Below are 60,836 nucleotides of genomic sequence, written 5' to 3'. Positions count from 1 at the left end.
TGCATCTTCAGTCTCTATTTTCTTTCTTTTTTTTTTATTTAAAATTTTTTTTTCAGTTCCAAATTCTCTGTCTTCCTCTACTTCCTCTTCCATTCATTGGGAAGACATGAATTATGGTACCCATTCTGCATATGAAGTCATGCAAAACATATTTCCACATTAGCTGTGTTGTGGAGGAAAAAAAAAAGCAAGAAAAAAAATTTTTAAAAAAAAGCTTTGATCTGTACTGAGTTTATTAGTTTTCTCACTGGAGGTGGACAGCATTTTCCATCATGTGTCCTTTGGAATTGTCTTGGATCAGAATAGCTGATTCTTTCACATACGATTATCATTACAGTATTGCCATTACTGTGTACAGTATTCTCCTGGTTCTGCTCATTTCTCTTTGTATCAGTTCATATAAGTCTCCCCAGGTTTTTCTGAAACCATCCTGCTTGTCATATTTTATAGCACAGTTGTATTCCATCTATCACAATCACACACAGCTTGTTCAGCCATTCCCCAAATGCTGGGTGTCCCTCAGTTGCCATTTCTTTTCTGCCACAAAAAGAGCTACTATAAATATTTTCGTACATGTAGCTCATTTTCCTTTTTCTTTGATTTCTTTGGGATACAGACCTAATAGTGGTACAGCTGGGTCAAAGGGTATACACAGTTTTATAGCCATTTGGGTGTAGTTCCAAACTCTTCTCCAGAATGGTTGCATCAATTCACAATTCCACCATTAGTGTCCCTCTTTTTCCCTCATCCCGCACTTGTCACACTCTCTTCTCCCTTGAATTCCATGAAAATATCCTTATGGTTTTCCTTCTACCTCCCTGACCACTCCTCTGCCTTCTGCTGTTTCCTCATTCACCAGTTCTTTAAAGAGGTGTCTACCAAGGTTCTGGCCTTGTCTTTCCTCCTTCTATTTGCTTCCCCTTTGTAAGTCCATGTATGACTTCAATTATTTTCTCTAGGAGGATAAGTCTTTCCTCAAAGGGTCAGTTCTGTATTTCCAACTGCCTCATGGAATATCTCCACCTGGATGGCCTTATGGCACCTCAAACTTAATATGTACAAATCTGAATTTGTTTTCATTAAACCTGAACTACCCCCTAACTTCACTGCTTCTTGGATAGAACCATCGCCTCAGTCGTCCAAATCCAAGTGCACAGAATCCTCTTTGACTCTTCCCCCATTACCCAGGCCATGTAAGATCTTGTTGAGCCTACTGATAATGATCTCCCATGCATACCATCAACTTCTGCTGCAGTAACCTTTGTTCAAGCTCTCATCCCTTATTTAGTAGTCTTGTAACTTGTCTTCTTGCCTCCAGTCCCTCCCCACTCCAATCCATCCTTTACGCAATGTTCCTAATGCACCTCTCAGATGATGTCACTCTACTCAAAATCCTTCAGTGACTTTCAATTACATGATGAATAAAATTTTCTCATTCTTGAACCAGCCTTCCTAGCCTCCTTATATGCCCTTTCTTCATGGACCCTACATTCAAGTCAAACTGGAATAAAATTCTCAGGCCCCACTTGTTCTCATAGGAGTAGGGCTTAAAGAACTAAAAGAGACTAGGAAAGAGATTCTAATCCAGCCCATCATGTTATAGGAGAAAAAAACAGGCTCAGAGAGGTTGTAGCATGTCCCTGCTCTCAGTGGTAGTAACAATTGGGATTACTGCATTAGCCTACTGGTGAGTCTGCCAGCCTGAAGCCTCTCCCTACTTCAGTCTAGCATACAGTGATTTTCCTAAAATATAGGTCTGGTCATGTCACCCCCTCCTATTCAGTGAACTCTAGTAGCTCTTTATAGCCTCCAGATTCACATACAAAATGCTGTTTGGCATTCAAAGCCCTTCACAACCTAGCCCCTCCTATTGTTCTAGTCTTCTTACGTATTACTCTCCATCATGTACTCTTTAACTCAATGACACTGACATCCTGGCTGTTCAAACAAGACCCTTGATCTTTTGGCTCTGAAGGGCTCTGGACATTTTCTCTGGCTGTTCTCAACAGCAGGAATACTCTGTTTCTTGTGCACAAACTACTGACCTTCCTGGCTTCCTTTAAAGGACTTAAGTCCCAGCTAAAATTCCATCTTTTACAAGCATTCCCTAACTCCTCTTAATTTCAGTGCCTTCCTTCTATTAACTATCTCCTTTTTATTCTGTATATAACTTGTTTTGTATTTATTTGTTTGCATTTTGTTTCCCTCCATTAGCTTGTAAGCTTCTTGAGGGCAGGGACTATCTTTTGCCTCCTTTTGTATCCCCAGAGCTTAGCACAGTGCCTGCCACTTAGTAGGCACTTAACAAATGTTTACTGACTGATCTGAAGCCAAGTCTTGTGACATTTAAGCTAGTATTCTTTCCTACTGTCAAATCAACTTCACTAGTGTCTCCTCCAGAGACCATGAAACAGTCACTCTCTTTCTAAAGAGGATTTAGAATCTTAAGGCTGGCTATTTAATCACCATTCTAAAGAGACCATTAATAGTGGATAGTTTGACCATTCCTCAAGATAGAAGCAGTCAAAGCACGTGAACAAACATTTTTTTAAAAATTGGAAAATTATTTACAGTGAAATGAAAGAATGCTCCAAATTAATAATAATCAACAATAATTTACTCTCTGGTTCCAGGCACTGTGCTAAACTCTCAGGACACAAAGAAAGACAAAAACACCGTCCCTACCATGGGGGAGAGAACACATAGATAAGGAGGGACATAAAAGATACAGTAGATGGAAAGCAATCTCAGAGGAGAGGGGATTGGGGGAGAGGAAGAAGGCTTCTTCCATTGTGTAAATAGGATTTGCGCTGAATTTTGAAGGAAATTAGAGGACTACTTAACAGGAGGGGAGGGGAGACAAGACAGGAGAGCGTTCTAATCATGAGGACAGTGACTGCAAAGGCATAGATACAGGAGGTGCGTTGGAGAGTGCATGGAGGAGAATGACGTGTAAAAGGACAGGAAAGGTTAGAAGGAACCAGGCAGTGAAGGATTTTATATTTGATCCTGGGGGCAACAGGAAGCCACCAAAGTTTTGTTTTACCTCACAATTGGGAAATTGTCAAAGATGACAAAAGATGGGATTGTCAGTGCTGGAGGGGATAGGGAAAGAGAAGCACACTAATAAATTGTTGGAGCTATGGATTTTGGTAACCATAATGGAAAGCAATTTGGAATTACGCAAGGAAAGTGACTAAAATTTCTGTAACTTTTGATCCAGAGATTCCACTGCTAGGCATATACCCCAAGGATATGTACATCCCGTACACACCAAAACATATATAGCAGCACTTTTTCATAGTTATAAAGAACTGGAAACAAAATGGATGCCCATCAGCTGGAGAATGGCTAAACAAATTAAGGTACATGAGTGTAACAGAATATTACTATGTTGTAAGAAATGAACATGAATATAGAGAAAAATGAAAAGATTTATATGATACAAGGTGAAGAAAGCAGAACCATGAAAAAATATACACAATGAATACAACAATGTAAATAGAACAACCAATAATCAAAATAATGCCACAAAATTATAATGGTCAACTTTGACCCCAAGAGGAGGTAAGAGAAAACACACCTTCTATTACTTCTTTGCAGAGGTAGAATACTGTATATGACATCAGGCTTGTTTAATACATTGGTTTGTTTCGTGGAACTTTTTTTTTCATTCTTTTTAAAATATAAGAGATATCTCTCTGGGAAGGGAGGATATATTAAGAAATGTAAGTAATGTAAAAAGGAAAGATATCAATAGAAATTTAATCTTTTGCAAACCTTAAAGCACAAATAAGTGCCAGCTATTTTTATTTAAACCTAGGTGGTTAGGAGTTTTGAGATATATAAGGAGATAACTATGAAGAAAAAATATCTTCCAGTTTGTTAAAGAAGTAATATTTAATAAAATGAGTTGGGAATTCAGAGCTAACTGACTAATGAGAAAGGTTAAAAATTTCAGTAATTAACAGTATCCAAACATACTCTTGGATTACCTTACAACTTGGAATGAGAGTAACTTGAAGTGGTATATTCCCCACATAGCCTACAAGTTAGTGTGGTTGACTCTAAAATCCTGTAACACTGCTATACTAAGGTTGGCTTTATAGCTTTCTTGCACCTCTGAGAACAGTGTACACAGTAGGTCCTTAATACATTTGTACTGTGACAGTCAAGTGGTATTTCTTAAGTGTCTAGTGTACGCCAGGCACTAAGTGCTAAGTTCAGGCAAAGAAAGGCAAAAAGTCTCTGCTCTCAAGCAGCTTTACAGTCTAATGGAGGGAGAGGAGAACGGGGTAACATACAAAAAAATATGTACAAATAAGCTATGTACAGGGTAAGTAGGAAATAATTAACAGACAGAAGAAACTAAGATTAAGGAAGACTGATAAAGGCTTCATGCAGAAAGAGGGACTTTAGCTGTGGCTTGAAGGAAGCCTGGGAGCTAGGAGACAGATACATTGGGAGAGTGTTCCAGGCATGGGAGATATTGAAAATGCTTGAGTTGGGAGATAGATTATCATGTTTCGAGGTACACCAAGGAGGCCAGTGTCACTGGATCAAAGAGTATGTGAAAGAGAGCAAGGTGTAAGAAACCTGAAAATGTAGGAAGGGGTCAGATTATGAAGGCCTATAAATGCCAAACAGAGGATTTTATATTTGATCTTGAAGGTAAAAGGAAGTCACTGGAGTTTATTGAATAGGGGGGTTGTGATATGATCAGGTCTTCATTTTAGCAAGATCAATTTGACAGCTGAGTAGGGGATAGACTGAAATGGAGAGAGACTTGAGACAGGGACAACCAGCAGGTTATTACAATAATCCAGGTATGAGGTGATGAGAATTTGAACCAGGAATGTGACAATGTCAGAGGAGAAAAAGATTTCAAAGGCAGATATGAAAAAAATTACTGATTAGATTTGGGGGTGGGGTAAGAGTGAGTAGTTGAGGGTGACACTAGGTTTCAAGCCCGGGTGGTACTCTTGATAGTAATAAGGACATTAGGGAGAAGGAAGGGATTGAGGGAAGGATAATGAGTTCAGTTTTACATGTGATAAGTTTAAGTTAGCTATGAGACACTCAGTTTGAGATGTCTCATAGGCAGTTGGAGATTTGAGAATGAGCATTAGGAGAGAAATTAGGGATGGACAAGTAGATCTGACAGCCATCTGTCTAGCTGAAACCAAGGTAGCTGATGAGATGCCAAGTGAAACCTTACAGAAGAAGAGAAGAGGTGCCAGCAGAGAGCCTTGAAGGATGTAGACTGTTAACGGACATGCTGTGGAAAGAGTCCTGGATTTCAGCGGAGGAGCCAACTTACCTACTTAATACTTATGTTTGTTTGTACAGGTCACTCCCCTTCACCAGCCTTCACTTTCCTCATATGAAAAATGAACAGGCTGGACTACAAAATGATCCCTCCCAGCTCTATGGTCCTCAGCTGTTCAAAAGCATCCTGTAACGCCCCACTCTCTGGGGCATAAGGCGAAAGATCCTTACTTAGCTAGGCACTGATGGCCCCCTGGCTCCCAACTTCCTTTTCTCTTTATTCCATCCCAATCCATCCAAACTGGTCTGCTAGTCTTTCCATCTCCTTGGATACACAAATGGTCCCTTATTCTCTTAACACATTTCCTCATTGCTACCTCTCAGAAACCATCGCCTTCTTTCTCCAAGGGTCACCCCAGGTGCCGCCTCCTTCAGCAAAGCTTTCCCCGGTTCCCACCCTCACACCCCAGCCCCAGGATGGTCGTGTTCTTTCTTTCCTCAGTTTACCCTGTTTTATACCCATTTGGATATAGGCTGTAAGCTATGTATTGCAGGGTGTATTGTTACATCCTGCTATATGTTGCATCTTATAACATAACAAATCATGTTACAGGATGTACTGTCACCTGCTGTAACAAGATGAGACGGCGGGACGGGACATGAAATAACCTCTATGTGGCAAGATGTCATCTTGCGGGGAGGGGCCGTTGCACCGAGATGCTTAATACACAGTTACCGAATTGAATCCCTGCTCAGAGTTAACTGGGTCTGACCTGCTCCAAGCGCTTAGGAGCCCATACTTAAGTCTTCTTTTGGCTGCAGGCACACCAGGAGGTGGAAGGAGGCAGGGGCGGGCAGGTGAGGAAGGAATTCCATTCACGTGTGCCCAGAGGCTTCCGGGCTGCGCCGGAAGTCCCGCCTCCAGGCGGAAGTTGCGTTTCCCATTCCGGCGGGAAATGGCGGATTGGACTCAACGGAGGTACTCCGAGTTTCCCCAGAGGAGTGAGAGGCCGAGGGTCGGCCTACGACCTGCGGGAGGGCCCGAGGAGTGTCCCGTCCCCGTCCCTCCCACCCCACCCCACCCCAGGGAGTGTGTGTGCGCGCGCGCGCGCCTTTCCTCTTCTCGGAGCACCAAGAGCTCGAGGCCAGGCCTGGGCAGTGCGTGTAGACTGACCTCCCCCACCCCCACCCAGGGCTACAGAGGCTGTGGAACGGAGGAGAAAACCGAGATCCAGGGCGGGGGGAGGGGGGAGGGTCTGGCTTAAACAAAGCCACGGATGGCATGAGGTAAAGCGCTCTGCACAGGGCCTGGTATACCACAGGTGCTTAGTAAATGTCTTTTCCCTCCCCCATCTTTTCATAGGATGGGGCAGGTACGGTAGCCACCCTCTGCTCTTCCTCATGCAGAGGAAGAAAGAGAAGCCCAACTTGTAAGAGAGGAAGCCCTTTGCCACCCTGGAAAGCCCTGGGGTGGGGGTTGATCGTCATGGCTTCCACCGGGTCCTCCCTTCACCAAAGCCCTCCCAGATGACCCTGGCTTCCCCATCACCCGACCGAGGCATTGACCAAACTCCAGCATCGGCTGGGAACCCAAAATGACCCGGGAGGTGGCCTCTGCCGACCTAGGCTGGGAGAGGCTCATCACCAAGGCGTCGTCCATTGGAGGGTGAACTTTTTTAGCCACTGCCTCCTGAGGGTTAGAGTGGTTGGGGGCTCTCTGCGTTGATACAGGGAGGACAAGATGGGCCAGAGATGAGACCATGGATCCGGGAAGTATATGAAACAAGGCTTTTTTTTTTTTTTTTTTTTGGAAAGCTAGGTGGCCCGATGGACCTGGACTGAGGAAGACCCAACTTCAGATGCTAGCTGTGGGGCCCTGGGTGAATCTGATAACCTCTCTCTCATCTTCAGTTTCCTCATTTGTGACATAGAAGTGATGATGAGAGTAACCCATAAAGGACTATACAAATGCTAGCTATTATTATTATTATTATTATTATTAATTTCAAGTGAGGTGATGGTGTGAGGCACTTGTGGGATCAGGCCTTCTTTAAAAGATAAGAGCCTTCTGTTGATGGCTTAACCAAGGGCACATCCATTGGTGATGAGAACTTTGTTTTCCATGAAATAGAAGAGGGTAATGGCCTACAACTGCAGCATAGGAATTAAGAGGAAGATACCCTGACAATTGTAGAATGTTAGAACTTGGAGACACCTTTCATGTTATCTTGTCCAAGATCGGGAAACTAAGACTCAGAGAGGTGAATAATTACATAGTTTTAAAATGGAGTTTTCTTCACAACAGTCCTTGGAGCTAGGCAGTGCAAGTTTTTACTACCATAGTTTCCTAGAGGAGGAAACTGAAGTCTGAAGAAGTGAAGTGTTTTACACAGTCATACAGCCAGGAAGTGTCAAGGCCAGGGTTTAAGTGCAGGTCTTCCTCCTCTGGGCCCAGGAATGTTTCCACAACCTAAGAGAAGAGTCTTTGTGAAGGTCACTAAGACAGGCCTGTTAGTGACAAGCCTGGACTAGAATTCTAAACTTCTGACTTCCAGCTTTGTGATTTTTCTACCATGTTCTAGTTTCTGGAAGCTGTTTATTAATATCGTTGTTTTGTCAAGGAATCGTTTTTAGATCCTTTAGAGAAGTTATTAGACTTTTCTTTAGGGCTGCTTTTGGCAGACTGGAGAAGCCTATAGCACCTTTCTCAGAATAATTTTTTAAAAATTCATAATGGAAGAAAATGCTAAATTTTAGCTAAAAGTTAATGAAAACAAAGATGTAATTCTTTTCCCATCCAAGTTTAAAACCCACTCAATCAATCTGAGGACCTCAGAGTAAGAACATTTCCTTCGTAGAACTCTTGGCCAAGGAATCTTTATTCTCATCAGTGTGGATACTCCCTGCATTGAGGCAGACCTCAACCCGTCTGTGCCTTTTCAAACTGATTCTTGTCCATGACCTTCCATCAGTTCCCCCTAGAGAATCCACACAACTCAGTACAGCCTTCTGAGCTTTTTAAAAAAATATTTCATGAGTATCATTCCAACATTGAAGTTTTTTATCTGTTATCTTTTATTCCTTCTGCATGACCCCATCTACCATCTTCTCTGCCTCTAATATATTTCCTTGCTGATAACGTTTTGGTACTAGTCTTCATTTTACTTATACAGACTACATGTCTTTCCATTGCCCTTTGGGTCATCCATAATTTTTATTTCTTATTTTTGGATGTTGTGTTGTTCTTTGATAAGTAGCTACATTGTAGGGGAAATGTTGGTGTTTTTAAAAATGAAATTTTGTGTCATTTTTGAAAGCACCTTGAAATTTCCAAAATAAAATCCAACCTATCAACCTCCTCCTGTTCAATTTTGGCTCCAGCTCATCTGTTTTCAGTACCTGTCAATAATCCATGTACTGATGGTCCAACTCAGTGGGCTGACTATCCAACAGCTTGTTGGGCTGTGAGCAATAGGCGTTTTTCATTAATTTATTGTTACTTGGGTAGCTTGCTAAGCTGGTATCTTTTTAATGGTTTTGAATCTTATTTAGCCCCTGTGGTATTTTAGGATTGTTGCAGTTATCACAATATTATCCACAAGCAGGAGCATCTGGAGGACTTCACCATCTCTAGTGAACCCCTCTTCTATTTGGACTCTGCAAAGGAAAGGGGAGTACTGAAGGAATATTGAAAAAAGACCAAGTGAAAGGATGGGATTAAATTACAAGGGCCACTGTGTGAATACTGTGGAATAAGTACTATACAGATGGTCTGATAAATAAGTCAGATAGTATATAATGTGGATTTCTATATAGCCCCTGCATTTGAAACCACTTTGATAACCTATCTCCACATATCAAAACAGAAATCTTATCTCCTTGCCTAAAGTCTCCCTTTTCTCCACTTCAGCCTTCACACAACTGATAAACTGATTTTTCTAATACCTGTAGGCTTAAATAAATACAAGCTTCTCTGTTTAGTATTTAAAGCCCTTCACAATGTGACTTCAGTCTACCTTTTCAGCCTTAACTGCTTAACCTCTCTTCACAAACTCTCCGCTCAGCCAAAGAGCCTTACATACAGCACACCATCTCCTGTCTCTGTGTCCAGGCCACCTCCCATGCCTGCAATTTTACTTTGTAAAATCCTTATTTTCCTTCAGAGTTCAGCTCAAATATCACCACCTACCTGAAACGTTTCCAACTGCTAGTGCCTTACTCCCCACAAATTACCTTCTGTTTATTTTATATGTAATTATATGTGTACATACTGTCTACTATATAATGTAATCTCTTTGAGGGCAGCAATTGTCTTTTTTGTCTTTGCATTCCTGGTATCTAGCACAGTGCTTAGCACGTATAATCTCTTAATGCTTATGTTGATTGGTTCAAACATTATGTTTTCTAGTGATTAGCTTGTTGTTAAGGCAGTTTTAACATAAGAACAATTTCATATCATCTTTACTTGAATATTTCTTCTTATCTTCTCATTATCTATGGTATATAAAGCAGTTTTGAAGAAGAAATTAAAGACTTTTTTCCTCCATAAAATTCTCCTCATTTGAGTTGTCAGTCCTAACCTTTGAAAGAGAATAGTAGAAATTACAAGCCATAATACGGGCCTCTTAGGACTTTAGTACTAAGTGTGCTAATTTTTATATATTCATATACTTGAACAGAGCTGTCCAACCTTAGGTTTTTATTGAAACTAGACAATATATTTTGATATGCCATTTTAGTGAGAGTTCTGAGGTAGCTCAGCTTCATTTATTAAAGCATTTGTGTAAATTTCTATGCTTGTAGGCAAGCTGCATAAATCACACTGTGGGCCGCATGCAGTCATGGGCCACATTTTGGACAGCCCTCTATTAGAAGATATTTACTTTCCTGAAGTTTTGGAGGAAAAGTAGCTGTTTCAGTGGGTTTTAAACATTTAAACATTGGAGATGCATTTTTCGAACAATATCAGGGAACATGGTTTTCCTGTTACATTTTGAAGTTCATGCCAATGCTACACTTGATTGTTATGAATTCAAACTATAAATTGGGAGACTGGGAGGTTATTTTTGAAGTCACATTGGGAGAAAAGAACAGGTGGAGTCTGCTTACTCCCTATGTAACCTTGAGCAAGTCGCTTATCTTCCCTGGGCCTCAGTTTGCAAAATGAGGAGACTGGATTATATGTCTGAGGTCTCTTCCTGCTCTAAACCCTGTGATCCTCTGTGCTCCTGCTACTGAGGAGAAACTTGGTTCCCTAAGAACAAAAACAAAACTTGATTTCCAGCTGCTTCTCATAATGTTTAGAGAATTAAACTACTCTGATGTCACACTTATAGTAGTTTAAGTGAGAGTTTTCTTTTTGGGAGTAAACAGGTAATATAACATCATCTTTACAGTGATTATCAGTGCCCTTTAAAAGTGTGATTAGCTTAATAGTTTGGACCCTTTCAATACAAGTATAAGGCTGTTTTTGAATCGTTACTGCTAAATCCTGGATAATCGTCATTTACTTTACTTTTCTGTGTACATTTTCTCAAGTTAATGTGATAAAGATGGGGGAATGAGGATTATGATTTTAGTATGAATAAGACACAGGGACAGAGTGTAAGAAAAACCTAGGCACAATCAAAAAAAGGGAACTGAGGCTGCTAATTTCCTGTTTGACTTAAAGGAGCAGGAGGTAGGGTGAAGGATCATAGAATTCAGAACTGGAAGAAACCTGAGAGATCATCTAGTCTAACTCCTAATTTTACAAATAATATAACTGAGGCCCAGTGAGGGGAAGTGACTTCCTTTAAGTCACTTAGGATGAGCAGGTCAGTGTTTGTGGCAGCTAAAGTTCATTCACACATCAAAACTGTCCCTCCCCCCCCAATTACTCCTCCAATTTTTCATCAGTAAAAAGATCAATGAAAACGTTTACTAGTAGCATTTTAATTAGGAAATTGTGAGAATTGAAAAACAGGAAGGTTAATTACAAAACTGACATTAATCACGTAAAATTAGAATTTTAGAACAACTGGCTTGTTGCTGTTTATTGAACTCCCATATTAAAAAATACTCTGTAAAATAAGGGGAATGGACACCATACATACCATATAGCTTTGTTAAATAGCGTGACAGGACTGGGTATAGAAAGCCAGAAATTCCATTTACACTTAATGACTCCCTCCCTATTTACAGAATGGTGGCACAAATGGGAAGTATGCTTAATCTCTGAGAAGCAGGTCCTAGAAAAGCTAATCTGAAGGTTTTTGTGAATTCCTGTCTGACCTCCCTAGAGGAGGATGGTAAGGTAGCTCAACTCTAGCAGTGGGATCAAGAACTTGGAGACGGACAGTCGGAGCAAAGGGGCTAGAGGAAGGCCAGTTAGCTTGACACACTAATGTATTTGCAGTACTGAGAAGCACTATGGATTTGAACTGATAAAATGTCTGTCTTATAGGTGAAGCTTAAGAAAACAAAAATGGAAAAAGATGAGACAAAGAACACGCAAGGTGGGAAACTCACAGTTCATGTTCTTGAATTAGATTTCATGTTTTTGTTAAGTGTGTTTCTGTTTAGCATTATTAGCTCTCTATAGTTAATTCAATCAGCAAACATTTATTAAGCACCTGCAATGGAAAGAATGCTGGATTTGGAATTAGAGGACCTGATTTTAAATCTCTCCTTGCCACTTTTTGCCTATGAAATGTAAGAGAACTTATAACCTACGTTTACTTATCTGTAAAGTGAAAAAGTTGGGCCCTCTGTCCAATGCTCTCTTCTATACGATTTAGCCCAGTGCTTCTCACCTATCATGGATTCAGTTATCTGTATACAGATGATTCTCAAATCTCTGTATCTAGGCCTAGCTTCACGCCTGGTCTCACATCTACAACTGCCTATCAGACATCTCAAACTTGATGTCCAAGAGACATCTTCAGCTCAGTCTGTCCAATAATGAACTCATCTCACCACCTCACCCCTCTTCTTCTTAGCTCTCCTATGACTGTGGAAGATCATGTAATTTTCCTATTATTACCATCCTCTCAGTCACCCAACCATACAACTTTGGTGTCATCCTCAACTCTTTGCTTTTACTGAACCCAGATATCCAATCTTATCTAATCTTGATAGACACCCTTGGTATATGTGCCTTTCCTCCTCTCACATGGCCACCATCCTAATTCAGAGCCTCATCACCTCTTGCCTAGATTATTGCAATAGACAAATTAAGTCTCAGCCCATTTCAATCTGTTTTCCACTTAACTACCAAATTGATTTTTCGAAAGTGTAGGACTGATTATAACCACACCACTGGTTGGTCTCTCTCTCTCTCTCTCTCTCTCTCTCTCTCTCTCTCTCTCGCTCTCTCTCTCCCTCTCTCTCCCTCTCCCTCTCTCTCCCTTTCTCTCCCTCTCTCCCCATCCTCCCTTCCCCCTCCTCCTTTCTGTCTCATCTCTCTCTCTCATCTCTCTCACATTTCTCTCTCTCTCCTCTCTCTCATCTCTCTCTTTCCTATGGTCACATGGAACGTGTTCAAAGTGGGATCCAAGCTCATGTCTCTTTGACTGCAAATCCATTACTGTCCAGTACCACACAGTGCCTGTTCCACTTTGCAGTCTCAGAGATGGAAGGGGCCTCAGATCATATCAGCTCTACCTGACCAATAACTTCTGCACCAATTTAAACTTCTGGGTCTTTTGTAAACAGAGGGCATAGGAACATATTATCTCTAAAATCCATTCTAACTCTAAACTTGATTATTTTAGAAATGAAACTCCCAATTTATATTATAGAAATTTACCCTTTTGTGGTTTGTATCATTTTCTTCAAGAATCCAATAAATTAAAAAAATAATCTAATAAATTTTCTATTTTCATAGTGAGCTGATTTTAGAAATACTTATTAAATGTCATCATTTTTTGTTTTGAAACTAGCTCTGAAGAACAGATAGGTTTCTATAAAAACTGACAAGTACATTAAAATTACATGATTTGTACTCCAATAAAAGGTTCCAATCTCTGATGTAAGTTGACACCATTTCCTGAATGTATGCCTGAATTAGCTACTGAGGTGGAGGCAGTGATAATCTACCCATAGACCCTTTGTTAATATTCTGGGAGTAGGAGGTTTCATTTATCCAAGAGTTTACAGGATGCATTGTCGTGATTATTAAAATACAGGGAGGTTATTATTGAAGTACAAACTCAGTTACCACTGTTGGTGTTTTTAATTTTCAATGAGGTTGTTACTAAAGTAGAAGTTTAGTTTATTTATAACTTTTTTCTTATTTTACATATTCCTACTATTTGAAACCATTCTTATAGTTCCCCCAAATTATAAAAGTGACTGCTGCATCTCTTACCAAGGAGTGCATTGCCTAAATGTTTGCAGCCTTTTAGAAGCAGGAGGCCAAATTGTTGGTTTCTGCTTTTCTTGCTTGGTGGGGTCACTTTAGGAAGGGAAATGCCAACTGATAGACTAATTGCCTACAGTTGGTAAGGAACCTAGGAAGGTCCCCCCTTCAAAAATATCTCTGCAATATGTTCTACTAATAAGAGATACTATGGAGATTTTGATACATTCTTCCACCAGCAAATACTTTTTAGAAGATTAAGTCATATGTACTTTACCTTGACAGCTAATGATACAGTTTTTTCCTTTACTGATGAAAGAAAGTCCTACGTAGGACTGAGGGAAGAGGGATTAATAATTCTGGACTTGGCATATTTTTCATGAAAGGCAAATTGGGTAGAGTACCACAGAGTGGGACTTTGGATATCTAGAGAGCAGTAGGGGAACACTGGATACTTGAGGGCTGGATGGAACGGTGCAACAGAAAGAGAGGGATTAAAGAAGGGAGATTGAGGAAGAAAACTTCCTCTACTTTGCAGTGTTACTTAGGGTCTTATTAGCAGAAGTCATCTTTGGTATTTTAAGTTATTGATGCATAGAAAGCTGGGAAATACTTTTTACATGTCTCTGATAAAGCCTTCATTTCTCAAATATATAGATAACTGAGTCAAATTTATAAGAATAAAAGCAATTTTCCAATTAATAAATGGTCAAATGATATGGACAGGCAGTTTTCAGATGAAGAAATCAAAGCTATCTATAATCATATGAAAAAATCCTCAAAATCACTTTTAGAGAAATGCAAATTAAAACAACTCTGAGGTACCACCTCACACCTATCAAATTAGCTAATATGACAGAAAAGGAAAATGGAGATGTGGGAAAATTGGTGCACTAATGCATTGTTGGTGGAGTTGTGAACTGATCCAACCATTCTGGAGAACAATTTGGAGCTATGCCCAAAGGGCAGTCATACTGTGTATACCCTTTGATCCAATAATACCACTACTAGGTCTTTATCCAAAGAGATCATAAAAATGGGAAAAGGACCCACATGTACAAAAATGCTTATAGTAGCTCTTTTTGTGGTGGCAAAGAATTGGAAATTGAGGGGATGCCCATCAGTTGGAGAATGTCTATAAAAAGTTGTGGTATATGAATGTAATGGAATACTATTGTGCTATAAGAAATGATGAAGAGGTGGACATCAGAAAAGCCCTCTGTCCACTGCGCCACCTAGCTGCTCTTACATGTAAAATACTAAGGGAAAAATTATTTGAGTGTTAAAATAAAGACATATAAGAAACAACAGTAAGTTATGTACTTAAATTAAGTACTTATAATTAAGAACAATGTATTGTGGAATTCATAAGATCTCTTGAGCATCCAATTAAGTATCTACTGCTAGGTAGGTTCATAATAGCTTCTGTATTCCTTAAAAGGAATGTTTTAATGTCTTATTTTCTTTAAAGGATTGTCACAAAATAATTAGTTGGACATTTTTTGGCTAAAATAATTAGAAGTCATAAAACGTGTTTTCTTTCAGAAATGAAGACTGACCTGAATTTATTATTAGAGTGTCTTAAATATCAAATGGACAACCCATCTTCACAAAAGGAGGCTTTGGTTACTATTTACTCAGTCTGTCAGCAAAACAGTAAGAAAATGTGTTAACATTTAATCAGGATTTTCATTTAATATTGTGCTATTTAGTGCAAAAATGTGTATCTTTATATTCAAATAATATGTTGTCACATTATCATTGTAGACTTTTTTTTTTGTCCCAAGAGAATTGTTAGATAAATGTAATTTCTCTTTTATTTTGTTTACAATCCTCTAGGTGATGCAAGTATTTATTTTCGGGAGATTGGTGGTTTGATGTTTGTAAAAAACCTTGCAAAGTCAAGCATTCACAGCATGGTAAAAGAAGCAGCGTTATTTACATTAGGAGCTGTTGCAGAATGTAATGGTAAAATGTTACTTTACTTTTTTATTATTATTTAGCCATTCTGTTACATTTCTATAATGCCAGCAAATATTTTTAAATTACACTTTTTTCCTTAGTTTTCATGCTAAGTGGCTTTCTATGGGTGCTAAATTAGTAAAAAAAAAAAAAAAAAATTTTTTCAAAGACTTAAAACTGCCCAGTACAGGGGTGTTCATACCATAAGCATAAACTGCTTTTTGACAAGCAGTTTTTTTTTAATCTGCTGATAACTTAATTTGAAGTAAAACTAGCAGTTTGTCACCTCAGCTTTATTTTCCCCCACTTTATTTTCCCTCCTTTAAAAAGTATGTTTGTTCTAAAATTAGTTACCATTTACAGAAAATTTTAAGTGCATGTTTTTTAAAGATCACATATGAAACTTAAAGCTTCAATTGTTTACAATTTATTTTTTTAAATAGTGTATAGAGTAACTTGTACAAGGTAGTAACAAAAATGTCCCTCTTATTTCCATGCCTTCTTCTTAAATCTTTTTTTTCTGTTTTCTTAAGGATTTTGTTGCTTAGTATTATTATTTACATCATTATAATCAGAATATATTCTGAATCTGCTTTCTTAACTCTGCATCATTTTATACTTTGTTTCATTTTTCATGTTTGACCTTTCTCATGTTGCAGTAATATACCATTATATCCAACAAGCTCTAAATTCCTATAATGTTTTGGTGGCTGGTTATAGAGATTGTATTGAATTCATTCATTAAACAAACATGTATTAAGCACCTTCTGTTTTCCATTCACTGTGTTAAGCAGCTGAGGAGAAACTAGGTAGAAAAGTGTAATGATAATGTAAATTTGAAGATCTTTCCTACCCATTAATAGGCCCATGTGACCTGCTTATGTCACAGGAAGCCTAAGTCACATGGTAGGAGGAGCTTGCTGAATGGGAGGAACAGGAAAGGGTAGAGCAGGAAATGCTCAGAGTGGTTAGAGATGGGGGAGAGAGCAGATATGTGCTAGCTGTGCTGTGAGTGATTGTTGGTGGTCAGGCCCCAGCAGGGGGCGGGAAGGTTATGGGATGGCTTGGCTCCCTGCTGTGATGCTGTGTTTTAGGTTCTTTGCTGTTACCATAAAGTGGTCCTACTGGTTCTGGAATTTGCTTGCTGCCTGGATGGGCCAGACTTATTGGTTTTGGGATATGGTTCTCTGATGTCTGAATAAATGGTTTATTTCTTCTACCTTCTATATGGAGAGTCTCTTATATTTTGCAATACAGAACTACATAGGCATATTTACAATTATCGTCTATATTGTGATTATTGCCTTGCTAATACAAGAAGTAAGGCATATTCTCTTTCCTTCTGGAATTTATTGTCTATTAAGGGATGTAGTTGGGTGTATTTTAATCCCCAAATTATTTTTAAAAACATATTGCATATGTTTGGTGGACCTCTGATTTTGCCAGGGTAGGGAGCTCTAATTAGCAGATCAGCACTTATGTAGCAGTTTATAGTCTTAGTCCTCTGGGGCACGAAGAGATTAAATGTCTGGCCCAGGGCCACACAGACAGCAGTATCAAAGGTAGACCTTGAACCCAGGACTTTTTTGACTTCACGACCAGCTCTCTTTCTGCTCTACCAAGCTGCCTCTCTTACTGCATTATTACAGTGAGAAAGGAAGATGCTAGAAAATAATCAACTTTTTAAAAGGGTTATGGAAATAGTACCTGTGTAGTTTGTCTTATTATTTCCCAGTGTGAGGTTAAGAGTTTCTCTCTTAAACTTCTTTTGTGCATTTTGTTTCCTAAACACATTAAGAATTTTTTTTTCTGATTTTATTTTGAGTTTTCATTTGTCCAAATTTTTGACAAGATGTATACCTTTTTAGGACAATGGAGCCATTTTTGAGTATCACTCAAATACGTTTGCCTTGGATTAGTGATCACTCAGGTCTACCAATTAAATCATTGCTAATCAGTTATAGTAGAAATTATGTTGTATAGCTAATCTATATATTCGTGAAAGTAAATATATGCTTGGAGTTCACCTGTTGAATAATTAATTATATTCATTTTTAAAATGGTTACTTCCTTGAAGTAATTTAAATTTTGCATTTTTATTTCAGTTTATTGTCAGCAAACTTTGTGCACTTCAGAATTTTTTGAAGACATTATTTGGTTTCTATCTAAGTACGAATCTAACATAAATTTGAAAAGAATGTCTGTTTATGTGATGTTAGTCCTGGTTTCAAATAACAGTAAGTATCTTTTTTTTGCTACATTAGAAAACATTTTAAGCATTAATACCTCCTTTTAAAATTAAAATTTAATAGCTTTATTTTTTCTCAACCCTTTAATTCTGATTCTTCGGAGTTCTTTTTGTCTCACAAACTTCTGAAAGCTACTAGAAGGAAATTAAGAACACATCATCCCAGTATTAATATTAAGAAAAGTGAAATGATATGGGTTCTTTGTGTACACACACACACACACACACACACACACACATACATACATACATACATACATGTGAGGGTGCACATGCATCAATCAACAAGTTGTTTTGTTCACATACAACTAAATGACTGTTTTAGAAATAAATGATTGGCACTGATTTTTTTCCCCCTCAGTTGATAGGTCATTTAGGCATTTTTGTAGACATAGTCTTAGGGTGTACATTTTCCTAAGAGACTTTACCAAGGTCTAAGTTTGAGGATTGCTGTATTTGTTTTATGAAATTTCAACTTAATTGCTCATAGCAGATAGGCTTGTAGAATTTTCTTCCCTAAAATAGAACTTACCCAAAGAAGGGTAAATGTGTGGTATAGTGTATTTGGAACCAAGGGAACCTATGTTGAAATCTTAGCTCTGCTACCTGCCATTTGTGTGACCTACCTCTTGTGACCTGTTTTCTTCCTTTGGTAAATGAGAAGGTTGGACTAGATGATGTTTAAAATAATTCTGGCTTTGAATTTTATGATCCTGGCTTCTCCATTTTATAAATAGAAAAATACAAAATTAGTACTGGTCATTTTCTGGGAGATCAAGAGGGTGTTGATATGAACAATGCTGCTTGAGTTCTGGATTTGATTGTTGAAGACTGTTAGAGAACAACATGGGTCATCAGACCATTTTGTGCTTATTTTTAGGGGCTGGACAGACTCTTGTGAGAGAAACAGGTTGTGTTGGTATCCTGCTACAGTTTTTTAGGTGAGCAAATATAAGATATTTGTTAATAAGTAACTGACACTTCAATCTTCAATACATTTTAAGTCATTGTATTTGCTTGTTCCCTAATAGAACAGCTCTTTCCGTGTCTGAGATGGATTTGTCAAATGAAACCATTCACCAGAGTTATCAGCTGTGGTCTTCAGTGTGCAGCGCTTTGTGTGCATGTGTAAATAATCCACAAAATGGTAATCATGTCAAGTGTTTAATTAGATAATTCCAGACATTGTAGCTGGAATGTCTTTTCCCTCCATCTCCACCTGTTGCAACTTTCTTCCCTCTATTCAACCTTTCTAACCTTCTACTCAAGCTGTAAGCTCTTTGAAGGCATATACCACATCGTCTTTAATTTATTTTCTTTAGTGTCTAACATAGCATTGTATGCAATATACGCTTAAATATTTGTTGAACTTGGAATTTTAGTTGTGAAAATAAACCTAAAAACAAAAATGAAAACCTAATTACTATTAATTCACACTTCAAGTAGGAAATTTTTAGCCAAGCTAAAATAAATCATATTTTATTTTAATGTCTTTTAGATGTCAACCAGAAACTTTGCAGTTCAGTTTTTCAGCATGCAAATAAATGGCTACAGAGCTGTATAAAACCTGAGATAATTCGCCCTATTTGTTCATTTATTTGCCTGACTGTTGCAAATAACAGTAAGTATTTATTTTGTAATTCTTGCACTTAAAAGAACAGATTTCTTTTAAGAATAAACATTTGCTTTTGTTCACTAATTTGAATAATGTATATTTATCATATTATACTTGGAAAAATACTGAAGCTGCTAATGCTGTTAAAAAACTCCTATTTTTTTCCCACACTGTGGCTCATTTTTTTCTTTCTTCTTACCCAGTCTAATCCCTTTATTTTTATCCTTGCTATTGTCTTCCCAGAGCTTGCCCTATCAATCATGCTCTTCCTGCCACCCTAGTCTCCAGCCTCCCTGTACTGGCTTCTTCCAACTACTGCCTACAAATTTGCACAGGATTTCCCCATCCTTTAAAAGCCTTTGCTTAATCCTGCCATCCTCTCACATGATCATCCTATAGCTCTCCTCCCTTTCATTGCCAGACTCCTAAAAAGTGTCATCTGTACTCACTTCCCCTACTGCCACATCCCCTTTCACTTTTCAGCCCCTGACTTCTGAGCTCATTACCTTACTGAAATTATCTCAGAAGTTTTAAGCAATCTCTAATTTTCAGCTAGGTGGCACCATAGTGCACAGAACATTGGGCATGGAGTCAGGAAGACTCATCTTCTTGAGTTCAAATTTGTCCCCAGACACTAGCTGTGTGACCCTGGGCAAAGTCACTTTACCCTGTTTACCTCAGTTTCCTCATCAGTAAAATGAGCCAGAAAAGGAAATGGCAAACCACTTCAATATCTTTGCTAAAAAAAAAAAAAGCAAAACATAAATGGGGTCATAAAGAGTTGGACACAACTGAAAAGACTGAACAAAAAAAAAATCTGCTAAATCTAATGGCTTTTTCTCAGTCTTCCTTCTTTTGAACCGCTCTTTGGTTTACCACTCAAATAGCATTTATTAAGTGCTTGCTATATGTCAGGCACTAGGAGTACAAAGAAAGGTTAAAAAAAGACCCTTCAAAGAACTTACATTTTAGGGGAGGAGGATAACATTTAAATAATTGAGTTCATATAAGATATGTACAGAGTTATCTGGGAAGTAGTCTCAGAGAAGAAGCTACAAACATCTGTGAGACCAGGAAAGGCCTTCTGCAGAAGGTGGCATATTAGCTGAGGCTTGAAGGGAGCCAGGGAAACGAAGTGGCAGTTGTGAAGAGGCCTTGGGTCTCAGTGCATCCATGGGGGGTAGCCATGGATGGGGGCCAGACAGAGGTTGGTAATAGAATGCCTTGTGTGAGAACCACCACCAAGGACAGTATAGCTAAATGATAGAGTTTGTGGAAGGAAGTACATCAGGAGAAGACTACAAGGAGCCAGGCCATAAAGAGGGTTAAAAGCCAGATAGAGGATTTTATCTTTAATACTGAAAGTAATAGGGAGCCATTGGAACTTATTGGGGGGAGTGAGTCAACACAGTCAGACTTTCCCTTTAGGAAAATCCCTTTGGCAGTGAGAGATGGATGATTTGACCAGGGTAAGATTTGAATAAGGAGATGAGTTAGAAAGCTATAGTAATAATCCAGGTGAGAGGTGGTAAGTACCTGACCTAGGGTCATGGTGGTTTGAGTGGAGAGAAGGGGACTTTCACAAGAGATGTTATGAAGGTATAAACACCAAGACTGACAATGGTTTGGATATGTAGGTTGAGCGAGAGTGGGGAGCCAATGTTCCCTCCTCCCTTGGCTTTCATCATACTGATTTCTCCAGATTCATCTACCATCTCACTTTCCATTCTTTTTTAGTCAATTTTGCTAGATCATTACTTAACCATAGCTCCCCTGAGTATAAGTGTACCATTAGACTTTTCCTTTACACTCTTTACCTTCTTTTAGTTCCCAAGGGTTCAGCTATAATCTTTACATCAACAGTTTTCAGGTCTCTGCCACTAACCTGATCTCTTCTGATCTCAACTGCTATTTCTAAATCCAAACAATTGTGCCTCTGTCCATCTTTCTGCCTTCTCTCACTTCATGTGACAGCCACCGTAGTTCAGGTCCAGACCATCTTTCACATGGATAAATATAGTAACCTCTACTAATTGGTCTGGCTTCCTGGTCTCTTCTCCAATCCAGCCTTCACATAGCTGTGAAAAGTATCTTAAGGTACAATTTTGACCATGTTGCTCCCTGAAAGCCTTCAGTGGATCCCTGTTGCCTGTGGAATAAAATCCAAATAAAAGCCTGGATTTTAAGGCACTTTTCCAGTCTGACCCCAGCCCGACTTCCTAGTCTTATTTCATGTTATTCCCTTATTCCAGCCGTACTTGTCTCTTGCTTTTCCCTTGACTTAACATTTCACCTGTAGGCTCTGTGTATTCACATCAAGAACATACATAGTATTTGGAGTCAAAAGACCTTTTGCATCTTAATCTTGACTCTGGGACAGGTTCCTCCCATCTCTAAGGCCTACGATTCCGTGGACATTTAGTAAATACTTTTTACCTGCAAGGCTCTATTCCATACCCTGCATCTGTGTGACTTGGAGCCGGTCACTTACTGTCTCTGAAGCCTCAGCTTCCTCCTCTCTGAGATGAGGGGCATAATAGATGGCCTGCGAAGTCCCTTCCCACTCTGCATCTTTGATTCTGTGATCTGTTCCTGGAATACAGTTCTCATCTCTGCCTTCAAGGTAAATAGCCAGTGTGATAGGATGGAAAGACCACTGGATTTAGAGCCAAAAGTCTAAATCCAGGCTCTCGTATTCACTGCCTGCAAATAATGTTCTGGGACCCAGGGCAAATCTCTTAACTTCTCAGGGCTTCAGTTTTCTTCCTCGTCATCCCTCCTCCATTTATGTGGGGCTTTACGGTCTATGAGATGCTTTACGTAAATTAGATCATTTGATCCTTAAAATGACTGTAGAGTTGGTAGAACAGACATCACCGTTTTATCTATAAAGAAATTGGGACTCAACGATTGATCCAAGGTCATGTAGCTAATTAAGATCTCTGGGTCTAAGTTTCTTTATCTGTGGAAGGAGGGGAGGGGATTAGTTGACTTTTAGGATTCTTTCTGGTTTTGAACTAGAAGGGGGAAAAACTAGAAAATTCAGTTATATAAGAGTATTCCACCAAATTTATCTTGAGAAGACTTCTATGCTTAAGTATAGTATTAATACAGGACCATTAATGGCAGTTATCCACATGCCAGGGTATAAGTACTAGTCATGTTTCAAATGCAGAGAAAACATGATCCTCTAAATTGTAATAATAGGATACTACTCTCATGAGGTTTTTGCCTTTTCCTTGAACCTTAGAATTCAGCCTAAAGGACATGGGTATAGAATAGCATACTGTCAGCAGATTGGTAAGAAATGGAGAATAGCAGAAATGCTGAACTGGTCATTGTATAGTATAACACAGGGTGACCCAAGATGCTTATCATTTTGCAAGTCTAGGGGTTCTTTATTTGAGATATGCTTTAAAAATTGATGGAAACTCAATTTCTCTAGTCATGTAGACTAACTTTAGAATTTTTTTTCATAAAAATCGTTTCTAGTGATTTTATCAAAAACTTCTTGGTTTCTTGCCTTGTCCTGGAAATTTTTCTTATAGCTTCATTTCTAAATGTAGAAATTTTTGGAAAGACTCTTTTCCCCTACTGAGAATTAAATCTTTATATTCCTTAAGAGCACTAGGGTAAAAATAGCCTTGTTTCTTTAATTGTTCTTGCATTTAATTCATGGAACTAAAGTTGTGCTGGGGAAAAGGAAGTCATGGCAGACCATACATGTAACTGAGTCTATAATTAGATCCTTAGCTTTATGCCTAGGAAGTTTTCCATTAGAAAGATCTCTAGAGAAGGCCACCAGGGGAAGGAAGAACATTTGGGCAGGGACAGACAAGCCAGATATTGGACCAGCAAAAAAAAAAAAAAAGGCTTCATCCCCCGCTACCAAACCAATTACTTGTTGGGTGGTGGCTGTATTTGCAGTGAGTATTAGAAAAACAAATATTTGTTACAAGGTTACTAAGAATAAATGCTATTTACGTGCATTCCTTAGTGTAGTAATTCATATATTCTGAGAAGTAATAAGAGCATTAGGTAGAAGAGGTGGATTGAAAGAAATGCTCCTGGACAAAGTTTATATTACTTTGTCCTGTGTTTGGACTTGATGGAATCGTTGTTGCTGTTCAGTTATTTCAGTTGTATTCAACTCTTCATGACCCCATCTGGGATTTGCTTGGCAGAGATATTGGAGCAGTTTGCCATTTCTTTCTCCAGTTCATTTTGCACATGAGGAAAAATGGTTAAGTGACTTTCCCAGGGTTATACAGCTAGTAAATGTGTGAAGCCAGGTTTGAACTCACAAAGATGAGTCTTCCTGACTCCAGGCCCAGCGCTCTGTCCACTGTGCCATCTAGCTGCCCTAGCAGTGAATAAATTAGGAATCAACAAAATTGGTAGCTTAATGATTACAACAGCAAACTAAATAAATAAGTCTATTTGCCATGATTCCATCAGGACCTTTAAATTTGGGACTTCAAAGCTTACCAAATTATTCACCCTTGAAAAGTAAAGAGAAGATATTTCTGTACAATATAAGAAAGAATGATCTACCTAACATGCTTATAGAAAAGCATAGGTATAGGGATGTAAGTAAACTTTAAGAATTGGTTTGTAATTGATATGTGCATAAAGGCTGTGTAAGGATTTTCTTCTACATTCCAATTCAAGTTCAATTCAACAAACATTTATTGAGCACCTATCATGTGTGAGATACGATAGCCAAAGATAAAAATAAAACAGTCCTTTCCTCTAAATATATTACTTTCTACTGAGGGGCTAAATAGACACACATGAAGAATAGATAATTTGAGGAAGGAGAAAGCACTGATGCCTGGGAGGTCAGCAAGGATTTTATGTAGAAGGTGGCAGTCTTCAAGATGGACCTTGAAGAAAGTAAATAGTTCTAATAGAGTTGAAGAGGCCATACATTCCAGGCAGAGGAGATCACCTATACAAGGCTGGAGGTGGGGAGTGGGATACTAAGTCCACATACTGATGAGTACGCTAGTTTGACTGGAATGTAGAGTGAAAAGGAGAAATGGGAAAAATGAGTGGGCCCTGATTGTGGAGGGCTTTATCGATAGGTTCAGGATTAGTACATTATCCCCAAAGCAATAAAGGGACACTGAAGAGTAATGTAGTCAAATTTACCTTATGAAGATTTGGGGGGGACATCTGTGTTAAGGGTGGATCAGAGAGAACGGAGGTAAGGAGAGTAATGAGAGTTCTATTGCAGTTGTCCAAGGCTTAATGCAACCAGCACTTACAAAGCACTTACAAAGCATCTGGAAAATCTCACCATCTCTAGGCTACCACTCTTCAATCTGGACCCCACATTAGGCATCTTTCCCAACAGTGGTAAACACCTTTGGACAGTACATAGCTCCTTGCCTTATGCCTTGGTTGATATCAATAGTCAGAGGCTCACTGAACAAAATTATTTCTTGGTGTCTTTCAAAGACTCTTGTATGGTTTTAACATATGCATGGGAAACACTTGTTGGAGAGAGCTTTGAAAGTGACATTTTCCTCTTCCCATTCAGATCCTTTTTTGTAGTCAGAAAGCACAGTGAGATTTTGGATTTGTTGTCTCTTTCAGGCAATTGTGTGTCAGTAAGGATCTGATCAGCTATAGGATTTTGTTTGTAGAAAGCCTGCCTGTTTGTTTCGTACATGTATATAGAAGATGCCCTTGATATTCAGTAGTCAGTATTGACTAAGCTTGCTTAAATGGTCATATTTTTGCTTCATAATAGTAACAGAGCATTGTCAATGACCACATTACATTTGAACAAATAGGTGAGCCAAAGAAATTATTCTTATAAAAATTTCCAGTCATTAAAAAGCAGATATATGGATCTGAATTTCTGGCTCTTCTCTTTCTTTTTTTAAAAATTGTTTTATTATTTAATATTTTTTAGTTTTCAACATTGATTTCCACAAGAATTTGAGTTACAAATTTTTTTACAGGACAAATAATTTATTTAATATTTTTAGCTTTCAGCATTGATTCCACAAGAGTTTGAATTACAAATTTTCTCCCCATTTCTACCTCCCCCCCCACTCCAAGATGGCATATATTCTGATTGCCCCGTTCCCCAGTCAGCCCTCCCTTCTGTCCCCACTCCCACCTCCCATCCCCTTTCCCCTTACTTTCTTTGTGGGGCAGGAGAGATTTCTATGCCCCAATGCCTGTATATCTTATTTCCTAGTTGCATGCAAAAACTTTTTTTTGAACATCTGTTTTTAAAACTTTGAGTTCCAAATTCTCTCCCCCCTTCCCTCCCCACCCACCCTCCCTAAGAAGGCAAGCAGTTCAACATAGGCCACATGTGTATCATGTAAAACCCTTCCACAAGACTCATGTTGTGAAAGACTAACTATATTTTGCTCCTTCCTATCCTATCCCCCTTTGTTCAGTTTTCTCCTTTGACCCTGTCCCTTTTCAAAAGTGTTTGCTTTTGATTACCTCCTCCCCTATCTGCCCTCCCTTCTATCACCCCCCCCCTTTTTTATCTCCTTCCTCCTCTTTCCTGTGGGGTAAGATACCCAATTGAGTGTGTATGTTATTCCCTGCTCAGGTCAAATCTGATGAGAGCAAGATTCACTCATTCCCCCTCACCTGCCCCCTCTTCCCTTCCTACAGAACTGCTTTTTCTTGCTACATTCATGCAAGATAATTTACCTCATTCTATCTCTCCCTTTCTCCCTCTCTCAACATATTTCTCTCTCATCCCTTAATTTGATTTTATTTTTTTTAGATATCATCCCTTCATATTCAACTCACCCTGTGGCCTCTGCCTATATATATATATATGTATATATATATACATATATATATATATACATATATATATGTATATGCCCTTCAGCTACCCTAATACTGAAGTCTCATGAATTATACACATCATCTTTCCATGTAGAAATGTAAACAAAACAGTTCAACTTCAGTAAGTCCCTTATGATTTCTCTTTCTTGTTTACCTTTTCTTGTCTCTCTTGATTCTTGTGTTTGAAAGTCAGATTTTCTGTTTGGCTCTGATCTTTTCACTGAGAAAGCTTGAAAGTCCTCTATTTTATTGAAAGTCTATATTTTGCCTTGGAGCATGATGCTCAGTTTTGCTGGGTAGGAGATTCTTGGTTTTAATCCTAGCTCCGCTGACATCTGGAATATCATATTGCAAGGCCTTTGATCCCTTAATGTAGAAGCTTCTAGATCTTGTATTATCCTGATTGTGTTTCCACAATACTCAAATTGTTTCTTTCTGGCTGCTTGCAGTATTTTCTCCTTGATCTGGGTGCTCTGGAGTTTGGCAACCATATTCCTAGGAGTTTTCTTTTTGGAATCTTTTTTAGGAGGCAATCAGTGGATTCTTTCAATTTCTATTTTACTCTCTGGCTCTAGAATATCAGGGCAATTCTTCTTGATAATTTCTTGAAAGTTGATATCTAGGCTCTTTTTTTGATCATGGCTTTCAGGTAGTCCAATAATTTTTAAATTAAATCTCCTGGATCTGTCCTCCAGGTCAGTGGTTTTTCCAATGAATTATTTCACATTGTCTTCCATTTTTTTGTTCCTTTGGTTCTGTTTTATAATATTTGGATTTCTCATAAAGTCACTAGCTTCCACTTGCTCCAGTCCAGTTTTTAGGGTAGTATTTTCTTCAGTGGTCTTTTGGACCTCCTTTTCCATTTGGCTAATTCTGCCTTTCAAGGCATTCTTCTTCTCATTGGCTTTTTGGAGCTCTTTTGCCATTTGAGTTAGTCTATTTTTTAAGGTGTTATTTTCTTCAGTATTTTTTTGGGTCTCCTTTACCAAGCTGTTGACTTGTTTTTCCTGATTTTCTTGCATCACTCTCATTTCTCTTCCCAGTTTTTCCTCTACTTCTCTTACTTGCTTTTCTAAATCCTTTCTGAGCTCTTCCATGACCTGAGACCAGTTCATATTTTTTTTGGAGGCTTTTGATGTGGGCTCTTTGCCTTTGTTGACTCCTTCTGACTGTATATTTTGATCTTCTTTGTCACCAAAAAAAGATTCTATAGTCTGAACCCTTTTACATGGCTTGTTCATGTTCCCAGCCAACTACTTGATCCTTGAGCTTTTTGTCAGGATATGAGTGCTTTCAGAGTGGAGAGTGCTTTGTCCCAAGCTTCAGGCGTCTTGCGCTGCTGTTTTCAGAGCTACTTCTATACAGCAAGCTCTGCCACAGCAGCACTCCTCCTCCCCCAAGAACTGCCAACCAGCACTGCAACTCAGATTCAAGCAGGGCAAAGCAAGAGAATCCTGCCTCTGCAGCAGCAAAGTGCTCCCTGCACTCCCACTGTGATCCACTGCTTGATTACTCCCACCAGGTGGGCCTGGGGCCAGAAGAAGCCACAAGACCTTCCTGCTGCTGCCCCTGCACCACCTCTGCCTCCCTTGGGCTGGACCAAGCACTTCTCTCACCCAGATCCAGCAGTTTTCCCACTGACTTGCTAAGTTGTCTTTGGCATTTGTGGGTTGAGAAGTCTGGTAACTCCTGTGGCTCAGTGATCCATGACCCTAAGGCCTGCTCCACCTGATCTGTTCCCAGCCTTGTTGTTCCTGGTGCGTTCCACACTGGGCTGTGCTCTGCTCCTAGTATGGTGCGATAGACCCTTCCCAGCAACCATCTAGGCAGTCCTGGGCTGGATTTCTGCTTCCCTGTTATTTCGTGGGTTCTGTAGCTCTAGAATTTGTTCAGAGCCATTTTTTACAGGTATTTGGAGGAATTTGGGGGAGAGCTTAAGGGAGTTCCTGTTTTCCAGTTGCCATCTTGGCTCTGCCCCTCTGGCTGTTTTCTTGAACACATTTTTTTGATTGCAATAATAGCTGTAATTTTTTCCAAATTATTTGGTATCTTCCCTACTCTTAGATATCTTGAAAATCCTTCAGTGCCTTAAAACCATCTCATGTATATAGCATGAACTTCCTCTGTATATGCATGGGCTACTCTAGCTGTACTTCCCACTTTTGTCTTCTTTTAGTCCCATTTCTATTTTTTCATGTAGCACACAAATCTGGTGGCTCCATTTATGCTTTTAAAAATTTCTTATTTTTATTGCTGTCTTTTGGTTTTTTTTTTGTCATTTTCATTTCTAGATATATTCCTACCCAGTGAGTTATCCCTTGTAACAAAAATGAAAAAAATAAAGAGGCAAAAAAGCAATTCATCAAAACCAACACCTCAGTCATGTCTGAAAATGGTGTTGAGAAGGGGAGGGGAGCTGTCTCAGCCGACCTTGACTCTGAATCATGGGAATTGGTGGGCCTTTACTTCCCAGAGAATAGGCAAAATGCTAGTTGATTAAGCTCCTGCCCTCCAGAGTCTCTTGTTGATTGAGGATATCATACGCACATTGTCTTCAGCTGAGCAGTTGGGTCAGCCATCTGGGTTGTTAAATTCTTAGTGATTGGGACCTGATCTGGTCAGGTTTGAAGCCACACTCAGCACCCTGTGCATGAAATATATACACTTGGAGCCATGGGAGGCTTGGTGGTAAACAGGCTGAAATTTTATTTTCTGTGATTTAGTGAAGTAGGGCAGAACAGATAGCACCTCTGTGTGGCATAAGAAGTTCTGAGGAGAGGAGGCCTGTAAATCTGGTCCCTCGGTGGGATTGGATTTGAAGCTTGAGCATTCTAGAACTAGGGACAGCAAAGGGAGAAATGGGTGCAGAAACAGGGGTCTCTGTGTCAGCAGCCGCTATCACTTACCTGGGTGCTTGGTGACAATGGAAGTCTAAGGTGCTCTTGTCTCAGCAAGTAAAGGGCACAGGGCAGCGCCTAAGGACCTGCTGTCCCCTGCCTGGCCTCTGCCTTCCAGAGTACTGGCGGTAGCCAAGGACTCAGATTGCTAGTGACCCAGCACAAAGCAGCGCTGGCTCCACAGATGGAAAAGGAGCCTTTGGAGAAGAGGACCTACCAGGCCCTGGGAGAGGCTGGCAAAAGGAGGAGTGGTGCTGGCCCCCACCCACCTGGGTGCTTGGTAGTTGTGGAGCACTAAGGCATGCTGGTTTTCTCAAATATAGCCACATTTATATAGCACTCAGAGGCGTGCTAAACGCTTGAATATGGTATCTCATTTTATCCTCACAGCAATCCAATGACATGGCATTATTCTCATTTTATAGATGAAGAAACTGAGTCTGAGAGAGGTTAAATGAATTGGCCAGGATCCCATAGCTAAGGAAATGCCTGAGGCAGGATTCGAACTCAGGTCTTTCTTCAAATCTAACACTTTATCCCCTATGCCATTTGTAAAATGGTGCAAAGTAGTGAGTTTCAGGGCATGGAAGGCTCTAAAATCTAAGAGGCTAGAGCTTTTCTGTGCCTCCCCACCCCCCAGCTCCCAGTCCAGACAGGTAGCTGCATGTAACCGTCATCACACATATTCAAACATCTCCTTAACTTGGGGTCTTTTAAAGTAGACACGTGAAAAAGGTAAGTGTAGCTACTATCGCCTTTAGCATATGCATAAGACAAAATAATAATTAACACAAGGTGCTAAGATCTCATTACTCTGTTTACTGAGCACACGTACAGGAGTATTTTATATCTATCGGTGGATTGGCCGTACTTTCTGAAGTTCTGATAAAGCTGGAACGTGATTCACATGGGAACCTGCCCAGTGCTAAGCTGGCAGTGGTGGTGACCAAGACCCTGGATGCCTGCATTGCTGACAATCGTGAGTGACAGAATCCAAACATCTGCGTGTGTCACACTTACAGAATGACAGCTGAGAGCTCCATGAACCAGAGCATTGGTGATGGTAGACATGTTATTCACGCTGCTTGTGTTTAACCAGTAGTAGATGTGAAATAAAGGTTTCACACTAGTAACTAAATGAAGGAACAGAAGAAATGGGTCTAAATCCAGTTTATGTATTCCTTACTCATTTGGAGTGAATATAAGTGTGGTACTTTCCAATAATTGTGATTAGTCAGAGCATAATTTAGTTAAATTAATAAGTGCTTTTAAGCACCTGTTCTGAATAAGACACTGCTAGGCCCTGGGGGCCACGATGATAAAAATGAAACACTTCCTCCTCTGGAAAAGCCCACATTCTACTGGAGGACTCAACATCAATCAATCAAGTAGCAGATTTGTATTGATTATGTCCTGTGTGCCAGGCACCGTGCTGGCCATCAGGGTTAGAGGACAAAAATGAAATAATCTTAGCTTTCCAGGGAGTTTCCATTCTGTGAAGGGGAAATGGTTTGTACATAGCTAAGTAATTATGAAGCATATGCATTGTCAATTCAAAGGAATCAGGGGGTGAGAGAGAGCACTACTAACTTGGGATCAGAAGGGGTCAGGTTGCAGGTGGTACCAGAGCTAAACCCTAGAGGAGCTTGAGATTCCAAGAGGTGGAGAAGAGGAAGGACAAGATTCCAGGCATAGGCCTGGACACAGGTGGGGCAATGTCATGTGTGGAGAATGACAAGGAGGCCAGTTTGGCTGCAGCATATAGCATCGGAGGGGAATGATTGTGAAATGAGACTGGAGATATAGACTGGAGCCAGACTGCAAAGGGCTTTAGGTTTCAAGCAAAGAGGTTTATTCCTTATCCTAGAAGAAAGAAGGAAGGCCATGATTAGACCTGTGCTTTAGGATGGTCACTTCAGCTGCAGTGTGGAGGATGGACTGGCAAGGAGAGGCTGAATGCAGAAAGATTAATGAGAACACTATTGTAGTAGCCCAGGCAGGAAGTGATAAGGGTCTTAATTAGGCCGATGGCCATGCGATTAGAGAGAAAGGTACAACTAAGAGGAGAGAGCTGGACTAGACAAAGCTTTCCTAGAGTGACATATTTCTGTTCATTTTCTAATTTTCAGCATTAACAGATTGTTGATTGTTGTTTGTCCTTCTTCTCAAAGAGGACCATGGCATCAGGAAGGTGACGTCATGACTTGCAAGTGAATTGGATTTAAGTGAGGCAGAGATGTGCAAAGTTACCACCCTCACAGTCTTCTCTGGAACCATCTGGGTCCAGTGGCAAGATATAGATAGGGCAGCTGGAAATGGCCCCGGATACAGTGCCTTGCCAATAATTATATTATGTCTGAACATATAGGTGGTAATTTTTATTTGGGTAAATGTCAGGCAGTAACAGGCATTAATTCCTGTCTTATTAAAATTTCGTATGTTTTGGCCATGAGTTAAGGAGTAAGAAAAATCAGTGTAACCTTCCTGCTTCAAGAATTCAGGTGATAGGAAAAAAGTTCCCATTAATTGAATTGTACCTCACAATCATCAGAACTGGGCACCAATGAAAGGGAGGAGAAAGCTTATAGTTAGCTACACAGCCTATCAGTGTGTTCAAGGTGGTTCAATCATTAAAAATCTTATTTATAGAAACAAATAAAGCAACATGGTTTTGGTGTGTGTGTGGGGCAGCCACAAATTCTAGTTTCTGATTTGAAGGCCCCCATCCTGGTCACCCTTCACCTCTCTCCCTACATGCTCTTACTAACCTCATCAGCCCCCATAGGTTCAATGAACATATCTATGCATGTGACCCCTGGATCTTGATATCCAGTCTGTCTCTCCCCTGAGCTTTGGTCCCCACATCTCCAGTTGCCTTTTGGGACATTTCAGGCTAGACATCCCACAGACATCTCAAAGTCCACAAGGCCATTATCTCGTCCCTAAACCCACTCCCTCTTCTAGGCTTCACTATTTCTGTCAAATCCCCACTATTCTTTTGTTTTCCTAAGTTTACCACCTCAGTGTTATCTTCAACTCCAGTCTCCCTTACCCTCCATATCCAGTCAATTGCTAAATCTCCCATTCTACCTTACACCATCCCTCCCTTTCTGCATTCACCAGCCCTTCACCTTAGTTCAGGCCCTCATCATTGTTCATTCAGACTGTCACAGTGGACTCCTAACCAGTCTGCCTGCCTCAGTCTTTCCATCTTTGATGGAAAATCCATGATTTTCCCTAATGTCAAATTGACCATTTCACTTCCTTATTCATTATTAGCCAGTGTCTCCCTAGTGCCTCTAGGATAAACTATAAACTCCTCTGGCTTTTAAATACCTTCACCACTTGGCCCCATCCTATTTCTCCAGCCTTATTATACATTATGCACTCTACAATTTAGCCACGCAGGCCTTCTTTCTGTGCTTCTGTCCCACAGAGCTCTATATCCCCTATTCTGTGCCTTTGTATTGGCTGCCCCAGTACCTGTAATATATCCATCTCCTCTGCTTCAAAGGATCTTTTCCTTCCTTCAAGACTCAGATCAAGTACCACTTTCTACATGAAGCTGTTCCTGAACCCCCAACTGCTAGTTCCCTCCCTCCTTAACTTCCTTGCATTTATTCGTATTTATTCTGTATGTTTCTATCTGTACTTATTGTCTCTCCCAGTAGAGTGTAAGTTCCATTAAGAGTAGAAATCATCTCATTCTTTGTATTTTTATCCCCAGGGCCTAGCATAGTACCTGGTACACAATAGGTATTTAATAAATGCCTTTGATCAGTTCCTTTATCAACTCTGTGGGGTACGTAGTCTTTCATTTTGTAGATAGAGAAACTTGGATTCAGAGAAGCTAAGCCATTTGACCAAGGTTACTCAGCTCATGAGCAGCAGTCAGGACTCTTAGAATGTTAGAACTGGAGGGGATGATATAGATAATCTCATTTAACTCCCTGTACTTCCAGATGAGGGAAAGTGAATTGCCCAGGGTCATATCAGTAGTGAAGGACAGAGGACTTGAAACCAGGATGTCGTGACTGTCGGGCCAGTGTTCTCTCTACCCTATTGCTTCTGGGCCTACTAATAGTTAATGAGAAATATAAAAGTTGAAAGGAATTACTGTCAGAGAGCAACTTTGCATTATTAGTAGTAGTGAGATCACGACTTGGTAACACATTTCCGTTCAGATGCCAAGCCAGATAAGAAGAGTATGTTAACCATAGAATCAGCGTAACATTTGTCGTGCAGCAGGATTCTCAGCAACCAGAGTATACAGATGTTCAGAGGAGCCTGAGAGGGAACGTCTTCCTTGTTCAGGGGACAACCTTTCATAGTGTGCTGGTGGAGTGAGGTTTTATGCAGTCAGATATGATTCCCCACAAGCTCCCAGTGGTTATGTATCTCCCAAAAGGACTTAGAGAAGGCTCTGGAAAATAGACAATATACATATATTTGAAGTTTTCTAATATTATTCCTTTTTTGATCTTTTGTGCTTACAGCTGCTCTTGGGGTAGTACTAGCCAAATATCACATTGTACCAAAGCTTCTGACACTGCTACTTCATGAGAGTTTGGACTCAGGAGAAAAATTTAGCATTATTCTTACCCTTGGGCATTGCACAGAAGCTTGTGGTAAGTATGAGCCTCATTGAATGGACTTGATAGCACAGATGAGCAGGAAAGCACTTCATGTGTTTTGTGCACTGGTGAGCCTGAGCCAGCACGCAATATTGGAAAGAACCCTAGACTTGGAGTTGAGGTGGCCTGATTCAAATCTTGGCTCTTCTGCTAATACTTTATTCAAGTCATCCAACTTCTCTAAGGCTGTTTCCTCATCTGCAGAATGAAGTGATCTCTAGGGTCCCTTCTAGCCCTAGAAGGTGCTGAATTCTCATGAGAATTACTACAGATCCTCCCCAGACATAACTTCCTGATCTCTCACAGATTCGCATCCTGTCAATTTTTCTTTATTTTGATTCCCTCATTTTAGATTTGAGCTGGATATTCCACTGGAATATTGTCATTAGAAAATAAAATTGATATGACGTGTTAACATGTTTCTTACCTGCTTAACCACCTGTAAGTCAGTTAGGTTGTGCAGTGGATAGATGCTGGACCTGAAGTTAAGAAGACCTGATTTTCAATCCCATCTCAGAAATTTATTATCTGCGTGATCCTGGGCAAGTCATGTAAACCTCTGCTTCAGTTTCCTCATCTGTAAAATGGGGATAACAATAGCACCTTCTTCGTAAGATTGTTGTGAGGATTAAGCAAGATATTATTTGCAGAGTTCTTTGGAAACCTTAAAGCACAATGTAAATTACAGTTATTATTTTGTAAGGGAGGACCTACAATAGGTTTCAAGAACTTCAAATTACAATGACGTTTCCCTACAGGTCTCTAAAATTCCTTTCTTTTCCAATGATTATTCAAATTTGGGAATATACAGAAGACAAAAACCATTGATCTCAAACATGATTAAGTAGAAAACTTGAAATTGTGGGGAAAATACAATACAAGGGAAAAGTAAAGGATTAAGAAAAAAAGGTTATTTTCATCAGATAATATTTATTGAGTACTTGTTACCTATGTTGTAGGAATTTTATTTTTAAAATCTAACTTCCTCACAGTGTTAGCCACATTATTTTAACAAATATTTACTTACTGTGTGCCCAACATTGTGCTAAAAGCTGTGGGATGTAAGAATAATAGAAGATATATTCCCTGCCCTCGTTGAGTTTATAATCTAATGAGGCAGATAGGACTTGTTTAAGCAAAAAACATTTAGAGCAATGTAAGTAAGACAGCATAATGAAGTTTGAAGTTAAATTTGATTCTAAGTATTATTGGAATTCAGAGAAGAACAGGTGGGTATAGGCTCAGAGAGGAGAGGGGGCTCAAAGTGGGTATCAGTTAATCATTTTTTTCAAAGTCACTTACCCAAATTTAGAACTTTACTGAGAACAAAAGCAAGTAGTTCTTGGGTAAATCCCTTTCATAGCCACAGTTCCCTCATTTATTAAATTGGGGTGGGGGTTAAATAAAATGGTCTCTAAAGCCCTTTAAGATCCTGAGCTTCCCTTCCCAATGATTATATGATCTCTAAGTTCCATTCTAATCCTAACAATCTATCATCCTCTGTTATAAAATTCTAAAATAAATTCTTTTGAAATGATGTTTAAAAATTTTAAAAATGTCATTTTGGTTCCATAATACTCCACACTGGGTTTATTAAAACAGGTGCTCTTTAATACCTTCCAGAGCAGCGAATCATGCAGATTGTCCAGTGTGCCATTTCTGTAACACTGAAGAATTTACAAAGCACTTTACATATGCTGTCTTATTGGATCCTCACAGCAGCTATGATGTAGAAAGGACAAGCATTATTCACATTTTAATATCTTCCCAAGTGAGTTCTCACTGTGAGTTTAGAGTTGGGGTCAGAACATAGGTCTCCCAATTCTCACCTCAGCCTGTTTACGTAATACCACAATGACTGAGGACACTTTTAAGATTCTCCATATCTTTCCATCTTCTGATGGTGATACTAATTAAGAAATGCATGAAGAAAGGAAGACATGAAGAAATAATGGCACTGAAAATGACACAGATTGAATTGTGTTAGCCAAATTGAGTTGATTTTGCATGTTTAAGTCAAAATTTGGATAGTTTAGGGGTATTTTTCTCTAATAAGGGATGATTTTCATCATTAGATGACTCCTCATTAATACTTCATTGAGAGATGGAGAGAGTACCTTATATTCTCAGAAGCCGTGCCAGTGAAGCACAGGCTCTAAGCCAGTCATTCTGGAAAAGCTTAGAGTACAGAGGTGTACTGAGTGATGTTTTATTTTTTTTCACCCACAGCAAATGTTGAAGACCATTCGCTTAGTTGTAGAGGGGCTGTGACCTACATTAGTAGAGAGAGAAATCTTTGAAGCAAGCACAGCAATCTACCTAACTATATGTATATTATATATGTATCTATATGTATGTTTTTATTAGCTTAATGAACAACATTTTTGATCAGGAGAAATCATATGTGTGATCTGTTGGAAATTCTTGGAACCGCTTAAAATTCCTACAAGAAAGAATTAAAGTGTGGTTTAGATTTTTTAAGGATGAAATAATTTGTTGTCACACTTTTATATAACACCATGTATCATATTTTATAGAAGAGAATCAGCTTCATTTGTTTGAGAACAATGGTCTTCCATTAATGATCCAAGTCTTAACTGAATCACAGAATGAGGAACTAAACAAAGCTGCTACCTTTGTGCTGCACAACTGCAAAAAAATTAGTAAGTTTACTTGATTTAAAAACAGATCAAAACAAAAACAATTATTCCCAGTTTTATGTAGATTTGTTTGCATTTATATTAGTGGTAAAGAAGAAAACCCTTAAAAACCTTAAAGCTTTATATAAATCTAAGCATGGTGTGATGGAAAAAACACTGACTTTGGAGTCAGAGGACGTGAGTATGAATCAGGAATCTGCTGCTTAATGGTGTACCTTAAACAAGTCACCTTCTTTGAGACTCAATTTCCTGAAGTAGAAAATGAAGGTGTTGAACTAAGATTCCTTCCAATTCCATAGCTATGATCCTGTGAAGGTATTAGGGATGTTTACCCCAGAGAGGAGAAGATTTAGGAAGAGTCGTGGCAGCTGTAATGTGGAAAAGGGATTAAGTTTGTTCTGCTTGGACCCCCAGGACCTGGATGCATGGGTAGAGGGTGAAAAGAGGCAGATTTAGGCTAACTGTAAGGAAAAACTTAATAATTAGAGCTACCCAATTGTAAGTAGAATGGGCTATCTTGGGAATTAGTAGACTTCTCACTCTCACTAAACTTCTTCAGGTAAAAGCTGGGTAATCAACTCGTTCAGTATGTTGTAGAAAACATTCCTACGTTGGCACCAAAGTGCATTTCCCTACATTCTTGATGGATTGTGGAACATTACCCGTACAGTCAGACTAGATTGATTTATTGTTTAGCTTTGCTAATATGTTTTTCTCCTTTATTATTCTCTGTTAGAAAGTTCTCCAAGTTATGGGAGGGAGAGATAGTTATATTTGGGAATGAAGATGATATAAAAATAAAAGAGCAATTTCTTTTAAAAGAAGATACTCATGTTAACTTTGGGGTTGGATTAGATGACCTTTATAGTTCTGCTCAGCTCTGAGATCCTTTGATCCTGTGAAATACCTCCTCCTCCATGAAGTCTTTCTTGGTCCTTGCTATTGATTTTCCCCTCAAACTTCATATAACCATTTCTATAGCTATAGTGTACTTATCATGTATTGTTGTATCTTTTCAAAAAATAATTTTCTTTTTTGATAAGAACTTAATGAATATCAACAAACAAGATCATCTTAACATGGAAAGAATAAGAAAGGCGGAATTGTATATGAAATTGAATTACTATGTACAGGTTCTTTTTTCCCCACTACATAAATCTTTTTTGAATATTTTAAATGTAACATGGTAGTTCCAACACTACCCTGTTTTTGTTTCATTCTGAACTTCCTTTTGCACTCTGTTTTTTTTCCTTTTAGAAATATCACTATCATTACTCCATGCTCATTTCCAAATTTCCCCCAAGAAACAAAAATAAAAGCCTTCCCTGGTAAACAAATAAATATGGCCAGTCAAATACGATTTGGTCTCATGACTATTCTTACATATATATATATATATATATATATATATATATATATGTATATATGTATGTATATATATATGTATCTTTTTCCTACTACATTTTATCTTATCTAAGGTTTGTTATCTTCTCCTCCCAGTACCCAGCATAGTATTCTGCACATAGTAACCATATATTAAATGCTTATCGAGATCTTGGCTGAAGATAAGCTGGAAAGGTGGTAGATGAGCAACTCTTTTTTGGTTTTATTGCCTAGTTAAATCACTAACATGATAAAGCTTTGTACTAAATGATAAATTATCCACTTTTTTCTGTTTTACAAAAGCAGAGAAATTATCTCTAAACCCAGAAGAACTTTCTTCTAATGTGAATGAAGCACAAGAGTTGAAAGAATTGAAGGTGAGAGAGAGGAATGTTGAAGACTTCTGGAAGAAAGCAAAAGAAATCCTTCACAGAATAAAGCAGCTTGAAAATAAAGACGATGAGGTCAGCCTGCTTATTTTCAGAAACATAAAGCCTCTTGCAAAGATTTTTGTTAAGGTTGGAAGCAAAAATCATTTCTCAATGGGTCCATCGCAAGTGGGAGAATATGAGAATCTAAAACATGTGATCAGAATTTTTCATTTGAAAACATAGACCATGATAAAAGGAAGCTTTCAGAAGAGAAGACTAGCTGGCAATGACGGTGCAACGAATCATTTCAATTCTTTACTGTGTGTATGTGGGTGTGCATGAGTGCTTGAATACATAGGAACGGGAGTGCAAGCATGTTTGTGTGTGAGTAAATACATATGGTAGGATCATACCTTTAGTGTCAGTAGGAACCTTGGCAATGATCTGGTCAGGCTTCTGCATTCTAAACTGCCTAAGGTTACACTGTTCATGGGTAAAAGTGACAGAATTTGAACTTGGATCCTCAATCTTCATAGCTAATGCTCTCCATACCACCCATGAGACTTACTTATATACATATATATGAATGTCTGTATATAACAGATCTATCCTTCCTCTTTAGTGTTATGTGTATTTACATATAAATGTGTGTGTAGAGAGAAAGAGAGCAGATGTGCTGTGTGCATTTTCTCTGTATAACAGAGATCTCTCCTTCCTCTACTTTAGTGTTAATGTTACCAGAATCTCTTTTTATAAACGTTATTATTCTTGCTTTTGGCCAGGTTGAAGAGGGTTTGATTTACTGTTCGTTAAAGGACAGACATTCTCAGTGACTGTTCTCCAGCTCCTGGGGGAGGCACCAAGATAAATAAGACAGTCTGCAAGATATGAGGGTCCAGGCCTCTCATTTTATAGAGGTTGAGTCACTATTTAGAACAGCAAATTAACCTCCGCCCCTAATTCCTGAAAGTACTGGAAGAATGTAAAAGGTATTTTTGAAAATCCAGGCCTTGGGCCCAGCCCTGGCAGGAACCCTTTCTACAGAAGTTATGTGGAGCTGGATGCACATCCATCTGCCTTCCAGATCAGTACCTTGCGGTCCCCATAGCATCGGTGAACATCTCTAGTTGCTAAGTTCTTAGACTTAGCAAAAATCAGCTTCCCATTGTAATACAGAGTAGCTCCCATTCCTTTAGGGTTTTACGTTTTATCAAGGACAGACCCCACAGCAGCCTGTGAGATAAGGAAGGCGAGCATGGTCATCACCCTGGTGTAAGTGAGGAAACAGGCTCAGAAAGCCAAGCCAACTTGCCCTCAGTCACATGGCTAATAAGTTTTGGAGCCAGGATTGGAGCATGGTCTCAGTTCTCCAAGTATGGGGCTCTTTTCAACATACTGCTATGGGGTTTTGCCCATGACGTTAGCTAACATTTACACTTGCATCGAGACCTCTATAGAAGACAACACAAAGAAATGAAGCCTTTTCTCTCTTCATATATTTTTTTGTTTTCTATAAAATGTTTGCCTATTTTTCCCTCTCTCAATCCAAAACTGGAATGCTTCCCCTTACTTATAAAAGTGTATTTCTGTTACACATTGCAGAATTCACCTATTTCTTGTATAGACAATGTTAAGGAAAAGCAAAAAGTAGATTTTCTTGGAGTTACTTAACTTGATATTTTTCTGTTACAGGAAAAAATAGAAAGAAGAGAATTGGTTGGTGATTCTTTGCCAAGGAGCTTAAACACCCCAAATACATCAAAACCCTCTAGAGTGGATAGCATTGATAGAGGTACTAATGCAGAAAGAAACAGCCCCAAAAAGCAACGTCAGCCTCAGAGAAACGGCCCCAAAAAGCAGTGTCAGCCTCAGAGCTGTGAGCCAGGTGCTGCAGAGCGGCGTGATGCCTCCGTGGGCAAGGAGCCCCAGAACCCATCTAGGAGTGACAGGGCAAATCCAGTCAGTGCCTGTTATAAAGAGTATGGGCCGGCCAACGTTGTGAGCACCGCTAGTGCACCATCCACTGCCAGTGCCCCCAGAAGTCACAGCTCGTACAAAGGAGCAACTCGTGAGAAAAGGGCTTTGTTCTTACAAGCAAGGTACAGTATGTAAAAGGTAAACCTAAGCAAAAAGCAATGAAGCAGGCGTGTTCGATATAACACATCCCACATGCATACTGCTTCGGTGGGTCTGTGATGTCACTGGTGTTGGTATTGCCTACATCTGTGCAGATCCCAACCCACTCCCCTCTTCTCATTCTGTGACACCCTTGTCAGTGTTCTCTTGTTCATTCTCCACTGGAAGTCCCCCCAGCATGCTGGGGGCTTTCCTTTAGATCTTTTGACATTACTTGGGTACTCTGTAGTCTGTGGGCTCTCCATTTGTAATCTGCTGATCTTACCATATGACAGATTCAACCCCTTTTCTGGTCATATAACTCTTTGATTATGTATTTCATGCAGCTTTTGTTCTATTCATTGTTGTCAATATCCTATGGGGGCAGCTAGGTGGCACAGTGGATAGAGTGCTGGGCCTGGAGTCAGAAGACTCATCTTCTTGAGTTCACATCTGACCTCAGACACTTACTAGCTGTGTGACTCTGGGCAAGTCACTTAACCCTATTTGCCTCAGTTTCCCATATGTAAAATGAGGTGGGGAAAGAAATCGCAAACCACTCCAGTATCTTTGCCAAGAAAATCCCAAATGGGGTCACAAAGAGTCAGACACAGCTAAAAAATGATTGAACAAAAAATATGCTGCAGCCTATTTATATCCACCGGCTACCTCTCCTTTGCCCTTTGGGTGACTAGTAATTTTGATTCTTCAGAGAATTTATAGCCCTATAGAATCATTGGAATACTGTTGGCATTACCAAGGTCAGTTTTTATTTCAGGAAGAAGCCTGGGGTTATTGAAAGCACTGCACAATTTCCCACATTTAATCCTGCCCACACTATTTCTCTTATTAAATTCTGGGCCAGCTCATTATCCATCTTCATTGTTTGTCCTTGATCTGTTGGCTGTCTTTCCCGCCATATATCAGTGTCTCCAAAAACAGAGAGCCTTTATTCCCTTCGTTTTTCTTTTCTGGATAGTTAGGTAAAATCCTTAAATGCTTGTGGAGGCTCCACATCATTCCAGGGGTTGATGTCATCAGCACAGAGTCCTCAGCAGAAGTAGAAGTCGAGGTACTCACAGCTGTTTGTGCTGGTCCAGGTTCATGGCCTGTCCTCCTAACCCAGGTGTGGTGAGCAGGCAGGGATGGAGGCATGAAGTCAGAACCAGGGTAGCAAGGATTACTGGTAGAGAAATTTGTGGAGATTAAACAAAACAGACATTTTCTTCACTCATACTTGAGATAATGACATATGTGAGGCCTTTCCGGATTCCCACAGCAGCTGCAGCCTTCCTCCTCCCTGAATTATTTTCTATTTATTTTGCTTATCATTATACAAGTTCATGTTATCTCCCCCTGTGGAATATAAGCACCATGAGGGTAAGAACTGTCACTTTTGCCTTTGTATCCCCAGGACTTAGCAGAGTCTAGAACATGAGCATGTCCAGAGCCTTTCTTCCCTAAGTGTATAGTCCTTAGTCAGATCATTTGATTTTCCCTGTTGACTATTCTCTATTTGGCCCTGTGCTTTTTGTTTGTTTGTTTTTCTGTCTGTAGTTTTTAACCAAGAGCTACCAAGACCTCCTTGTTGCTGGTGGCTGGGATGAGGAGGTGGTTTTGTCAGCTGACGCTAAAGAATTGTTCGTGGATTTAGAGTCAGAAGGGATGTTAGAGATCAGGGTCGCATTAGTGTTAAGCCGAAGGGCTGGCATCGGCCACCAGACTGTCTGCCTCAAGATCCAGCAGTCATTCTGCTGCACCGTACTGACCTCGGGCTCCTCACATGGTCATGGTGCTGAGTCCAGAACAGTCACTACCAGTTCGCTGGCAAGGTGCATGGGAGTGTCCTCCCTGTGTTCTGAAGGTGCCACCGAACATCTTGAACTTTCTCTGATCATTTCTTTCCCTTCTTTTTTCTCATTTTAACTATATGAAAATGTTGAGGAAACAGTATTTGATTTGTTCTAGACTCCACACTTCTCATGGTGGCCAGAGCCTTCCAAACCCATCTCCTCCCCCCTCTATTTCAGCTAGTTAGTCAGTTAGTTCAATCATGATTCCTTCTGATTCCCAGTTTCCTTTAATAGCTTCCCTCACAGTTGAGGTCCCTTACTTATATAATATCATGTTTAGATTCACCTGTGTTTAGGAGAGACAGATTTTCTTTCCATAAAGGTGGGCAGTTTCTGACACTGTTTCTACTGAGTAGCACCTAAAATACCTGTTGATTGGAAATAGCTGTCATGTAGGCCTTCTGGTCCTACATATGCCATTTATTAGGCAAACACTGAGCCCAGAGTAAGAGCAACTCTGCCTGAGGGAGGAAGAAGCAGTATATAGATTGGGAGCTGAGCCCAGGTAAATCTAAAGGCCAGGCTATAGGCTACGACGAACAGGAAAAGCAGTTGTAGATGTGTCAATTCAGAGTAAAAGGAGGCAAGTCAGGAGATGCTCAAGGATTTCACTTGGGTGGGACTCAACCTGCCTTACCAAAGCTTTGGTCTTTTTGTGGCAGCTGCTTCTGTTTTTCAGCTCCACCCTCCATTGACCTGCTGATGTCATCCTGAGCTAGGTCAGCCAGACCCTCCTCTGCCCAACCATTTCCTATGTTTGAGCCTCAGTTTCCTCACCTAGGGCTGAGCTAGTTAGTCTCCTCTGCTTCCTGTTACCCTGCCATAACGTCTCTTCCCTCACTAATCCATGCTGATGCCATGTCCTGATTCTTCTGAAAATAAAGGCGGGGGCTAATAGTAGAGTTATACTTTGTGTACTTCTTTTCTCTTGTTCTCCTCCTCCTTTTATTCTTTTCCTTCCTTCCTTCCTTCCTTCCTTCCTTCCTTCCTTCCTTTCTTTCTTTCTTTCTTTCTTTCTTTCTTTCTTTCTTTCTTAACTTCCCCTTCTCATTTATCTCTGTTTCTGTTCTTTCTCCCTTCAGAATATCTTAGGTCTACTAGTGACTCCAAAAACTATATTCAAGGCTACTGAATTTACAAAATATTCCAGTCCTATCAGCCCCTGCCCCATCTACTGCTCCCCTTCTGCTTGCTAAACACTGAGCGTTCTTACTCTACTCTGTTCATAACAAGTGCTTTGACCTCATTGCTAATGTTGTGTTTTATTTTTAATACCCTAATCTCCACCTTCTTTTAGTGAACAAGCCTGTAAATGTCCAGCTCCAGTTGTCAGAAATAGAAAGCATCACTCACCAGTAGCAGGTACAATGACAAATTTTTCATTTCTTTTTTTTTTTAAGCCAAAACACTTAATTGGGTATTAAAGCTAATAAGAATACTCATGTGTCTCTGTTCCCCTCCCTCAATGATAGCCTACCACCACTGATCTGATTCCTGTCTGGTAGGAACATTCTCTTTCTACAACTTTGTCTCTATTGGAGCAGCAGGGTGTCTGTATTAGGAGAATCCCACTAAAATGTAGAGGATGGAGCACGTCAGTACACCCATGATGGGGGAGGAAAAGCCCTTTACAAATGCTAAGCCCTTTTTGTTAGTATGAATGTAGATAAATCTTGCATTTTGTAACATTTCTTTTCAGATCCACTTGTATTGTGTTCGGATATAATCAGCAAAGAAGCTTCCAATTTTCAAGGAAGTGACAGTTATCATAAAACACTGAATTTCAGGTGTTCAGGTAAATTTTTTTTAACAATTAGAGCTGCTTCATAATTAACATAGTTCTAGATTTTATAGTTCAGATCATTTCTTCCTTTCTAGCATCTTTACTCTCTTCTTATAGACTCTAAATTCCTTGAGGACAAAGACTTACATTTTATCTTTGTATTCTTGTTACCTAGTTACATTGTCTAGTTTATAGTCAGTATTTCATAGTGGTGGAACAGATTGGATTAAATTGTCCTCAGATTCTATCCCTTCCACTTTCAAATATGCACAGGTCTGTGCTATCTTTAGGGTATGAAGGAAGGAAGAAAGAGAAATTTATTGGATTCTGCTACCCCTTATTGCTTCCATTCAATCTCATACTTTCCTTTCACCATAAAATTCCTCAAATTTGTGGGCTCCACCTTCTGTCTTCTCTTCCTACTTATTCAGTCCCTAATTAATCCTCTGAAATCTATCTTCTTTCCCTACTTTTGTCTCAAAAGCTACCTCTGATATTCTTGCCAAAGCCAGTGGCCTTTTCCTAGTCCTTATCTTCCTCAACTTCTCTGTAATGGTATTGCCATTTAATCATCTCCTCCTGCTTGAAACTCACAGATTCAGAATCACAGAATTAGAAGGGATCTCAGCATTCATAGAATCCCAAGAGTGGGAAACCTGCAGCTGTGAGACCACATGTAGCCCTCTAGGTCCTCAAGTGTGGCCCTTTGAATCCAGATGTGAATCCAAATTTGTGGCCTACAGGCCTGAGGTTCCCCCACCCCTGATCTAATTCAGTCCTTACATGGAACTCTTTCCTTCCTTGGCTTTAGTGACACACTGGCTATTCTATTTGTCTCTTTTATTATAGTCCTTTATCATGTCTCTAAATAGTTACCGGTTGAGCTCATTCACTTTCACCTTTTCAACTCTAGAGAACCAGCATGCTGTCAGCTCTCAGATCTATATTGCTGATTCACTCTAGGCCTTTATTTTCTTTTTTCTACAAAGACGATTTTTATTATAAAATTGACAATCCTCAACAAGTACAAATCTCCAAAAAAACTATAAGAGCAAAACCAAAGTGTACATAAAATGGTTCTATCATTTATGTTTTGTTCAGCAAATTATATAAATTTACTTTAAAAGAGTAACATTTTTTTATTTACATGCTCTTTTTCCCTTCTTTTGGAGTATATTTGCCAGATTTTGTTCTGTTTTTTACTTAGTTGCAATCAGTATATATTATTCTTTTTATTCTGCTTTTAACTCTGCGTTACTTTACATGTTTTCCATACTTCTTTATATTCTTCATATTTTTTGCTTCTTGTGGTGCAACACTATTTCATTTTATTCATGCAGGAAAGAAGGAAGGAAATATACAATATTAGGACCCTGCTATGTGCTAGGTACAGTGCTAAGTGCTTTACAAATATTGTCTCATTTGATATATCACAGTCTTTAAAAATATTCCTCAGTTGTTGTACTGAATCTGGCTCATTTCCAATTTTTTTTTGCTAGTACCAATAATGCTACTAAAAATATTTCAATACAAATAGTTTTTCCCCTTTTATCAAGAGCATCTCTAGTGTAGATCTCCGATGCGATCACTAAGTCAGATGGTATGAATAGCTTTATAAATCTCACTATAGAATTCCAAGTAATTTTGCAAAAAGATTATGTCAGTTCACAACTCCAGCAGCACGTGCCTGTTTTCCTACAGCATTACCAACACTGAATTTGAACTTGGGACAGTTTAATCCAAATCTATTACTCTTCTGTCATTGTACCATTATCGTAAAAAGCATTGAATTTTACTATTTTTAAGAAACTACTATCTTAATAAGTATAAGGCAGTTTCTAATTATTTTGCGTTTCTGTAATTATTAAATAGCTTGGATACTTTTTCAAGTAGTTATTAATAATTTGCGTTTTTTTTCTTTTGAAAACTTCTTGTAAACTTAGGCAGGTTATTTTCCTTTTTCAGTCTTCAGCTTCTTTATGTGTAAAATGAAAGGGCTGGACTAGATGATCTCTGCAGTGTCTTTCAGCTCTGATTCTTGTCATCTTATTGTAACTATTGCTCTTCACGCTTCTTCCCCAAGTAATCAATACCACATAACCAATTCTAAACTGTTTTTCTACAATACCACCTTCATCATGATACTTGATGCTTAAGAATATTCCCATTGCCATTGCCACTCCCATTGCCTCCTGCATCAGAATTAAACTCTTCTGACTTTCAAGATCCCTTTCTTATTGTTTCTTACCCCCAACCCCATTCTAATCATTTCCTACTACTCTCAACATCACTCCCCTTCCAATAAGGCCATGCCTAATATATATTCTGCTAATTCCTACCTCTCTGGTACTCCAGAGCTTATGGTCACTATCAGATTCTTGCTGTTTGATGTGTGTTTGCTTAATCTTCCCAACTAGATTCTAGATGGCTAAAATTGTTTTATATTTATTATGCATCTCCCCACAGCATTAGGCATGTGTTAAGTGTTCAGCAAATGTTGGTTAATTATCTACAAACATAATATTATGATCATATTCAGCTTATAATAAACATAAGTACCTGATTGGACTATAGTTACCATCCTAAAGATAGTATTTTACATTCATAGATTTGTAATTAGCTATTTTATAACATCTCTGTATATCATCTTAATGTGCTTTTTTTTAGGTTGCATAGAAGTAGGAAAATCCCTGAATAGCAGAAATTTTAGCAGGCTCTTGCACTCTTGCCCATTCCAATGTGATCGCCACAAAGTCATTCTGGAAGCGGAAGATAGATATAAAAGTGACCTAAGGAAATCACTTATCTTTAACAAAAGTAATTCAGCAGCTTTTAACTGTGTTTATGATAAAATTTTTGGACTGAATTTAGCTTCTAACCTATGAAATACATTAAAGCTATGGGGGAAAAGGTTATTGAAGAAAAAACCTGTTTCTGAGCAGTCAGAGATTAAGTCCCGGGGAATAATTTTAGTCTCTTTGGATAGTTTTAAAAATTCTTAACAACTTGTCTAAAGTTTCCAATGTAAAATATAGGTCTACATTAAATATGTATTTTACATATTTTACTATATATATTTGACAAGTGATTGCTCATATGAATACTATAAAGATTCTCTAAATAATTCTTATATTTTACAGAAATACTGTTGACACCACGTAAGAAAAGAAAATTTGATAGTGAATCTTCTACACATGAAGAAAGAAATAGTTTTCAAAACAATTTCCAAAGTGAGTTCCGAATTTTTAAAAATAAAATCAAGCTTTTCTGTTTCAGTTATTTCCTTTGGGAAAGAAGAGAGCAGATGACTGATATGGAAATGTTCTCATGTGCTTTAAGTCCCTATTTCCTTGTCTATAAAATGTGGAAAGTATACTAGATAATCTCTAAGATTCCTTCTGGCTATGAACCTATGAGTGATTAATATACTTTTACATGACCAACAATTGAAGCCAGGTTTTCTGACTGTAAATCCACTGTTCTAACATTCATCAACCCTGATCTCTTTCTTTAAACATCCTCATTCTCTTTTTATCTATAGGCTCCTTCTCTTCCACTTTAACATAAGCACCACCCATCATGGCAATTAGAAAAGTGCTACAGTGAAGCATTTATTGGTTCACTGTTTTCCAGATCCAGAATTATATAATGACCACCATAATAAAGAAAAAAATGCTAACAGTAATAGCTGACAATCATAAAATGCTCTACAGCTTCCACTGTACACTGTAAAGTACAATGTTCTTTGCTCACAATAATCCTCTGATGTAGGTAGTACAAATATTATTATCCCCATGTTGCAGATAAGGAAATTGAGGCCCAGAGAACTTGTGCCTTGCTCTCAGTAACACAGCTACAAAATGGCAAGCTGGGACTAGAATCCACATCTTCTGGCACCCATTCCAGGGATCTTTCTTCTTTATATATATCTTTTACTGCTGTATACTCTTTTCCTGCAGTACTTAAATTACCGAATTACTCTAAAACTCAATTAGTGTGTTTGCATTTGAATACATTAACTCTTGTTATTACATTATATTCTTATCATTAACAGTCCTAAATTTTAACTCTGGTGAAAAATATACTTTAAAGAAAAACTTTCCACATATATTTTCCCCTTTTTTTCTGCTCTACTTGGGGCTGCTTCTTTATCTATGATTCTCTAGTTCATATCTGTTTAGTTCATTAGTAGCTAGTATTTGAAAAGATTACTTGGAGAATGTGTTAAGAAAAAAAGAACTGTGGTAAAAATCAAAATTACAATACTTTACGTTGTTTTAAAAAATGTTTTTTTATTATGAACCTGATATCGACAAGTGTGAACATTTCCCTATTCAAAGAAGAAAGGAGGATTCATGGTGTCATTGTATGTGACTCTTGCTATCCCTTAACAGTCCTCCTTTCCCCCAAATAATATGCTTCCCTTGTAAAACTAATTCCCACATTGCCCATTCTGAAAACATAGGTCTCATTCTGTACCTCTAATTCATCACCTCTCCTAAGAAGTAGGAAGCATTAGTCAGTCTTCTGGAATAGTGATTGGTCATTTCATTTATCATTGTCCTTAAATAATTCTCACATGTTTTCCTTTGTAATATAGTAGTCATTTTATAATTTATTCTCTTGGTTCTGTTCACTTATTTTTGCATCAAGTTCATATAAGTCTTCCTCCCCATTTCTGCTAAGCCTACCTCTTTCCTCATTGTTATGATTCTATAATATTCCATTACATTCATATGCCATGATTTATTTATCCATTTACCAACTGACAGACGCCAATGTGGTTCATAGTCTTTTGCCACAACAAAAATTGCTGCCATAAATATTTATGTGCATATGGGTCCTTTCCCCCTTCCTTTGATCTCTGGGTTATTTGCCTCAGAACTTTATTGCTGGGTCTAAGGGTAGGTCCAATTTAGTGAATTTTAAGGTTTAGTTCCTAATTGTTTTCTAGAATGATTACATCATTTTGTGGTTCAATTAACAGTGCATTAGTGTACCTCTCTTCCAACAATTGCTATTTTCCTCTAATCTATCCCAATCTGATGAAATTTGAGGTAAAACTTTAGAGTTGTTTTAATTTGTATATTTTTCATTATTAGTGATTTGGAGCATTATTTCATTCCGTTATTAGCTTGGCTTTCTTCTTTTAAGAGCTACCATTTCCTCTCTTTTGACTCTTTATTTGTTAGGGAATGCTTCTGCTTCTTAAATATTTGTATACATTTCCTGTGTGTCTAGAATTTCAGATCTTTATCGATTGTGGTATATGGTACATGATGTTCATCTTAACTATTTTCTGTCAGACTGCTTTCCAGTATGCCCAGTAGTTTTCAAATCAGGAATCCTCATTTTAGGAGTAATAGCCCTTGGGTTCATCAAATACTATGTTGCTATGTTTGATTCCTTCTGGGTCTTGTATGTCCAATTTGTCTAAGAAAGACTTCTTTCAGAAGGTGGGGGGATTAGTGTAACTAATGAACCCCATGTGGTGGTCATCGGGCTAGAACTAATTATCCATATTTTACACAATTGTAACTTCAGATAGTTTGAATTCAAATACATGTAACCACTTCACAGGATTCATTATTTGCACTAATTGGGACCTAGCTGTATAAGTGGATACATGTTCTTGGTTATGGTTGTGGATCGTATTTGGAATGAACTTTTCCATAAAATAGAGAAAGATGGCAGAATAGATTGGAAAGCAGATTTCAACAATGGGTTGTTTGTAATTGAATAATAAGGATTTGTGTAGAGTTACATGAGGATCTGGAGCAGAATTTATTATGATTCAAGTGAACTTTTAAAAAGCAGGAATAGCAAAGTAAAGTGAAGTAAAAATAGATATGACTAAAGAAACAAAAGGGGAAACACCATGATGCTTAAGGAGATATGAAATGAGGCAGCTAGGTGGCTCAGTGGATACAGCTCTGATTGATTATATACTTTGCAGCCAAAGGTAGAGAAGCTTCCATACAGTCAGTTATAAGAAGACCTGGAGCTGACTGTGGCTCAGATCATGAGTTTCTTATTGCAAAATTTAGACTTAAATTGAAGAAAGTAGGGAAAACCATCAGACTGTATAGGCATGACCAAAATAACATCCCTTATGAATATGAAGTGAAAATGATGAATAGATTTAAGGACTTAGATCTGGTAGACAGAGTACCCAAAGAACTGTGGAAAGAGGTTCATAATATGGTAAGGAGACAGAAATAAAAAAAAAACATTGGAAAGAAAAAGAAGAGCAAGAAAACAAAATCGTTGTTTGACGAGGTTTTAGCCGAGAAATAGCTGAGAAAAGAAGGAAGGAGAAAGGGAAAGATATACTCAAATAATGCAGAATTCCAGAGGATAGCCAGGAGGGATAAGAAGGTTTTCTTAAATAAGCAATGCAAAGAAATAGAAGAAAACAATAGAATGGGAATAGCAGGAGATCTCTTCAAATAAATTAGAGATAACTAGGGAATGTTTCATGCAAAAATTGGTGTGATAAAAGACAAAAATTGTAGGGACTTAACGGAAGTAGAAGAGATTAAGAACTGGCAAGAATATGCAGAAGAACTATACAAGAAAAATCTTAACATCACTGATAACCACTGGTCTAGTGCCCTGAATCCATCACCTCTCTGTCAGGAGGCATGTAGCATGCTTCATCATCAGCCCTCTGGAATCTTGGCTCATCATTGCATCAAAGTTATTTGTCTTTACAATGGTGTTATTGTTGTATAGATTGTTCTCCTGGTTCTGCTTACTTTACTTTGCATCACTCCAAACAGGTCTTCCCAAGTTTCTCTGAAACCATCCTTTTCAACATTTCTTATGGTACCTAGTATTCCATTACAGTCACATACTGTAATTTATTCAATAGTTCCCCAATCAATAGGCACCCACTTAGTTTATAATTCTTTGCCACCATCGAAAGAGCTGCTATAAATATTCTTGTACATATGGGTCCTTTTCAGTTTTCTTTTGTCTTTTTGGCATATAACCCTAGTAGCAGTATTGCTGGGTTAAAGGGTATGAGCAGTTTAGTTATCTTTGGGGTATAGTACCAAATTGTTTTCCAGAATAACTAGGCCAATTCACAGCCCCACCAGAAGTGCACTAATGTGCCTCTTTCCCCAAAACCCCCAGGACATCTAGTTTGAGATGTACAAACGTGTTGGTGATTAGAGACTAAAATTCATGTGACAGATTCAGACTGAATATATAGATCAGGAAATCACCTGTATAGAAATTATTGAATCTTGAGCTTGTTTCAAGGCTCTCTGCACAGTGGCTGTCTGTGTTGGTAAACAAAATGGGCTCTTAGCACTCAGTTCAACCAAGTGCCCTTGAAGAGTTTGGCCTTTGTTTCCTTGATTAGATTGAGAGTCCTTGGTGACCTCCTTGCCTCAGGGGAGGGCCTAGTTTACACATGGGTTTGAGTGGCATGTTTGGGACATCAGAGGCTTTTAGACCATGTGGGTGTAAGTTGCCTCTTTGTGACGATTCTAGGTCACATGGGTGAGTCGCATGCGTGACTCATCCTTGACCCTGAAAAAGATAAAACCAGGGGTTGGCTTTCTCTTTTTCGGAGCTCTTACCCACAGCTGTGGTGGCACAAGTGACTCTGGGCCAGCCCTTGTTATGAGCTCCTGGGCTGAACTTAGATGTTGGTAACTATGAAATGTATTTGGTCTGTCTATCGATGTTTGTAATTTGTTTTTATTTTGCTCTGAAGTTCAGGGTGCTGGCTTTTTCCCCTGAACTAAGTGAATGATGTCTGTATGCTGGATTAAAGTAAACTTGTCAACACCTTAATGTTGCTTTCCTTAGTAAAGCAGATCAAAAGAACCTGGGCTTTTGCAGCGTGCTGGTAGCGTGCTTGTTGCTGGGCTTGTGTTGGTCTTTCACCCCCACAACAGCTGTTAGCCGGATTGTTGAAACACTGTCTCCTACACTGAACTTCTTCAGATGCTCTTAATTTTTAGTCCTCTCGCTTCATTTTTTTAAAAATTTTAGTTTCTCTCTACATGTTTTATCTCTCCAATAGAACACAGTCAGTCTCCTTGAGGGTGGGGGTTCTTTTGTTTTTGTCTTTGGGTCCCCAGGAATTAGTACAGTGCTTTGCACATAGTGGACTGTTTAATAAGTGTTTATTGAATTGAATGTCTTTTACACTTCTTGCAAGTAAAGTCATCCTTGGCAATGTGCTGTAGCCTCCTTCAAACCCCTGTTCATCGCTCTGTAAGGGCCACCTGCAATTTTGACTTTGCTGAAGATCATAATGTTCTGTGACTCATTACGTGTATATCATTACTGGTAGAATATTGCTATTAAAAAGATGAATTTTTGTGTCATTGAAAGTACTATACAGTTTCTCAAATAGAATCCATCATGCTGTCTTTTTCCTTTTTTTTTTTTTTGGCAGGGCAATTGGGGTTAAGTGACTTGCCCAAGGTCACATGGCTAGTACATGTGTCAAGTGTCTGAGGCCGGATTTGAACCCAGGTCCTCCTAACTCCAGGGCCGGTGCTCTACTCACTGCACCACCTAGCTGCCCCCCTCTTTTTCCTTTTTATAGTTAACCCAATTCATTGTTCAGGATGTAAATACCAGTGGCCCATCTGACTGCTTATCACAATCTGAGCAATATGCATTCTTCATCTATATAATTTTTCTTATGAGGATTTCCAGGCTAATCTCTTTTGAGTGTCAATTCATTTCATTGAGAGGGTCTGATAGTATTCAGAGATGAAAATGGAGCATTTGGAGCAACTCCCCTGCTTTTGGGAATTAATCTTCCATTTGGACTCTGCACAGGACATACTTCATAACATTGGCAAGCCTTTGGTGAGCACATATGCCCTTGTTTTATGACTTGATTTATATTAGTAATCTATTATCTTTAAACAAAGTAATCTTCATGATTGCTTTTTATCAAGGAATCATTAAGGGCATGAAAATCAGAGTAGCTGAAGCAAGGCACTCTGAGGCAGCATGTGCCAGGCAAGTCAGACCACCAGCACCTTGACCTCTATCACTCCTCAGACCCTGATAGAGACAGCCCAGGACCCAAATAGCAGTGCTTCTAGCCTAGTGCCCCCAGCCATCATCCTGGGAAACCTCGCTTATGGAGACACAACTTGGTATCTGTTCCTGCTGATGCTGCAGCCGCAGCTCCTGAAGACCCAGAAAAGAGGGTTCTTGCCATCGCAGTCCTTGGCTCTGTCAAGTGGTTCAACATTGGAAACTAATGCCATTCTTATCAGTGAAAATGACATTAAAGAAGATGCGTTTGCCCCTATACCTACAGGCATTGAGACTTTTCCATCTGACTTGACCTGAAACCTTCCCTATGTATTGTCTTCTCTATTTGAGTGTGAGCTCCTTGAGACCAGGGACTATCTCACTTTTCTGTTTGTATCCCTGCCACTTAGTATTCTGCTTTGCACATTATAAGTGCTTAATAAATGATTCTGTTCATTCAGGGAATCTTTGTGGCACTGGGGATTTTTTTGTTTGTCTATTTGTTTTTTGGTTTAGATCTATGATTTCTTTGGAGTTAAGGGAATTCCTGATGAGGAAATCTCTGCCAGCTTTTCTTCAGCTCATCTTCTTAGAGTTTCCTGGGGCACTGAAGAGTCATGTGATTTGCCCAGGGTCATGGCTTAACACATGACCTTAACACGTGCTTGGGAGACTCCTTGTTGAAGGAGGGTTTCTAAGGCTGAGTTTTGTTCTAGTGAGTCAGTAGTTTTTTTTTTTTATAATTAACAGATAGCCTAGTGTGATTTTGTAATCTTTAGTTCATTCATTTAGTTGTTTGACTTTGAATATGCAGTCTGTTATAGGAAATCATCTTCTGAGAACCAGCCTTTTAACCTTTTTTTTTTAAAAATAACCAATTGGTGGCCTAAATACAGACCACTATTTCTGAGATGAGTCTCATCAGCTTTTTCCAGTCAGTTAAGATATAGTCAGTTTCATTTTTTTGTGTATTTGTGTTATTTGGTGCTGGGCATGTGATCATATTCAGGCATGAGGCTTTCAAATAATCTATAAACTTTTAGCTTCTTTTATTTCTTCTTCAGTGTATTTTTCAGTATTTTGGGGGGGGTCTCCTTTAGCAAGTCATTGACTTGTTTTTCATGGTTTTCTCGCATCCTTCTCATTTCTCTTCCCAATTTTTCCTCTACTTCTCTAACTTGCTTTTCCAAATCCTTTTTGAGCTCTTCCGTGGCCTGGGACCAGTTCATGTTTTTCTTGGAGGCTTTTGGTGTAGGCTCTTGCACTTTGTTGACTTCTTTAGGCTGTATGTTTTGGTCTTCTTTGTCACCAAAGAAAGAATGCAAAGTCTGAGACTGAATCTGGGCGTGTTTTCGCTGCCTGGCCATATTCCCAACCAACTAACTTGACCCTTGAGTTTTTCAGTGGGGTATGACTGCTTGTAGACTAAAGAGTTCTATGTTCCACGTATGGGGGGGATGTGCCAGCTCTGCCACACCAGCACTGCTCCTTCCCCAAGAACCCCCAACCCGGACTGAGCTTAGATCTTCAGCAGGCTGTGCACTCCTGTTCTGATCTGCCACTTAATTCCTCCCACCAGGTGGGCCTGGGGCCAGAAGCAGCAGCAGCTGTAGCTGCCCCACCTCCGCTGCCCCCGGGGCTGGAAGCCAAAAGGCGAACTCCTTCCACTCCCACAGCTTTTTCCACTAACTGTCTCCGCTGTCTTTGGTGTTTGTGGGTTGAGAAGTCTGGTAACTGCTGCAGCTCACTGATTCAGGGTGCTAGGGCACATTCTGCCCAGCTGCTGGTCTGGTTGGTCCGCGCTGCTCACACTGGGCTCTGCTCCGCTCTGCTCCCAGCTCCCAGCTTCCAGCTCCCAGCTCCCAGCTCTGTGTGGGATAGACCTCACCCAGAGACCATCCAGGCTGTCCTGGGCTGGAGCCCTGCTTTCCTCTGCTGTTTTGTGGGTTCTGCAGTTCTAGAATTGGTTCAGAGCCATTTTTTATAGGTTTTTGGAGGGACTCAGCAGGGAGTTCACGCTGGTCCCTGCTTTCCAGCCACCATCTTGGCTCCGACCCCCAGCTTCTTTTATTTCTTAATCTTGAGTCAGATTTTCCAACATATTTCTTTACATCCTCCCTGAGGCCCACCTGCATATTTTAGTTCAGTACTAAGGTATATTTTGACTTAGTTTGAAAGATCTCAGGTCCTTTATACAATTTCTCTATTTATTCATCTTCTGTAATAGATGTCAGCCTATAGCCTGCAATTAATTATTTTAGTAAAAATGTTATTCCTGGATCAAAGGGTATGTATAGTTTTATAGCCCTTTGAGATCAGTTCCAAATTGCTCTCGTGAATGGTCTACTACTGTACTCCATGCCCCCTCCAACATTTGTGATTTCCCTTTTCTGTCATATCATCTAATACGATAGGTGTGAGATGGTACCTCAGAGTTGTTTAATTTGCATTTCTCTAATCAGTAGTGATTTAGAGCATTTTTTCATATGACTATAGATAGCTTTGATTCCTTCTTCTGAAAATGGCTTGGTCATATCCTCTGACAATTCAGGAATTGGAAAATGACTCATGTTTTTATAGATTGGACTTAGTTATCTATATATTTGAGAAATGAAGCCTTTATTAAAGAAACTTGCTACAAAATTTTTTTCCTGGGTTTCTTGTTTTCCTTCTAATCTTGACTGCATTAGACTTGTTGGTGCAAAAACTATTTAGTTTAATGTAATCAGAATTATCCAGTTTACTTTCCATAATGGTCTCTATCTCTTGTTTTTTCATAAATTCTTCCCTTATCCATAGAGCTGACAGGTGAGCTATCCCATGCTTCTCTAATTTGCTTATGATATTATCCTTTATATCTAAATCATGTTCCCATTTTGACTTTATCTTTGTATCTTGTGTGAGATATTGGTCTATATCTAACTGCTTTCTAATTTTCCAGGCAATTTTTGCCATATAGTGAGTTCTAGTCCCCAAAGCTTGGATCTTTGCCCAATTCTAATTTTTAAGGAATAATTTTCTTCATTGAGCCTTTATACCTTTTTCCATTTGGCCAGTTATGCTTTATAAGGAATTCTTTTCTTAAGTGAATTTTTGTGCCTCTTTTACCATTAGGCCAGTTCTGGGTTTTAGGGTATTATTTCCTTCAGTATGTTTTGTGTCTCTTTAATTCAAATTGTTAATTCTCTTTTCCTAATTTTCTTGCATCACTCTCATTTCTGCTCAGGGCTCCCCCTCACCACCACCACCCCCACACATTTTTCCTCTACCATTCATCACTTACTTTAACTTTTCCAGGAATTCTTGTTGGGCTTGGGCCCAGTTATCATTTTTCCTTGAGGCTTTGTTTGTTGCTGTTCTCATATTGTTGTCTTCTTCTGAGTTTGTCTTGTTCCCTGTCACCGTGGTAGCTTTTTGTAGTCAAATTCTTTTTGTTGTTGTTATTTGCTCATTTTTCCACTATATTTCTTGACACTGAAGTTTATGTTAAGTTTGGGCCCTACTTACAAACTGTGGGTGTGGAGGCATTGTCCCAAGCTTCAAGACTTTTTTGTATTGCTGCTTTCAGAGCTAGTTCTGGGGGGTCTGCAATTTTTTGGTGTTTCCACGGTGATGTGACCCAGGGAAAGGTATGAGCATTCCTCTTCTGGTTTGCACTCTGGTCTTTACCCAGGAAGGGCCCCTGCTCCCCTGCAGTCACCAGTTCTACAGCTGCCTTCTGCCTTGGAACTGTGATCAGGGTCCTTGCTTCCTTGTGAAAGACCACAAGTGTTCTTCTCCTCCCTGGAATTGTGACCTAGAACCACACATGGGCAAGAGAGTTACCAGTTATCACCAGCTACATCCAGTACCAGCAAGGGGTCCCCTATAATCTCTTTCTGACCAATTCTCTATCTCCCTTACCATCTCTGGACTGAGAGCTCCTGAAACTGCTGCTGCTGTCACAGCCCACCTCCAAGGCCCACTGCTGGTGTTACTGTTGTGCTCTGAGCCAACTCCTACCCTGGTGTCACAGACCTCCTAAGTTGTCTTGGCCTAAAAAAATGCCTCACCCTGACCATTTGTTGGTCCTGCCACTCCAAAATTCACTTTGAAGTGTTGTTTTTTTGGTAGGGCAATTGGGGTTAAGTGACTTGCCCAAGGTCACACAGCTAGTACATGTGTCAAGTGTCTGAGGCCGCATTTGAACTCAGGTCCTCCTGACTTCAGGGCCGGTGCTGTACTCACTGCGCCACCTATCTGCCCTGAAGTATTGTTTTAAAATTGTTTGGAGGGGCATGTTGGAACAGTTCAGCTGAGTGGCTGCCTCTCCTCCGCCATCTTGCATTTATTTCCTTAATATTGGCTGTTTTGCCTTTTACTTCCCATGAAGACTGCAGGGGAGATGACTTAGCATCCTAGGCTTCTTGTTGTCTTTGTGGTCACAATGAAACCGTGTAGAAGTAGCTCTTTTACTTACCTTTTGTTGGAGAACTTGTGAGCCATCCTTCCATGTGCCTAGAACTTCTTTATGTCTTAGTTGTATTTACAGTGAAAATGTATTCTATCAACTCTTCTATCATTGAATAAAGATCTCATTTATAGTGCCAAAAGTGGACCAGTTAATATTTGTAATAATTTGTATGATTGTTAACAATGGTCTTACTTTTCTCTCATTTCTGTCCTTAATGAAAGCAAAAAAGAGCCACAGTAACATTTAAAAATTTTTGCATGTTTCATGGGTCATCAGCTTGTAACTGGAGCCATAGCCAAGTCTTTGTAGTTTGGTAGGATTCACCAGAGATTGCTGTCATCTAGCATAGCCTTCTGTAACCCAGCATGATTTCTGTGTGAATGAAACGCATTGTAGAGTAGTGAAAAGGATTCTGAACTTAGAGTCAGGAAGATCTGGGTTCAAATCCAACCTTTAACATAACTAATGGTGCAGCCAAGGGCAAGTTATTTAACCTCTATGAGCCTGTTTTCTCATCTATAAAATGGGGCTGATATTACCTGTAGTATCTACCTCATGGGGCTGTTATTAATTGTTCACTTGAACTGATCAAGATTTTGAAAATAATTTAACATTTGAGTGACATATTTTTACATGATGATTAGTGTGGCAACTTTCAGCCATTTTAGTTTATATTAAGTGCCTACGATGTACATGGTGCTATGCCGGGTGTTATAGATTTTTCTGATCTCCAAGTCATTAACTAAGAGTATGTTAGAGTAATAATTCTTTCAGACCTTAGAGTACGAAGAGTACCAGGTTGCTTTTCAGGAAATGATTTTGTATGTTGGGGGTGAATCTTGCTCATTAAGTGTTAGTCATAAATTCTATAAACTGTATAAAAGACTGACAAATGTAATTCTAATTGATTACAGAGAAATGAAGATTTTTTAGAAATTTGTCTGAAGAAGTAAGATATCTTTTGTGTGGAATAAAGAAGATGGGAAATCACTGAAATACAATTTTGTGGTCTTATTCAATTTCTAAAGGTTGGACAGCTGTAGATATTGCTTGTGCCTGCACTGTTTCTATTGTGGCCCTGTTAGTAGAATTTAAACACTTTTTACTCCCAAATAAATGAAATTAAAATTTGAAAGTCTTAAGTGCTTACTAGATAAAGTGTTTATGCCGCTGCCTAAACATATAACTAGTCTAGGTTTCCAGCTTCTTTAATCATTTCCAGTTCTCTCAGTCTTAATTTGTATCTGCTGCTTCATTCTTCAAAACAGTGCATTTATTTTGTTTAGCCCCAGATGAAGAATATGTACCAGTGGGCAGAAATAATGTAGATACAGAATGGAGGCAGCTACATGGCTTAGTGGTTAGAGTGATGGACCTGGAGTCAGGAAGACCTGAATTCAAATCCAGCCTCAGACACAACCTGTGTGACTCTGGACAAGTCACTTAACTTCTGTTTGCCTTACTGCACTAGAGAAGGAAATGGCAAACCATTCCAGTATCTTTGCTAAGAAAACCCATGGACAGTATGTTCCACAGAGTCACAGAGAGTTGGACACAACTGAATGACTGAACAACAGCAACATATTACAGAATACTATCTATACTGTCAGATTTGGTGGACTTATTGCCTGGTTTTGCTGATCTACTGAGGCCCTGGTTCTACAGTCACATGCACTAGGTTCAGTAAAAGAGATTAATAGAGCCTCTTCAAGAAAAAAAATACTCTTCATAAAGTAGATACCAGGTGGAGACAGCTTAAATAGGAATTTTTTTTTCTCTACCACAAAAGGAATGCTTAAAACACAAAAGAATCATAAATGCACATTAACAAATACTTCAAATATGTCCCAGGAATCCATCACTTCTGTCATACACTTCTGGAAGATAGATTCCCAGGAAACTAGTGAGACTGAATAGCTATTTCACATTCACTTCCAATATGTACCATCAACACAACTTTCAAGGTCTCGGTTTTCTGGCCGGCAAGCCATGGCTTGGGCTTTCTTAACACTTACAGCTGGAGTATTCTCCTAGAAGTGGTCATTGCTCCCAGCAACCTGTTGCAAAAAATTATCTGCTTGTCAGTTAGCTCCCAACACATCAAAATCATGACATGACTATAAATGAGCACCTCTTGGGATCACTGTATGATCACTAGTGCTTAAGAAAAGAAACAGACCAAAAGAGACAGCCAAGGACTTAAAGTCAAGTTGCAGCCTCTTTTAGGATATTCTCAATGCCTCTTGAGGGCAGTTACCATTGCTGAGGGTGAAGAGGCAGGGGGGAGGATGGGAAGGGCCTCTTTCCTTCTCTGTCACTAGAAGCCTAAGGGACAGCTGATGTTTCAAAAAGAGGGAGGGATGTTACTTCATACAACCTACATGGAGGTCGGGGGAAATCTTTTCCTGGCTCAGTCTACAATCATCTTTGACACAGTCTCAAACAAAAGGATCCAACCACAAGCCACTGGTAGTCAGTATATTACCCTCAGCAAGGGACACAAGTGTGTGGTTCACTGAGTTTATCATGTCTTCATTCCTTTCCAGGCTGTACTCCTAAATCCCAGATTTTTTTCTACATACCTCTTAAGTCTCTTCACCCCTGAAGTTCACTTCACTCCTGGAATTCTGCCACTGAAAATACCTTCTACTGTTGAGGCCTGATTGACTGGTTCCTCCTAGAACCTCCATTTTAAGGAGGGCATCCAGACCAGCCATATCTATTTTCCCCCGCAGGGTGCACTTGTGACTATCTGGACTTTGTCTACCAGGCCCCAAAGACTTTTCAGTTTCCTTTTTAGTGTGGTTTTCCCTCAATGAGAGTATAAACCCCTTGAGGGCAGGGACTGTCTTTATGCTTATATTTGTATTGCCTATCACATATTAAGCACTTAATAAATGCTTATGGACTTATGCTCTTCCCCATCACCCCTTTCGCCATTCTTTTATCTCTTTTATAATAAAGGCTGACTTTCAGGGTGGCATAGGGTGGGGAATGTATTCAGAAAAGATGATATAAAAACACGTACCAATACACATTTTAAAAAGAAGTTGTTTGCCTGATAATTGAGTGAACTTGTTAGCATTTATGAGCTCCTTGAAAGCAGGGACTGTCTTTCGTCTTACCTTGTATCCCATCACATACCATGGTGCATGGCACAGTTGATGCTTAAATGTTTATTGACTGTGACCATAGTCAAATAACTCACCTTCTCTGAGCTTCAACTTCATCTACAAACTGAGGATTAGACTATATGATATCTAAATTCCTTTCCAACTCCAAAATCCTATGAATTTGTTTCATTTTAAATTTTCCAGGAACCCAAGGCCCAGAGGAAAGTGATCTGTCCAAAGTCATAAAGTAACTATGACACTGAAGCCTTCTCAACTTGGTTGCCTGTACCT

At 39.2% G+C, this 60,836-nt stretch overlaps 1 protein-coding gene across 3 annotated transcripts; it reads left to right on the top strand.

The window, feature by feature from the left end:
* The first annotated feature begins 6,222 nt into the window (after positions 1–6,222).
* On the top strand, positions 6,223–58,572 carry TERB1 (telomere repeat binding bouquet formation protein 1). Of its 3 annotated transcripts, XM_036748105.1 has the most exons (18): positions 6,502–6,590; positions 11,714–11,765; positions 15,155–15,265; positions 15,449–15,577; positions 17,677–17,808; positions 18,700–18,760; positions 18,851–18,966; positions 19,318–19,440; positions 29,989–30,141; positions 33,659–33,790; positions 36,334–36,459; positions 38,143–38,303; positions 39,903–40,309; positions 43,476–43,540; positions 43,878–43,973; positions 46,629–46,778; positions 47,102–47,191; positions 58,347–58,572. In XM_036748105.1, the coding sequence occupies exons 2-18, from the start codon at positions 11,735–11,737 to the stop codon at positions 58,352–58,354; spliced, it is 2,091 nt and encodes a 696-aa protein (XP_036604000.1). In that variant the 5' UTR covers positions 6,502–6,590; positions 11,714–11,734; the 3' UTR covers positions 58,355–58,572. The 3 variants fall into 3 exon arrangements, with proteins under 3 accessions (XP_036604002.1, XP_036604001.1, XP_036604000.1); XM_036748107.1 differs by lacking the exons at positions 6,502–6,590; positions 46,629–46,778 and adding an exon at positions 6,223–6,247 and having other exon boundaries at positions 58,347–58,562; XM_036748106.1 differs by lacking the exon at positions 46,629–46,778 and having other exon boundaries at positions 6,482–6,590; positions 58,347–58,556.
* The last annotated feature ends 2,264 nt before the right edge of the window (positions 58,573–60,836 follow it).

This window comes from Trichosurus vulpecula, chromosome 3 (genome assembly GCF_011100635.1).
Source record: "Trichosurus vulpecula isolate mTriVul1 chromosome 3, mTriVul1.pri, whole genome shotgun sequence".
Lineage (NCBI taxonomy): Eukaryota > Metazoa > Chordata > Mammalia > Diprotodontia > Phalangeridae > Trichosurus > Trichosurus vulpecula.
The sequence above is the reverse complement of the archived record's forward strand: the minus strand, read 5'-3'. Positions and strand labels throughout refer to the sequence as shown.

Excerpts from the sequence above, each read along its gene's own strand:
- TERB1 (XM_036748105.1), top strand. The coding sequence starts at position 11,735 with ATGGAAAAAGATGAGACAAAGAACACGCAAG. Across the intron at positions 30,142-33,658 it reads TGCCTGCATTGCTGACAATC|CTGCTCTTGGGGTAGTACTA; the intron begins GTGAGTGACAGA and ends TTGTGCTTACAG. Across the intron at positions 36,460-38,142 it reads GCACAACTGCAAAAAAATTA|CAGAGAAATTATCTCTAAAC; the intron begins GTAAGTTTACTT and ends GTTTTACAAAAG.